Source organism: Lissotriton helveticus, chromosome 10 (genome assembly GCF_964261635.1).
Source record: "Lissotriton helveticus chromosome 10, aLisHel1.1, whole genome shotgun sequence".
NCBI classification, from domain to species: domain Eukaryota; kingdom Metazoa; phylum Chordata; class Amphibia; order Caudata; family Salamandridae; genus Lissotriton; species Lissotriton helveticus.
In genome coordinates this window covers 626,691,274-626,763,362 of record NC_136071.1, presented here as the reverse complement: position 1 = coordinate 626,763,362, position 72,089 = coordinate 626,691,274, and the positions used below count along the sequence as shown (strand labels likewise).

At 43.7% G+C, this 72,089-nt stretch overlaps 2 pseudogenes; both read right to left on the bottom strand.

Moving 5' to 3' along the window:
* Positions 1–31,163: 31,163 nt before the first annotated feature.
* On the bottom strand, positions 31,164–31,722 carry LOC144784074 (mitochondrial Rho GTPase 1-like; annotated as a pseudogene).
* A 2,931-nt stretch (positions 31,723–34,653) lies between these two features.
* Positions 34,654–69,509, bottom strand: LOC144784073 (mitochondrial Rho GTPase 1 pseudogene; annotated as a pseudogene).
* Positions 69,510–72,089: the final 2,580 nt, after the last annotated feature.

Genomic DNA, 72,089 nt, shown 5'->3' with positions numbered 1-72,089 from the left:
TGTGTACAGCCCCTGCGTTGGGAATGCCAGATTATTCCAAAGAGTTTGCCCTTTTCTGTGACACTCGCGATAATTGCGCATTGTCTGTCCTGACTCAAGAACATGGCACGACCAGAAGGCCTGTGGCTTATTTCTCTGCCACACTGGACCCAGTAGCTGCTGGGTTACCAGGCTGTCTAAAAGCAGTAGCTGCTACCTGTGCAAGTTTGGAACAGAGTGAGTCCATTGTCATGGGACATCCTGTGACTGTGTATGTTTCACATGGAGTGGTAATTCTATTGACCAGAACTAAAACACAGTATCTCACCCCTAGTCGGCTGACTAAATACGAGAGGATTCTTGTGGGTGCAGCAAATGTAAGCATTGTTAGGTGCGGTATTCTGAACCCTGCCACCTTACTCCCCGACCCCTTGGAAATGGAAGGTGGGGATGATGATGAACATGATTGTATTGATCTGACAGAGTTCAGTACCAAGCCACGCCCAGACATAAAAGAAGTGCCATTGCCTGAGCATGATAAAGAACTATTTGTGGATGGTTCCTGTCTAAGACATGAATTAGGAGGCTTGAGTGCTGCTTATGCAGTAGTGTCTTTCACAAAAATTGAACAAGCAGGTTACCTATATAACATCAAGTCTGCACAAGTAGCCGAATTGATAGCCATGATAATGGCTTGCAAAATTGGGAAGGACTTACGCATAACAGTGTATACTGACAGTCAGTACTGTTATGGCGTTGTGCATGACTTTGGCCAATTATGGCTGCAGAGGGAATTCATGACTTCCTCAGGTACTCCCATTCGGAATGCAAAAGTTGTTCATGACCTTTTAGAGGCCATTCAGTTGCCCAAAGAACTGGCAGTGGTAAAATGTACTGCTCATCAAAGGAGCATGGACAGGATATCAATGGGAAACGATTATGCTGATCGAGTGGCTCAATGGTGTGCCAAAGATCGGTATATTGTAAATCCAAAACGAGGGGGGCCAGGAACCAGCTGCCAGCTTCAGGTGTTTGAGGAAGTGCCTACATGGGATGAGGTGAGAGAGTGGCAGGAGTCGGCTCCTTGGCAAGAAAGAGAAAAATGGAAGGAGGATGGCTGTAGACCGAGGCGTGTGGATGGTGTGATTTTGGGCCCAACTGGTATGCCGGTGTTACCCCGACACTTGCTTGGCACAATGGCAAGATTAATACATGAAGGATCACACATTGGTAGGGATGCCATGATTCTGGTATTTCAACAGACTTGGTACAGCAAGAAATTCAGGAAGGTAGCGGAGTCCCTCTGCCAGAGGTGCCTGTCATGTCAACAGATGAACCCAGGCAAGAGGACAATGGTTGAACTGAGCAAGATTGGGAGGTCAGGGGGTCCCTTTATAAAAATACAGATTGATTTCATCACCATGCCCCATTGTGAAGGAAAGCGATATGTCCTTGTCATTGTGTGCGTATTTTCGAAATGGGTAGAAGCTTACCCTACTCCCAAAAGTGACGCACTGACAGTAGCGAAGTGTTTACTAAAAGAACTGATACCTAGGTTCGGAATACCATGCATTATTGAATCAGATAAGGGTGGACATTTCCAGAATGACATACTGGCGGAACTCTGTAAGGCCTTTGGAATAAGGCAGAAACTCCATTGTGCATACCACCCAGAGGCTTCTGGAATAGTGGAACAAGTAAATGGAACTATCAAAAACAGACTAGCAAAGCTGACAGATGCTACTGGCATGAATTGGGTGAAGGCCCTGCCCCTGGTCCTGATGGGACTGAGAAGTGTTCCAGACCGCAAGACAGGCCTAAGTCCCCATGAAATCATTATGGGAAGAGTGATGAGACAAGCATGGGTGCCAGGAAGCAAACTGTTGAGTATTACTGATGATTTGGTGCTTGAATACTGCAGAAGATTGGGTGACCAAGTGCGTTCTATCTCTCGCCAGATTGGAGACGACGGCATCCTTAATCCAACGACTCCTCTCCACAACTTGGTTCCAGGAGACTGGGTCAAAATAAAGAAGCACACTCGATCAAGCTGTCTGGCACCAAGGTGGGGAAAGAAACGCCAAGTAATCCTGGTGACAACCACTGCAGTAAAAGTCGCAGGTGTTCCCCAGTGGATCCACGCCGGACACACCCAGAAGGTATTGCCAGACAAAGGATTTGAAGAACCAGGGCAACCAGCAGAGGACCCTGAAGAAGCCAGACCAGTAGCAACTGACAACGAGCAGCCCAGCACCAGTCAGGTTGCAGGAACAGCAGACGTTGGCCCAGGAGTAGTTGACTGCGAACTGCCAAGAAACCAGCCTGCTGAAGAGGTCCAGGAAACTGAGCCAGGAGTAGCTGAAGACGAGCTGCCAAGCATATGGCCAGAAGAATGGATACCGATGATTGATCTGACCGAAGATCCTATCAGAACAAGAGAACGACTTAGTGAAGGTAGAGAGTGGACTAGTCAGGAAAAGCAAGGCACAGGCGAAGAACCTCAGCCACTTGAGATTCAAATCAAAACTGAGGAAGGAGAAGGTCAGACAGGGACAGAGCACGTGATTGATACAGATCAAGTGAATAAGACTGAACAAGTACCCGATACTGAACAAGTGCAGGATACAGAGCAAGTGTTTGATACTCCTCCACTAACTCCTGATGTGGATAAGGGACAGACTAGACATAGAGTAATAGTTCGAGCAGAAGAAAATCAAGAGATCGAAGTGCTTGAACAGGATCAGATAGGGTTAAAAGAACGGGTTCAGGAAACTGAAACAGAAACAGAGACAATCGAAAGCCAAAAACAAAATATTTCTGAACAAGGCCAGATTAGCAACCAGGCAGAAGAATTTGATGTTAGCCCTGGAACTAGTCAGATAAGGGAAGTAGGAGAAGAAAGTGGAGAAGAATTACCACAAGATAAAGAGAACAAGAGAAGAAGAAAAGAAAGTGAAGTCCAAGTACCGACTAAGAGACTAAAGAAAAGAAACAACCTTGAGCCTAGGTTTGTAAAAAGACTGAGACTAAGGATAAAGACAGTGGAAGAAAAACGTGCAGAAGCAAGAAGAAGTGCTCGAATAGCAGAGCAAGAAGAAGACTCTTCCAAAAGAAGGAGTGAGCGAATAAAAAGACAAAACAAAAAGTACAAGTCTCCTGAATGGACACTGGTTTTGGAAGAACTTGAAGATCTTGATATAACTGACGTGAGCGACGGAGAACCTGTCCCAGAGTACTCAGCTGAAGAGGAAGACGAGCCACCGTGAATTTGCACAAAGTAAGCTAGTTGTGTAAAGCCAAAAAGAGGGGTTCAAGAGACTCCTTCTGAGCCAAAATGTCTGATTCAACAGTGAATGGTAGACCTAGTTGCAGCCGTTTCAAAACGTGTTGCAAGGTGTGTATATGTAGTATAGTAGTACTGATAGTTATCTGGATAGGATTAACAATTTTCATTCCCTTTGCTGTAAGTAAAGATACTAACATTGTCCCTACTGAAACTGTAAATACTGACAGTGAGGAGTTGACAACACAGAGTGTAGAAAGACATGAAAGAGCTTTGAGACAAACAAAACAGAACTTAGAAGCATCAGATGAGGGAGGACTACATTATCATGGAGTTAAGAACAAGACACACTTAAATGTTTTCGCAAACTTGTTAATACACTATGTAGAGACTATGGAAATTGAAGATTGCTATGTCTGCATGAAGCTACCTACTTCTGTGGCTGAAGGCGTGACATACCATCATCTGCCATTGACATATGGAATTTCCTGTAGCATTTTAGCTAGTTTATTTTACAAAAGGGGACCGTTACAGTATTATTACTCTAACAATGACGTGATTTTTTCTGAACTTCCTATACGTGGGAACTTGAATCCTGTACATACCAAAACTGACACCATAAGATATATGGGAGACTACTTTCTGACTATAGGGAACATTGACATAGCAGACGCACACAGAGATAACTTGACTTGTTCTTTGCGTGAGCAGGAAAAGATGTTCCTGAACATGGCAGAGAAAAGGAGAATTAAAATTCAGAAGAAGGCTAATGACGAAAGTCAGAAAAAGCCAAAGTGGGCAGAAAACATGGAAGGCACCTCATCTGGTGGAGCGGGTCCTGCTCTGTTGCTGGATTTTGAAAAGAAAGGCAAGCTATGTCTTCACCGCGAGAAGACTAGCTATTATAATAATGTTTTCATTGGTTCCAGTGAATGCGAACATAATTACAAGGTAATTGGAGGTTGGGGTTTCAAAAATGGGTCAGAGCCTGTGTTTCCTGGAATTTATTATATTTGTGGGGACAAGGCTTATTTCAAATTGCCGGATCACTGGTATGGGAGCTGCTATTTTGGCATTGTTTTCCCGAAAATATACCATGTGAATGGAAAAGCTGGAAGCAATGAAGATACTAATGGCTTAGTGCGTAGTAAAAGAGAAAGTATAGGTGAAATTATGGGTAGTATTTTCAGTGCACTGATACCTGGAGTGGGAGTGGTTCTGAACACTCACAGAATTTGCAAATTGTCTACTATAGTAGATGTGCTGTCTACTGAAACAGCTCATGGATTTCTGCTGGTCAATACCGAAATGGTTGCGATCAGATCAATGGTTTTACAAAATCGACTTGCTCTTGACACCTTATTAGCGAAAGAGGGCGGAGTCTGCCGGATGTTGAAGGCGCAACATTGTTGCACTTATATTCCGGATAAAAGTGTACAGATCAAAAGATATGTGAAAAACATTACTAATTTGGCAAAGGAACTCAAACCACTCGAGGTTGATAGTGCCTGGAAGAGACTGGTAGATGGTCTCTCAAATGTAGGTCATTGGCTTGCTAGCATAGGTAAAAGCTTATTATTCAAAATTCTGATGCCAATTGGTATTATAGGTCTTATTATACTTTCCATTTTCTTATGCTGTAAATACCGCAAGCGCACCAAAAAGCACGAGGTTAATGCAAGAGGAGTGAAACGAAGTGTGGATGAGATTGAATTAGAGGAAGTGAATGATCAGATATACAAAAAGGTGAAGACTTCTCACCCTGCTAAAACTGAAAGAGAAAAGCTAGAACGGTTGCTGGAAGAAATAGAACTTTATAAAGTGTGAAAGAAAGTTGGCATCTGGTTCCATTATAATTTGTGATGATAGTAGATATCATCAAAGAGGGGATTGATGAAGCAAAGCTTCGCATATTTTGCGGCTTGCCGAAATCAAGAACCTCGTTTATGTGTAACAAGGTAACCCGTGTATGTTTTACTAACATTTTTATTTAGTTTGGAGAAAGACCGTGAAGCTTGCACATGTGTTTTACTAAAATAATTACTCGTGTCCCCTAAAATGGCCGCTGCTTGTATTTTAGTTACTGCGCATGCGTCAGCCACACTCACGTGTCCTGACGCGTCTGCAGAAGTGGAGGGAAAGTTATGCGCATGCGTAATTCATAGCTGTGCTTATCATGTGGTACAGCTCGTGCCACTGCTCTTGTGACCGTCTCAATGTAGCTAACATTTAATTGCATAAGTTTATTTCTTGATGATGAGTTAAAAGTACAAACCCTGTGATGTGTTTTCCTAATGACATTATTATGTATTAATTTGTTTTCGCTTACTTTTCATGTACCGCGGGAAATGGGGGTCTGAGTGAGAGGAGAGCCATATTGGAGGTCCCTTCTGCGCCTGTGCGACATTCGGCAGCACGAGGGACCTTGGCTGATGGAACATAGCCAGCTGGCAGTGATGGGCGAGATGCTCCTGAGAAAGTCACCTCTGCCCTGCGAGAACAGCGAATGTGGCTCCTTATGTGATACAATGTAATGTTGCGCTACTGTTAGCTCATGGGAACCCCAAATCTGCTAGGCGGTACCCAAATATGTTAATGAAGGCTACAATTCGCGTATTGTGATTGGTGTGTTACCCAAACCCTACCTTAGGACCAATTGAAATTGAGGGATTCTGACACTTTGCAACATTGGGGGGTGGTACACTGTCCCCAAACTGTATATCTACCCTGGGTTCACCTAGTGAACCGTCCGACTTGTCTGGTTTAGCTGACCTGTCACTGACCCAACGCACTCAATAGGTGACTGAAGATACAGAGCGCTGCGGAGCACTCTGTCCGAATTTGACCATAGACTAAGGTTCTACTGAACCTTAAAGTGCTGGCAAGGCACTTAGCTGGGAGTTCGCTGACCCAATCGGGGTCTTGATCGATAGCTGCAGAGCGGGTGGAGCGCAGGCGTTGCTTCCGAACTGTGGGTTCCGGTCCTGTCCTGAAGAGGGTCCTGTCCTGAGGGTTTGCTGTCCTGTCCTGAGGGTCCTGTCCTGATTCCTTTTCCGAGGGTATCCTGTCCTGTCCTGGGTGTCCATTCTGCACCTGCTGTCCTTTGAGGGGTATCCTTCCTTGAGGGTTTCCTGTCCTTAACTGACCCGTGGCCAGGGTTTGGTTTCCACACCTTTTCTAGGTAAATATTACTCTGAACCTCTTGAAATTCTTGCACCTTCTGAATTTCTAACTTTTGCTTTAATAAAGTTAAACATTGCATATGTTATATTTCCATGCCTTTCCGCAACTATTGAACTATCATTTATAATTTTGCAAAGTTATTCCTATGTCTTCTCATTTGTTAGAAATTATATTTTGCATAGCAGTGTGTCATTTTCTGATATGGTCTAGAACTTCGTTGCCTAGATTGTTCAAAGGCCCTTCACCTTAAGTGAAGCGTGTTATTCATTATAAGCTCTTCTATAGTCACACACACTTAGTCTATCCCTGTCTAGATAATACTGACTTATATAGTATTTTTCTTGTTACAATTTATTAGTACATTTGATGATTACTCTGTCATTATTTCTTTCTGCCTATGTGATTTACGTTATCTTGGTTATTAATTGCCTTATTTTACTGTACCTCATGCAAGAAAACATTGAATTTAGATAAACATTTTAAAACTTCCAGTTGTCCGTGGTCATTTAAACAGTATTTGAATGTTATTGGTTGGGTTTGTATTTTGCTGCCTTTCCTTTACAGCTAGCTCCCTGATTCATTGTGGTCATTAGGCACCTGCATCGGTGGATGGTAAGTCGGGTGCACTGAAAATTGGTAGCAGGGAACACACACACACCAACTTGATAGAGCTCGTGAAGTCACCCGATCGATGTATATGGTGATTTGAAAAGTATATGGGCCCTGAAGCCGGAAACGGCGAAAACTATTGGCCGGGTGGCCTCGCGCGCTCTATCAGTATCATCGCCAACAAATTAAAAAAATATTGGCACCTGATATCTGGGGATCCAGATATAGGAGAATTAGCAGGCAATCAACCACAAATCACCTACAAAAAGAACACATCTCTTAAAGATCTGTTGGTAAGAAGTCATTTTCAGCCAAAACCGGAGACAAATTGGCTTAAGGATCAACGGAAAGGATTTAAACCTTGTTCCTCATGTAAAGCTTGCAAAATTGGAACCAGCAAAAAGAGCATTGAAGAACCAAATGGAAAAATAATGCACATTGACCAACAAATCACCTGTACATCAAAAAACGTGGTTTATGTAATTGAATGCAAATGCGGAAGTAAATATATAGGCAGCACCACATGCATGCTCAAATAGAGAATTTTGGAACACATCAGGGCTGTGAAGAATAAGAACATGATATACGCAACAGCAAAACATGTCAACACATGCCAACAAGGTGATTGGAAAACAATGCAATTTTATGGACTAAAAATGCTAACCAAAATGGAAAGAGGTGGTGATTCGCTTCGAAAACTGCGACAAATTGAGTCCCGCTTAATCATCCGGTTACGAACAAAAACGCCCAGAGGTATGAACTTTGGAGAGGATCTCCATGTACATTTAGAGTGAATACAGCAGTACCAGCTTTTCAGTCTATAAAGAAGATTGGGGTACTAAACCCAATAACACAAATGACATTGCTCTGGAACTATTCCAAAATATGAACTTTAATTTAAATTGCCCATGTGATTCAACATAATGAGATGTAAATAATATGATCACACCAGTCTTCCTTTTAATTTAAAATTGTGTGTACACTGTTTTCATACTACATATCCCATAATGCACCATAAATGACTAATATGGGCCAGTATATAATTGAAAATAGTAGAAGGACCAACTAACCGTGAACAAAGCCTTGTGTGGCTGAAACGCGTTGGTGGGGGAAGCGCTGATTAAAGGCTTCTAAAACTTTCTGATTGTGCCGCTCCATTTGTACAGAAAAAAAAAAAATATATATATATATATATATATATTACCTACTGGCGGTCGCCAGTAGGTATATATAGTTAGGATTTTTTCTCTATGGGTTTTTTGAAAATTCTATGTCTAATAACTTTGGCGTTTGTGGACGGAATCGGCTGAAATTTTCAGGAAAATGGCACATTTTGTTTCTGAGCAGCCCTTGAAAATTTGGGGGGGGTTCGTCCAGTGGGGGCCGAGAAAAAAGGGGGGCCCCAAAACGTGTTTTTAACATTGAGTTTTCCATAGGGCGGTTGGCCTCACTTTTAGCCCGAACGGCTGAATGGATTTGCACGAAACTTGGCAAAATTGTAGGGACTGGTAGCCCGATGTGCCTTTTGTAGGTCTCAATATATGTGCTCCAGTGGATTATGAGAAATTAACGTTTAAAAAAAGATATATATCTGTAACAGCGGACCGGTTAGCGCTCTGGTTCGCGGACTTTTCGCGCAACGGAGCTTTGTGAAGCGAAGCTGATTGGTTCTCCGGCGTCTGTCAACATTCCAAACAGTCCATAGCGGCCGCCATCTTGTCTCTCGGTAGGATCGAGAGACAAGAGGAGGTCAAAACAAAGGGGGAAATAACTATAAGGGGGCATAGTAGATCCTCGCTGACCCCCTAGGTTTGATGTGGAGGTTTTAAAAGGGCCCCGCGGGGCAAAAAAAAACCAAAATAATAATAATCGAACGGCTGAATGGATTTGCACGAAACTTGGCAAAATATTAGGGACTGGTAGCCCGATGTGCCTTTGCTAGGTCTCAATATATGTGCTCCAGTGGATTTTGAGAAATTAACGTTGAAAAAAAGATATATATCTGTAACAGCGCTCCGCTTCGCGTACTTTTCGCGTTACGGAGCTTTGCGAAGCTGATTGGTTCTCCGGCGTCTGTCAACATTCCAAACAGTCCGTAGCGGCCGCCATCTTGTCCCTCGGTAGGATTGAGAGACAAGAGGAGGCCAAAGCGAAGGGGGAAATGACCATAAGGGGGCATAGTAGATCCTTCCTGACCTCTTAGGTTTGATGTACCATTTTGCCAAGTTTGGTGTAATTCCGTTCAGCCATTCAGGCTGTAGACGTATGTAAATGTCCTATGGAAAATTGCATGGGGAAAACACATTTGAAAGTGTTGAAATTTAGAACCAATTAAAATGTTACTTTGGTTTTGTATTTGTGTGTGATGAAAGTTAATTGGTTATGTATATATGTCAAATGAGAGGAAACCACAGCCATTTTGTGATACTACTGTCTGAGGTACATTTGTGAGGAATTTTTGGTGGTGAATTTCTGGTGTTTGATTTACACAGTACTAACACTTCTGCTACTTTTAAAAAGGTGAGTTGTTAATTTGTAAGGGGAACTATGTTGTACACTTGAAGATAATTTGAAAAATGTTTTCTGTTATTTATTTGCAGTCCTTCTGTTATACTAAATACTTGATGAAGTTAGTTTTATATTATGTATTACTAAAAACGATAAATGAAAGTGATTATTTTTTTCTGCAATTTACAGCAAGCAATTTCAAAATAAAATGGCTCACAATGAAGAGACCGTGGCAATTTCTTTTGAATTGTCCACTACATTGATTGAAATTGAGAGCACCAATAATGAAATATTGTCACAAGGAGGACATGACTTGTATGATTCCATTAGATTGATTGAAATGGACAGCACCAAGAATGAAATATTGTCACAAGGAGATGACTTGAATGATTCCACTACATTGATTGAAATTGAGAGCACCAATAATGAAATATTGTCACAAGGAGGAGATGGCTTGTATGATTCCATTAGATTGATTGAAATGGACAGCACCAATAATGAAATATTGTCACAAGGAGGAGATGACTTGAATGATTCCACTACATTGATTGAAATTGAGAGCACCAATAATGAAATATTGTCACGAGGAGATGACTTGAATGATTCCACTACATTGATTGAAATGGACAGCACCAATAATGAAATATTGTCAGAAGGAGGAGATGACTTGAATGATTTTTTTGATCAATCTCTTGATGGCGAATTTATCGAGTGTTTGGAGACCATAGAGTTACAAGAATCATCATTGCAGACTTTTAATGAGGAGATTCCAGATGAGATGATTGAAGAGGAAATTACTGATGAGGACATGTTACTAGTTGTTTCAAATTTAGAAAATTCTGAAGAATAAATTTATATTTAGAAATCAAAAATTGTTTGAGACATTATTTATTTTTATTTTTAATTTATGAGGTTGTAGCGAAGTGATTGTAGTATAAAATGAGACTTATAGTATAGAGTGCAACATTTTTATGTTACATGGTAAGTTTACTCATATTTACTTCCCTTCTGCCACTATATTATCTCCAATGTGTATTTGACATGTCTTCTTCATCTCCGGCCTCCTTTCTCTCAGTGTGTGTCTCCGATGCATCTTATCGCTGGTATTTTGTGTAATTACAGAAGAGAGTAAAATAAAATAGTTCGGAACGTGAAAAGGGGGCAAAGTAGAGTACTCCTCACCCCCTAGGCCTTTTTAGGCGGTCCCAAAAGGATCAGTTTCTGCTTTCCTGAGAGATTATGGTATGAGTTCCATATACCACAATAACTTGCATTACAACATGCAAGATATCTATCTCCTATTACCAACTTTTGGAGATATTCGCGCTAAGCGCGAATATCTCCAAAAAGTAACACCTGCCCTGAGCAGTTCTTAGCCATGTTATCCAATGGGAGGTGGATAACATGGCTAAGAGTATTAGCTCGGTAATGCATGAATATCGCTGAGTTTTTAGCGATATTCATGCATTGCGGCCGTTTATTATCGCATTTGCGATAAACCTTGATAATAGTAAGGTTTATCTTCGATAATTTCTGACGATGCTTAGTGGTAAAAAATTGGTTGGTAAGCATCGTTAGCGATAAATATCGCTTAACTTTGGTAATATGCCCCAACGTCTGTTAACGTTCGATTCGAAGGAAATGAGGAAGTGTTGAAAAACATTGTCTGCGCCATCTTGCCTTTTTTGAAATGCCACACTTTTGTCGTGCACGGCAGCCATTTTAGATGTCTTGACCAGACCCACTCTCTGCACGCTGTCGATTCGTAGCATGGCTCCTCACCCTCGTAAGCATCTCCCCCAGGCACTGGTCACCACCGCTCTCTGTCTTATGCGTGGGCAATAAACCTTCCCCCATCTGCGCTGCTCTTCCCTGAGAATCACACTCTGTGCCCGCCCGACACCTCCCTTTCGCCCTATTCACTACCGCACCCTCTGACACTCCTCTTCCTCTGTGTCCGAATGTCCAGGCCGGTCCTAGGCTATCAGCTAGCCCTGCAGATGTAGTTTATGGCCCCAGCTGTAAAGAATCACCCCTCTTCAAAGGAGTTATAGTAGATCAAGGCCCACACCCGATGTGATCCGTCACAGCACACGCGTTCCTACTATCTGAAAACCATCCTGTATTGTGATTGGGGAGGGGACCGAGCCTGAAGCGGAAGATTCCAGGAATGACTCTTTGTACATCAAAGTTTTTACAATTATGTGTCACATTAAAAATATATAGCACTCCAACAAAGTAGTAGGAATATAAAACTTTAATAACATATAAATATATACAACAAAACAAAAACAGTAAAAACATTTAAACAACGAAGAGACCGTGGCAATTTCTTTTTAATTATCCAATAGATTTATTGAAATTGACAGCACCAATAATGAAATATTCTTGTCAGTAGCGGTCTGTTGTGCGAATAGTTCCAAGGCAGCAGAACGCGCTGAAATCTAGATGGCACGAAAGTGATGTCTAGTAAGTTGCCGCCCAGCAAAAAACGGCGTGGGGCGCCGCGGGGGTGAGTGAGTCCAGTAGGCACCACAGCTATTCTTACCGGCATTGCAGAATTACTGCTGGGGACAATGCCTGTGCTGTAGCAGGGTCACAGCAGAAACAAAAAGGATTCTGTTGAAGATGTTGTTGGTTTTCACTTTGAAAACAGTTCTGGTGTCAACTGCTATGCTAATGTAGTGGTTAATGTTTTGTTTTCTCTAGAAAATGTAAAAGAGGGGGAGGCAGTCCAAAGTTCCGTTAAAAGGGCAAAGGAAAGGATCGGTGGTTTGAACTATCAGTCAAAAAGGGGAGGGGGTGCAATAATTTTTCCTACCGGGTCACACTGTGCTTTCACCGGAAGTGAGGTCTGCAGGATTGTAGTAATTCAAAGTGAGGCTGGCGCCAGCATGGGAGCGCCGACGTCCCGCGGATACAGTTTCGTCACTCCACGGGCGATCATGGCAGTCATTCCCCATCGGGGGTCGGAGACTCCCGCGGCTCCTCTAGAATCTTCAAGGTCGTGGAGGACTACGGTGGTGGAGTCAACCAGTGACCGGGCCATTTCTTTATGTTGGGCCCGCTCTTGCCAGGTCGACCGCCATTTTGAGAGTTCGGCAGCTACCGGCGATCGCGGGGTCACATGAGCGGACGGGCTCCACCCTGCCGGGCGAGACGTTGCAGCATGGCCACAGTGGAAGAACCGTTATCTAGGTCGTTCCGAAACTGTGCAGCACTGTAGTTGTTAGGATGCCACCGCCTGGAGCGCTGAGGGTGCAGCTGGGAAGCCTCCACCTGGGGAGGCGGGAGAGGCCTGTTCGCACCGTCTCTCCCTCCCAGTGCACCCCACGGCGTCTCGCTTGAGATTTGTTATGGCCGGACCAGGCGATGAGGACGAGGGGGGGGTCGGAGGCATGTGCAAGACATCCCCCTCCAGTGTTGTCGCAGCCATTATAAAAGAAAGAAGTGTCCCGTCCATCTTCGGGCCGGGCTTCCGGTGGATGTCGGCCGGACGCCCCTGGCTCTGGCCCCATGAACGGGTTTCTTGGTTTATCGGCTGCAGCCTGATCCCGTCGGCCTCGGCCCCCCGACCGTTGGTGGTCGGACCGGAAGAGCATGTGGCGGGACTACCTGCAACTCTCAAGGGCCACCGCGGCCGGACTGGGAGAGAGAGGGGAGGGTCGAGGAGACATTCCCCCCCCCTGCAACTGTTCAGCGTTGTAAAGGCAATCCCCTGGCCGGGTCCCGCTGGTCTCGGCCTCTCCTCCGGCTACACCCTACGTTAGGATCTCCTGGCCGAGGCGTGGCAGCAGGACCTGCCTTATATGGGCTGCTCCCGGCTGGGCGTAGCCGGAACCCTGCCCCACCTTGGAAGTTTCCAGAGTGGGGGTGGATGTTCTACTGACTTGCATTTTCCCTAGTCTATCGATTTTTTGGGCGTGGCAGGCGGTGGGACAGCGAGGGGTGATTTGGTTTCTCTTACTGTTTTTCTGGTCTCTCACCACTGGCATATTTTAACGTTTTCTTGTTTCTAGGACATTAATAGGTTTTATCATTACGTTATGTTATCGTTTCTTTGTTCGTTGTTTAATAAAAGTTCATGTTCATCAGTGGCCTACTGATTTTCGTTTTCCTATTTTTTTCTTTCCAGGTTGTTTCATGGTAAAGTTTCTGTTAACAGGATACAGTGATCACTTCGTTATTATTGCATATGTCCTTTTCACTAGGGGTGCTCTCTGGTCGGGCCAGATGACGTATCTCTAGTAAATGGTCCGGGTGAAAAAGGTGCATCAATCAGTGGGGAGTAGATAGGCATGACAGATTACAACGGGGGAGAACGGTCCGCATTACGTACCCTTTCACTACTTGCAAAGATTTTCCTACGTTTATTTGCAAACAGGGAATACCTCCAAAAAGAACTAATTCCCAAACAGTCAATGTTCGGACAATCAATCAATCAATGAGGAATGAAATAGGTACGACGTGTTAAAGGCTTGCGTTACCTACCCTTCACTATCTGCAAAGGGAGATAGAATATTCCTATTCTTCCTCGTTTGCAGGTAGAGAAGATCGTTAAGAGAATTAACTTCGAACAATTCAATGCTCGATTGAAACAATCAACAAGGGGTACTGTGAACACAAATGAACGCCGCTTATATACATACGCATTGCTATTTTCAACAGGTTGTTCCTAATGTTTCTATTTTAGCGAGGTCAAAAGAGATTCCATTAGTGGCCTACTGATTTTGCTCGATTCCTTTTGTTTTTTTACACGATTTTTCGCTATCTGCAAAGACTAAACAGAGTATTGCGACTCTGTGCTTGTTTGTAAATAGAGAATGAACCAAAGAGAACAATCAATCAAATGGAGAGAGAAGCAGGCACGACGGATTACAAAGGGGGAAAGGGCTGCGTTAACTACCCTTCACTATCTGCAAAGAGAGAGTACTCCTAATAGAAATGAGGGGTGGGGGGCAGCAATCAAAGCAGATCAGTGTGCATAAACACGAAAAAAAAAATTCTTACCACGTACTTGACATTCGACAGCTTATGATATTTGCTATTAAAAAACCATTGAAATTCACTGAAAAAACCATAGGTTATAGACCATTTATAGTTAGGAATTAGCATTTACAAAACCTTGAAAATTCACTGAAAAAACCATAGGTTATAGACCATATATAGTTAGGAATTAGCATTTAAAAAACCTTATTTTACTCACACAAAACCATTGAAATTCCATATATAGTTAGTTGCACTAACTATATATTGCGCACCCGCAATCCACTGCTGATGATGTCACATATTACATCATTCATGACATGGTCAGTGACATCACTGATGACATCACTGATGACATCTCAAATGACATCACTGATGACATCACTGATGACAACATCCAGTGACTATGTTTCTGTAAAGTTAAAATATGTCTTACATATTGAAGAATGAGTGGATGTATAAGTGTCTGGACGAAGGATTTAGTAGGTGCATGACTGAATGTATGAGTGAGTGATTAAATGTGTCTCACTGAGTGCATGGGTTAGTGACTAAACTGTCTTAATTTGTGCATCATTATGTCTGTTGTTCTGTAAACTGCTGCATGTGTTGATCAGTAGCTATATGAGTAACTATATGGGTTATTGATTGATTGCCCAAGTATTTGCATGGGAGACTGAGTGTGTGTGTGGCTGGATGGGAGGTGTGTGACTCTGTACAGATCAATGTGTACTTGTATCAATGATTGTATAAGAGAGTAAGTATGTGTTAGTATATGGTTGAAAACGTAAGGTGCTCTATGTTTAACTGTATAGAGTAGAAAATGGAAGTGTGATTGATTCTTTACAGGACTGACTAGGTGTGTGAGTAACTCCATGGATGAGTGGCAGAGTGTGAGTGTCTGTATAGGTGTATGAGTGCATATGATTGTGTTGTAAACATGAGTGATTGTATGTATGAATGATTGTATGGGTGAATGAGTGAATGTGTGTGTAGACGTAGGAATCAGTGAGTACGTATGTAGTAACTAGTATTGGTGTGTCAATGGTTTCAAAAATTATACTCTGTTTTTAACACTGGGTGAAACAGAGGTTATATTAAAATGTGAGGAGATGCATTGTATTGTCACATGAATGATATCATCAGTGATGTGGTCATTGATGTCAAATGAGATGTCATCAGTGATGTCATCAGTGATGTCATTTGAGATGTCATCAGTGATGTCATCAGTGATGTCACTGACCATGTCATGAATGATGTAATATGTGACATCATCAGCAGTGGATTGCGGGTGCGCAATATATAGTTAGTGCAACTAACTATATATGGAATTTCAATGGTTTTGTGTGAGTAAAATAAGGTTTTTTAAATGCTAATTCCTAACTATATATGGTCTATAACCTATGGTTTTTTCAGTGAATATATATATATATATATATATATATATATATATATATATATATATATAGTACTGCACTCGTCCAATTCGAACCAGCACTCCCCAATGTCCCAGGGCACCACCGATCCTGAATAAATGAAAGCTGACCCAGCCACAAGGTGAAAAGGATGTTTATTTCAAATTCGTTGCATCGCCACCAGCATAACATTTCGGCCTGCTCAGAAGCCTTGGTCATATATCCACACAGCTTCTGTTTCACCGGCGTAACACCACAGAATCGCGGACCACCAAGCAGCTCGTAAGTATTTAAAGAAGGTTTATTATCTCTTCAAAAGTCACTTCTGGCATGACGCGTTTTGGGTAACGAATACCCTTGCTCACATAGCGACCATGCAGTAAGCATTCACATTTAAATACTCATTTTTTTCTCTTCTCATTCGTTAACCACCACGTGATAGTAAACAGTGAAGCTATACTTAAGTGCATATATACATAAATAAATGGCAATGTTAGAGACTTTTAAACATGCACTTCCTGGTGTAAATATACATCCATTGTAATCAGTTTCATTTCACTTTTAGTTTGACTTATAGCAGCATAAATGCGTTAATTTTGTGTGCACCATATTGCAATAAATAATCAATAAATACGATAATAAATACATATTATTTACACTATTCACAACTAAGAGAACATGCCTTTAAAAGATTTTTTTCACTTTTAAAACAAGACAATCTCATAATCATAGTAAAAACTCACAGTTAAAAAAAAAATTGTTAACATTTTAGAGTTAAAATAATGCCAGCATGAATGCTGAAAACAACATGTGCAAAATGACACAATATTTAGTGCAAGATTATCCTGCTTCAATGCAGTCGCCTATGTGCAAATATAACAAGGATTAACTGCTCTTGTGATTCTACCGATGTTCATACATTATTTACAGGTTCACATTTTCAAGTGTATTTCATAAGTTTTCATAAGCTCAAGGTTGATATCCGGTCCCGGATGCCACATCACCCTTACTCATCTCTAATGTTCTGTTTAACCATTGCCTAAAGTGCTCGGTGCTAATAATGAAAAAAATAAGTGGTAATTAAAAAAGAGAGTTGTGAAGACCGTCGCGTTGTAAATTTCATCTTAGGGGAATTATTCCAAAATACATTTAACTCCTCCCCTTTCGGCAAAGTCTATTTTCTATTATTTTTATTTTATAATTGTGATAGTTTTTATTGTTATTTTTATTTTTATTTTTATTTTTATTGAGCACTGTTAGATTCTTAAGTCATGCCATGCATGTACTGTATAGTTCTGCATCTATTCTCAGAAAACGAAGAGATTACTAAAGGAATGTGTGCAAATCCTCCGTATTATTCAAGCCATTGGGAGACTTGCTGTTTAGATTTAAAATGTATTTTGTCTCCAGTTGCCTCAATAATTTCTCCCTATCCCTGCCTCTCTTCGGTACCGGTACCATATCGATGACAAAGTATGAGAGACAGTTAAGCTCAGATCTGGGTCTTTCACTAGCTTTAACTGTGGATTTCGTTAGAATGTCATCTGTGTAGCCCCATCTTTTCATTCTTTCTAGGCTTTCATTTTTACATTTCTCAAATTCTTCAGGGGTGCTGCGTATGCGCTTTAATCGCAAGATCTCCCCATAGGGTATGCGCTATTAGGTGTTTAGGGTGTGCGCTAGAGGCATGAAGAGTTGAGTTCCCTGCTGTTGGTTTTCTGTATGCAGTGGTAGTCAGTTTGTTGTTGACAGCCTGTATCCGTTCATCTAAAAATTCAATTGAACTAGTGCTGCAATGTGATGTAAAGTGCAAATTAAAATCATTAGTGTTGATTTTATCTATAAATTCATTAGCACTCTGACTATCCCCCTTCCAGACTATAAAAACATCATCCATAAACCGAAGCCATAGATTGACCCTTTGTTCAAATATATCCTTGAGTTGCCCCATGAGGACCTGCCTCTCCCAGAACCCTACCCTAAATATATTTTATTTTTTTAAATGTAGAACTCCCGCAACCTCCAAATGGCGAAGAAGGAGAGGCGGACCACTTCCGATAATCGGGCAAGATGTTTTATTCGACCATGTTTTTCCAGCAAGATGACGCGTTTCGGGCTTGAAAACCCTTATTCACATGTGGACAGTAGATCTACTGATTATTTTTAAACAGTGCTAAGTGCACACCCCCTATCATGAGTTACAAGTCACATGATTGTAGAACTAAACAACAAACTTCATTGTGGCCCATGTCCCGCATTTTGTGATAAAATATGAATCTGAGAATTTTGCTGATATATCGAATAGTTAATCAATTATGTATATCCATAATTACAGGTTCTGCAAGATTGTTCTTTCTGTATAAATACATTTGTGAAATAAAAGCAGTTCGTAAAAAACAATGTTATATTTCTTTATAATCTGATTTGTCAAGAAAATCTTTATATATACGTATGGCAACCTCACGCCTGTAGCTTATGCCACCTTTAACATATATTATAAAAGATATGTTTGTAAACATTATATATTTGGCTGTGTCGGTGAGTGAATGGATTTGTCAGTGGTGTACGGGTGAGTAATTGCATGTGTGAAAGGCAGTGTATGGTGAGTGTTGGAGTGGCTGTATGGGTGAGTATGTGCTTTTGTCAGTGACTATATAGGTGAGTAAGCATGTGTTAGTATCTGTATGAATAAATGAATGGGTATGTGTATAACTGTGTTCGGTGAATAAGTAGCTGTGTGTTTGACTCTATGGGTGAGTGAATAGGTGTGTGACGAGCTCTATGAGTGTCTGACAGTGTGTGAGTGGCGGTAAAGGAGCAGTAGTGAGTGGGTTGGTGTATGTGCGACTGTAGTGGTGAGTGAGTGGATGTGTGTGTAGACCTTTGAATCAGTGAGTAGGTATGTAAGTACTGGTGTGGGTGTCAATGGTTTTGAGAATGGTATTGTGAAAGTTGAAGTGGGTGCATGAAAGTTTAAATCGTGTGTGACTGGCTGTGTCAGAGATTCTGTGGATGATGTCATCAGTGATGTCATTTGAGATGTCATCAGTGATGTGACTGATCATGTCCTGAGTGATGTAATATGTGAGGTCATAAGAAGTGCATTGAGGGGGCGCGAGTTATAGTTAGCTCAGCTAACTATAACTGCTGAATTTCTCTGGTTTTGTATGAGTAAAACATCAGCCTTACTATAACGTCCCAGTAAATTTCTTAGGCCTTTATTTGGTAATTCCTAACTATAACTTATCTGTAACCGAAGTTTTTTTCAGTGAATTTGCATGTTTTTTTAAGTGGCTATGGTCTTTGCAGAATGGTGTGAAAAGGGGGCGGGCCTCTGGCCAGCTCTCAGAAATCCCACTGAGTAGGACTTATAGAAAGTACCAGGAGGGCTTCTTGGTCCCTGAGGTCCTTTAGCATTCAAAACAAGTTTATTGCCTAACCAGTAGTATTCCAGGAGACATGTTTGCAGAGTGGTGCAGAAAGGGGGTGTGGCCTCCGAAGACTTCTTAGCAAACTGACTGTGTGGAACTTGCTGAAGGTAACAAGAGGGATACTTTGCCCCCAAAGACCCTCCATAGCCAAGGAGACTTCATCCCCCAACTAGTACTATGCCAGGAGGTGTGTTTGCAGAGTGATGGAGACAGGACATCCTTGATGATTGCACAGGTAGTGCCTGTATGATTCAATGAGTGCCATTGCCAAGGACAGACTGCGAATACCAGTTGTTTTTTAACATATATAGATGTATTTTACATGAGGTTTCAGTGTAGATATTTAGTAAGATACTAATTAAACTTTCCCCTTTGTATTCATTGTCACAATAACTAAATCAAACATGCATTTTTCTTCTTCACAGCACCACCGGAGATTGCAATGACATCAGTAGTCACAAATACAGATGACACAGTGAGCATCAGATATATAGAAATATTATACACAAAGTTTGAGTCTAGCTGTTTAGTAACATATTGGATTAACTTATTTTAATTACACATTTATACAAAAAATAACAATTAAAAAAAATATCTCAACATCTGAACTCACAAATAGAACATAACTGCCAAACACCCATCAAACTACCCAACGGTACCAAAACTCATGTGGAATTAAAAACTATTGCTAAACTAGTGCAATGCACAATCTGAAATCATTACATGAATGGGAAAGTAAGGAATATCATGAATAGGTAGTACGCACCCACTCCACCTTCTTGAATCTTCTTTTCCAGATGTTTATTGTGAGCTGGTGGTAGGTTTTGGCTGGAGACTTTTTTTGAACTCATGTGGGATGACGTTCATGTTATATCATCCTAAAACCATAAATGTCTCTAACAGCCAATCAAGGAGAAGGAAGCAGGAGGATCATCTACATCAGAGGCAGCAGCAACATTGCCCAGCCAGAAAGTCCCTTTAGAGGTGTAGACTACTACAACAGTTATGACTCCAGAGATTTCAAGAATAGCCACGTATTGATGGACTGTAGTGTTTTTTTAAGAGCTGGTGAGCAGCGTGTTACAGCTATTCACAATGCTGCCAAAAAACATACATGGTCATTCCCCCCCTTTTATATTTTTTACACATTTCATAAGAGGAGATCATACTGAGCAGCAAGAAGGCAATGCAAAGCTGAAGGACCCTTGAATTAAGCATGGGCGTAAAATCCGTTTCGCTCGCGGATTTTGCGGATTTTCGGCAAATTCGCAATCCGCAAACTCTCGCGAATTTGCCGAAAATTCGTAAATCCGTGCGAAGCGGATTTTTTGCTTGGCCGCACTTGCCAACTAGAATACTATACAATTTTGTGGCGCGCAGCGTTCACTTACCGTCATTCAGCGTTTGCAGAGTTGTTTTTCTCCATGTTTGCGTCTGCTGCGCCATTTTGGATCTTGCTGCGGGATCCCGCGGGAGTTTGTCGACGTCATCGCGGCTTGCCACCTTGCACAGCGAGAGTTTGGCAACGCGAGTATGTCATAAAGGCCCGTGATCACGCATCGCAGGAGTAAACCCTTGCGAACACGTAGATGCGGCGGGCAGCGACAATCTCGCAATTGCGAGATTGCAAAATTTGCAATTTCGCACAAGAAATCCACCAGCAGGCAGCATAAACCTTTAAAATTATGATTTTTATCAGAATAACTCCTCAGGTTGACATTTGCCTGCACTTTTTTTTTGCAAGGAGTCCATTTGGAAGTGCCCCACAGTCTCCAACTTCCTGTTCCTGTCCAGCAGGCTCCTCCCAGTGCTTTCTTCATGTGCTGGTCACTTTTGATTTGGATCTTGACCTGTAAGGGTAACTTTTTGTGGATGCTGCTGGATATTTGGATTTTTGCAAAACTGAAAGCACTCAGCAGGTGCAAAAGTTCAATCTTATCATTAGTAACCATTGCCTGTACTGCTTCCTGAGGGGCCCCTTCAGAGTTCAGTTGCCTACTTGCAACTATTCTATGACCCTGCTCTGACCCTCACAGCAGGCGCAGAGAATAGCTACAAGTATACAACAAAGGTCCTGTTAAAAAAAATTACACTGCAACAGAAAGCAATTACAGATAAGGAAGCAGGTGCCAGCCTGGAAGTTCAAATTCAGTGACACATTAATCAGCCCCTAATTCATTCATGTCAGTTGAGGCAGGGCAGGTGTGCTTTTCCCCCCATAATCTACAGTGATGAACTAGAGGGTGGCATGGGTGAGCCAGAGGGTTTCAGTGGTGAAACAGAGGGTGGCAGTGGTGAAACAGAGGGTGCTGTGATGAACCAGACGTAGAAACAACATGGTCGCGACCGTTGCTACCCGACAAGTAAGTTCGCGTTTGTGAACTGGTAAAAACCCCTTGCGAAATGGCAGAAACACTTGCGAACACAAAAAAAAAAGGAATCCGCAGAATTCGCGAGAGTTCGCGGATTTTGCAGATTGCGAATCCGTAAATACGCAATTTCGCGGATTGGCAATTCGCAAAATCCGCCCATGCTTACCTTGAATTCAATAGCAGCACAAGAACACCGAAGCAGAGATTCCATACAAAAGTCAAATCTCAACTTCAATATTTGTCTCCATGTTTTTCCCCGATGGCATCATACTGCATGTATTATGGCATTGTAGTGAGTGCTCGAGAGCAATGCATAGCGGCCCTTGGCAATGCTGAAAAGAAAAATAAATGTTGATGTTTTTTAAAAATTTTTGTCCTTCATAGTTTTTCTATATTAGCAGCTATATTATTTTCGTACAAAAAAGGTATCTAGTAGCTATGTGTTCATTTTATTATCTTCTAATTAATTGAAACACTACTTACATATAACTTTTGCTAATTATCATGATTTACTTTTTCACTTTTTAAATATAAGTCAACAGTATGTGTTTAAACCTTCTAGTAAGTGCATCAACAACATATACAAACATACTCTGGTCTTTTAGACAACATTGTGTTAAATTTTGTAAACTCTTATTTAAAACTATCAACTGTAATATATGTGGCTTGTTCTGCAACTTCTCCTCTTAACATACACTCACCCATACAACCACTCACACATATACTCACACACCCACACAACTACTTAAATACGAGTGTGTGCATAGGCATTTCTTTGATTTTCATTGTTGTATGTCAGATTCCCCAGGCATACTTTCGAGGGGCTAAAGGGTTTTTTCCACTCGCCAGTTGCACCACACCAAACACTTTACCTCTACACTTTGTGCGCACACTTTAGGCAGAGCGCCCTCTAATCTACTCTGTGCTTTCAAAACCCTTTGCTCAGTCAGTTCATTCCACTTACATACCTATTCACAGATCTGTACAACCTCTCACACAGCCACTCACTCACCCATACAGCCAATCCTACAGGCCCTCACTCTTCCATACATCCACTTACACACCAACTCGCCCACTCATGCAGCCACTTATACACCTAGTCACTCATTCATATAGCCATACAGACACCCACTCACTCACCCATACAGTCATAGACACATCCACTTACTCACTCTGTCACTCACCCACCTATGCAGCCACAGACACACCCACTCGCTCACCAAACAGCCACTTACACAGTCACTACGTCACCCACACAACTACTCACACACACACTCATACACCCATACACCACTCACACACCCACTCACACACATCTACAGCCACCTACTCACACACAGATATACACATTCACACAGTGACTCACTTAAACCATGTTAATAAAAGGAATCCCTCATAATTAATACACAAAGGATACTAATTTATCTTTTTTGGTACCTTAGTATATACTTTTAACACACACATTTTTTAGAAGACACTCACAGTCACTGAATGATGTCATCAGTGATGCCATTTGAGATGTCATCAGTGATGTTGCTGACCATGTCATAAGTGATGCAATATGTGAGGTCATAAGCAGTGCATTGTGGGGCTATAAATTGTAGTTAGCTCATGTAACTATAACTGCTGAATTTCACTAGTTTTGTATCAGTGAAATCTGAGCCTATCTATAATGCCCCTGTAACCTTTTGTTTTTTTCAGTGAATTTCTAAGTTTTTAACATGTATTTCCTAACTATGCCCTCCCTGTAGCCTTTGTTTTTTTAGCAAATTTCTATGATTTTTAAATCGTATTGCATAACTATAATGTCCTTGTAAACTTTGTTTCTTTATGTGAATTTATAAGATTTTTTAAATAGTATTTCCTAACTGTAACCACTGAGCTTTGACTCTGCGGGTGTGAGTGGTTACATGAGTGTCTCAGTGGGTGTATGAGTGTCTCAGTAGGTTTGTAAGAGGATGTGAGAGAGTATGAGTGAGGCTGTAAGTGGGTATATGAGTTTGGAAGTGGTTCTGTGAGTGGGTGTGTGAGTCTCTGAGAGGATCTGTGAGTCAGTGTGTCAGTCTCTGAGTGGATGTGCGAGTGGGTGAGGCAGTGGCGGCTGGTGACATTTGAACATGGCGAGGCGTAAAAATGTTGCCGTACTACACCTTCGGCGAGCAAGCATATCAACGAGAACGAACAACCTTGTGGGGCCCGGGGGTCCTCCCCGGAGAAAATGTTGAAAAAAAGAGTGGATAAATGCAGCATTTTCAAGCAAATTTCACCCTTCTAAGCTAATAACAATAAAACATATGGAGCATGGTAAAGGCCCACCCTCCAGAACCAGGCATGCAGCAGACCCCCAGTCGGGAGGAGCTGTAAACGCAACTGTAAAACTGATAGAAATTAAAGTAGAGAAAAACTCATGTCCACCAAATGCACAACCTCTCTCCACGTGCATTATTATTATTATTATTATTATTATTATTGGAAATTTATTAAGCGCCTGATTACGCCACTGGCGTGTCTCCGCGCTATGGCAAGTGGTGTGGCTGTCCCCCCCTCCTCCCAACCAAGCTATCTACTGAAACAGGTGCGTTTTAAGTTTTTTTCTAAACTGGACTTCGCAGGGTTCCAACCGAAGTTCCAGTGGCAGATTGTTCCAGCGCTTGGGAGCAAGGTATCTGAAAGATCTGCCTCCCATGCGAGCTTTAAATATTCTTGGGACTTTTAACAGCCCGGTCTGCGAAGACCGGAGACTGCGTGCAGGCTCATAATGGGCTATAAGGCTCTGGAGCGGGAGAGGTGCTTTGCCACTCAGGATACGATGGCAAGTGGCAAGAGCCTTAAACTCCACTCTCCTCTCTATGGGGAGCCAATGAAGCGCCCGCAAGGCCAGTTTGGCGGATGACCTCCTGGGGAGTCTGAGGACCAGCCGCGCCGCTGCGTTTTGTAGAACCTGCAGGCGGCCGAGGACCCTGCCTGAGGCCCCCAGGTAGAGCAGATTCCCATAATCGAGTCGGGAGGTAACCAGGGCATGCACCAGTGTCTGACGAGCAGGAGTGGGAAGCAGATCTAATACTTTCCTGAGAGCTCTCAGAACACCGAAACAGATCCCTGCCACTCGACCGACATGTGGGCCAAAGGTGAGGTCCTTATCCAACCATACGCCAAGGTTTCTGGCCTCGCGGCAGGGAGCAGGAACCTCCCCCAGACACGGTGGCCACCACGCCGACGACCACGCAGACGGCACTCCCCCCACCACGAGCACCTCGGTCTTGCTCCCGTTTAACTTTAAACAGTTGGCAGACATCCAGGCAGCAAGGTCGTTCATGCAGTTCCTGAAGATGTCTGCCGCAAGTCCGGGCGCGCGCGATAGGGAGATAACCAGCTGCGTGTCGTCGGCGTAGGACACCAGGCGGAGACCATACCCCTCCACGATGGCTGCCAGGGGGGAGACATAGATGTTAAATAGAGTTGGGCTCAGGGACGAACCCTGCGGTACGCCCTGGCCCAACTCAATCTCCCTGGAGTAGTAATCACCCAATCTGACCTGGAAACACCTCTCCGTGAGGAAGGACTTAATCCAGCCAAGCGCAGCTCCTGTCACCCCTCCTCCATTCAGACACTGTAGCAAGGTGGAATGTGCTACAGTGTCGAATGCTGCACTTAAGTCTAGTAAAATCAGTGCCATCGTCTGGCCCTCGTCAGCTCCCTGTCTGAGTGCTTCCACCGCCACAAGGAGAGCGGACTCCGTCGAATGACGGGGGCGGAAACCAAATTGCGAGTCGTGGAGTAGCGACGCCGTCTCCACGAACTGCATGAGCTGTATGTTGGCTGTTTTTTCCGCCACCTTTGCCATATAAGGAAGAAGGGAAATAGGACGGAGGTTATCCAGCTTTTCAAAGCTAACGTTGGCCTTTTTTTGCAGGGGAAGGACCACAGCCTGTTTCCAGGCCTTAGGCACCACTTGAGACTCAAAGGAGATATCCAGCAGCTGACGTACATGGGGCTCTAGAACTGGCAAGCTATCCTTTAACCGACTAGGAGTGGTCGGGTCTCTAGGGGAACCAGATTTTATAGATCCACAAATGCGGAGAAGCTCCGTAGTGGAAGGAGTGACAAACCTGGTTAGCCGATGTTCCCCTTCCGTTCTTGTGGATTCCAGGGAGGCAAGGCCCTTGTCTGCCCTCTGGGGGAAGGAGTTATAGATGTTGGAGACCTTGGTTGCAAAATACTCCGCGATTCGATTGCAGCCCTCCGTAGTGCAAAGTTTCTTAGGAACTGTGGCGGATTTGCCTATTGCAATGGATTTATAGATGGAGAAAAGCTCCTTGGTAGACTGCTTTGCTTCCTCAATTTTATTGCAGTAATACAATGATTTGGCCTTCCTAATTAGAGCATGATAAGCGCGTCTGCTGTCCGTGTAAGCAGTTTTAGCCTGCAGGGAGTATGTAATCCTCCATTGCCTTTCGGCGCGTTTACATGCAGCTTTGGCCGTTCGCAAGTTATCATTGTACCAGGGCGCCGAACGTTGCGCGCGGCCGCCTGATTTCGCCATTCCCAGTGGTGCTACTTGATTCAGGGCTTCCAAAATACGCTGGTCCAGGTTGGAATTAATTTCATCAACCCCGTCGCCCCCCAAATGACCTTTCTCGGTAAGTGCCCGATTGAATTTGGCCTGCGAGAACGCTGTCCATCTGCGCCTCAGATATTTGTCAGCGGGAGGGTCGTTGGGGCAAGGTCCCTGTATTTCAATTGTGAACGGGACGAGGAGATGGTCGGACCATGCGATGGGAATCGGGGCTTGGGCATCAACCTGACTCCAGTTAGCAAAAACTGGGTCCAGAAGATGGCCCAGCTTATGGGTAGGTTGCGATACCTTCTGTTCGAATTGTAAGTTGGCCATCGTGTGGCATAACTCACTCGCCACCCTGTCCGTAGGGGTATCGAGATGTAGATTAAGATCCCCTAGGACCAGATATTTATCCGAACGTAAGGCCGCTTCAGTGACGCCTTCCACTAATTTTTCAACAAAGGCTGTGGAGGAACCTGGAGGACGGTAAATTAACAGACCTTTCAAGGTGAAACGGCCGTTAATAGAAATAGAAAAGGCGCCGGCCTCACTGTCGTCAATCACAGTGCGATCCAGCTGGCATTGATATTCTTGCCGGGCAACAATGGCTATGCCGCCCCCTCTCCCTCGTGGCCTGTCTAGCCTTTGCAGGCAGTAACCTTCAGGGACGGCCTCAATGATCTCCGGCATGGAGTCTTGGTCGAGCCAGGTTTCCGTAAGGAAGAACAGATCCCAGTTTTTCCCAGTAAGAAGGTCATGGATGTCGAGGGAGTGTTTACGTAGAGAGCGTACATTTAGTAGACCACATAACAAAGTGTGTTGGCCTGTGGTGAGCGCCCTATCTGTGTTGAAGGAATAATCACAGCATGCAGAACCTTTCCACTCTGCTGCTGATGTACTCAAGCTAAACCTATGACAAACAAGATTTGGGCTAGCAGTCTGTGTGTGAGTGTACGCCTTAATTCTGCTTCTTATCGTAGTACGTCTGTTACTCGAATAATGTTGCTGTCCATACTTGGAATGAATACAACTACCAGCACTTCAGCACAAGAGTCACGGTAGAGCTAACAATGTAAATTAACAACACTTTTTTTTATCTAGCACCTTTGCAGAGCTCAACACTGTTACACAGCAACCAGTCCCGACAGTTCAACCCATCTTAACATCATTGCAGTACAGCAACGGGTCACTTTCACAAACCCAGCACATCTACAGTGCATGCATGATGCCCTGCACAGTTTAAATCACGTCTTGCCCCCACACATGCATGTAGCACCGTACATGACACAGAGAAACCTGGAGCACAGGCAGTAACTTGGAGATAGCTATGCATCTGTTGTGCACACACAAACATTCTCCCTGCTCAGAATGACCCCCTCGTTAATGGAAAGGACCTTTCACTAAACAAGCAGTCAGTGACCCCTCCCTCAACAGGACCATTGAAGAAAAACTGAATGAACGCAGGATAGACCAGGCTTCAACTAAAACTGGAAAAGCAGGCACTTTTAAAGGGTGCTTACACCAGAGCACTGCACGGTGTACTGACCCCTTAAACCAAAGCCAAATGCATTCGTTTATTTAGAGTTTTGTAAAGTGTTCAGCATATTGCTTTGCAGCCATTTCAGAAAAGTAATAGATGCAAATTTCATACAACCCGGCCTGTAAAGAAAAATATAATAAACAAGCCTTCACTGAACAGTCCCCATAAAGAAAAGCGCAGTAAACAACACTTGCACAAAAAGCTTTTTTTTTTTTAAAGAGCAGGTAGTCAAATGTCTTCTTAGACAAGCGCTTTTTAGAGAACATTATAATCACTAACATTTGCTGAACTGGCCTTTTAACAAACAAGACCTCTCGTATCCATGCTGCCATGACTCTTCAAGCAGACACAAAACTTACTACAAAAACAAAATACATCTCATTTCTAAATTACAGAAGCATTTTCATATTAAAAGTGGCCGGGTGAACTGAACTCGGAAATAGGCCATGCCCCGGGCCCGACGTGACAACAAGATCCTGAACGGGCCTATGCTCGAAGTAATAGATTGCCGCCTGGGCCTGGGCTGGGCTGGTGAACTCAACTGACAGAGTTAGTTCAGAATCTGACGTCACGTCAGCAGGCAGGCAGTCCGGCCTATTCTCTAGCAGCAACAAAAACTAGTGCTGTAAGCGCCAGCAAGCAGTGAGTAGTCCTGATGCAGCAAAAATCCATTCCGACTGCCAGAGACCATGCAGAATGCAGACTCGTGCGCGGGAAGCCTTCTGAGGTGGTCTAGTCTGCGCAGACTCCGCTTCCCACCTGCCACACCCTTTCCCAGCACGTCACAGGAAGGGGTCCCACCCACGCCCTGGAAGGAGTTGGGAAAGGGTGTGGTGACAAGCTCGCCACTCTCTGATTGATGTGGATGGTTGGAGATCCCGGGCTTGTATCCAAAACGCCCGGGGCTAACTCTACCTCCACACCATCAGGGGGTGGAGACAACAACCTGCAGCTAAGTCTTTGCCGAGCTGATGACATCACAGCCTTCAGGGCTGTGACGTTCTCAGCCGGCAAAAACATGAAGGCTAGGCTTCTGGAGCAGGGGAGAGAGTGAGACCAGTCAGTCATGTGATGTCCATTAACAGGGGCGATATTGGTAAGTGGGGCATATAGTTCCCTGCAGCCCCGTGTTCAAGTACTGGTGTTAATGCAATTGAGTTAATGGCATTAATTTTTTGGCAGCTGATAAATGGGCAATTTGTATAAATGACTATGAGCTACACATCCAGCAAAGTAACGGGGGCAGAGCCCCGACTCCCTCATAGAGAAACCGCCACTGGGGTGAGGGAGAGTGAGCGATTCTGAATGTCGGTGCATAATTGTCTGACAGTCTTTGAGTGGGTTACATGTCTGTGTTGTTCTGTGAGTGGGTGCATGAGTGGGTTCTGCCAATTTCCTACCTTTTCTGTTTGTTCTGAGCTCTATTCTTCCTCTTTCTACAAGTTTCTAACCCTTATTTTGCCTTTTTCTGCTAATTTCTATCTCTATGTTGTCTCTTTCTGTTCATTTCTGACTTTATTCTGCTTCTTTCTGTTCATTTCTCACCTTTATTTAACCTCTTTCTGCTTGTTTCTGATCTTCTGCTTGCAGAAAGAAGAGTTATGTTTGCAGGGACCACTACCTCCTGATGGTGGGCACCACAGGAGGTAGCAGGAGCTGGCCCTGAGGGAGTGGTGATTCCTAGGACCCTCTATGGGTCCTTAAGGGGGCCACGCAGTCCATCTCCATTATTTTATTTTAGCCCCAGGGAGGTAGTGGTCCCTGAGGTGTGGGGGGGCTTTGCAGACCCCCATAAAATCTAATGATTGCACCAGGAAACAGGTCGGCCCCTGGCCTGCGGGGGCCGCATGTGCCCCATGCTTTGAATACAGTACATTTGCCCCAGGGAGGTGGTGTCCCCAGGGCTGCAGGGCCCTGCATGCCCCTGCATTAATTTATTAACGTTTGCCCCAGGGAGGTGGTAGTCCTTAAGGCACAGAGGGGCTGCATGGCCCCATCACATTATTTTCTATCTTAGCCCAGGGGAGGTAGTGGTCCCTGGGGCTACCATAAGCCCTGGGAGGGGGGCCCATGCACCCCCCTCCATTTTTCAGACCCCAGTGCCCCCGGGACCTGGCCTATCCAGGAGCAAAAAAAAGGAACTGTGCCAGAGACTGCCTAAAAAAATAAATGTCAGACAAATCCACAGATGGAGATTTTTCTGAGATTTTATTTTAACAAAATGCTCTTTAGTCATGTCGGGGTTGCTCAGGAACCTCTTCTCCATGGCTAGGGGCTCAGGGTGTCCCTACCCTGGCTCTTTTTTTTTTTAATCTTCTTTTGTGGGACCCAGTTCAAGATGAATCTAAAGATGGCTGCCAACACTTCCTGGTTGAAGTGTTGGTATCCAATCAAATATCAGCAAAGGGACTGACGGATCCGATGAGGATCTGCATCCCTATATATATATTTTTTGTACCTTTAATATCTCTAAAAGTATGGAACAGATTTATACCAAATCACAAAAAGTGTGATCTCGGGAACGAAAATATACCTTTCTGCCAAATTTGGTGTAATTACGTAATTCCGTTTGGCAGTTTGGGTTGTAGTCATGTTCAAAGCGCATATGGGAAAATACATTGGAAAAACGTGTTGCGGGACCTCCTTTTTCTTGGCCTCCACTTGACGAATCACTCGAAAACTTTCTACAGAGCAGCTGAACCGACTAAAGTATACATTTTGAACTTTCCATAAAGATTCATCAAGTGGCGCCAATACATATATATACCTGTTAACGATATAGCCATCATGATCACTTCTTTCATTGATAATATACTGTGAATAGTAAATGAGTGACAAAACTAAATATCATGCTACTGGTAAATAACAGAATGAGGAGTAGCTCAATGAAATATCTCCCTAAAGCCTAAAAAACAAATTGAATTCAAACAAGTGCACCTGAAAATCACTAACTACTGAAGTGGGGAAATTACAGCATACTTAGTAATAGTTATGAAAAAAAATTATTGTGTTTCTTTTTTTGTAGGACATTTTTCATTGCTTGTATATACACATTATTTACTATAAAATCCCAGTTGGCCTCAGTATTGCAGGCGGATGTGAAGCACAAGATGACTTCTTTAGACTCTGTAAAATACTGTTGAAATAATCAATCGTCTCAAACCCTTTACTGAGGGAATTACAGATAAGGAGTAAACGTGCATATATGTGAATAGATTAAACATCTGGAGAACTAATTAAACCATTTTGAATGTACATCAAAGTTTCTATTCATTTTGGTAAGGTCAGACTGCGTTTTTCAGTTATCGTTGTTTCAGTAAGAGTTTGTACAAGGCATTAACCAACATTTTAAAGACTGTAACACCAAAAAGTGCTCTAAGACAAAATGTTAAGAATTGGAGTGAAGAGAGTGTTATTGACAGAATACAGCAAGTCGAGTTGAGGAAGTTCTGACGGATTCAAAAAGTGCACCTGTCGCAGGTGAACATACAGCTTAACTGACAATGGATTTACATGGCTATTTTGGTCAGTTTTAGAAAAAGAAATGCTCACTTTGGACATCTGTACTATTGAATGTAAAGGCTCTAGATGGAGCCATTTTGTGCTGCTTGCAGACGTCTAGTTGAATTACACTTTACTGTTATGCAGGTCTGACATTCTTGCACTAATGACACAGTTTGTCAGACTCTCCATGAAATATTGCTTGAACATTCTGGCACTGTATTTAGGTGGAGCAGCATTGCTGGTATCACATATGAAGCAAACAGCATTACGCGTAATGTCAACTGGAGACCGACACGGAATGGCGATATGTCTTGGTTGAGGGGACGTAGATGGGAAACAGCTAATGATCAGCTCCATATATGCCCCAAACCAGAACCAGATGGCATACCTCTACAGACTGTCATCACAACCGAGCTTGATTGCTGATGGGGGCGTGCTCCTTGGGGGTGACTTTAACTGTGTGGCAGACATAGTTGGACTGATCTACCCCACTTTTGCCCTGTGCACCTGCCCTCAGAATAGCCAAAGGGTTTCAGGACTGGATTTAGAGCTGGGGGCCTGGGGATATTTGGAGGGTATAATACAATACTCCTTTTTACTACAAAGTGTCTGCACTACATGTCTGATTAGATAAATTCCTTTGCTCAGGGAGATTTTGTCAATTTGTCAGGCACAATGAGTACCTTGGTCACACTATTTCTGATCACAGCCCACTGCTGAGGCATATCCAACTGGGGTGGAACGTCCAGCAATCCCCATGTGGCGCCTGGCGCCTGTGCACTAGTGCTTTGGAAGACACCAATTACCGGGAGGGCCTCCAAGAGGCCATATCAGATTATTTTGAACATAATCAGGGTACAGCGTTGGATTGCCTTATGAAATGAGAGGCTCTGCGGTGGTGACATAGGGATACTGTTATCGTGCATCAGTGAGGATCAGGAAAGACCTAGAGCAGGACCAGGTCAGGCTGGTTGGGGATATCCGGTGCTTGGACAACCGACTGGACCTTGATTGTGAGGCGGGGACAAGGTTAGAAGAAACCAGAGAACAGTATAACATCCTCTTGGAGAAGCTGTGGTGTCATAACTATTGGGAGTGTATCGCTAGAGCGCACAAGAGTGAGGGTAGGGCATTGCTGGTATGGCTGGAGTTTAGGGAGGCCCAATTCCCCAGCTGTGAATGATGGATGGGGGCTGGTGCTTTCCCAAATGGATATTTATAATTCCATCGGAGATTATTATACAGCATTTTATGTGAAGCAGAGTGAGAGTCCTAAGGAGGATATGAGGGCCATTCTGAACCACTTTCAATTGCACAGGCTTGCAGCAGAGGCTGCAGAGGGGCTTGGAGGCCCCATTGCACTGCAGGAAATTAAAAGTGGCAAGCAAAATATGGCAAAGGGAAAATATCAGGCCTGGATGGACTGCCAGCAGAATCTTATTCTACCTTTGCTAGGCTGCCAGCACTGGAAAAATGGGAACTCCCAGCCTCCGCCAGGGATGCAATGGTTGTCCCACTTTCCAAGACCCAAGCGTGGGGAGCACCTGCCATGGCATATAGACCATAGTCCATCTTGAACATAGACTTCAAGATTTTAAGCAGAACTGTAGTGATGTGACTGCTCCCCATATGCAAACACTGGTACACCCTGACCAGAGCGGACTTATACCACACAATACCTTCTTAAATCTGTGCTGTCTGTATATGCTTATGCACTTTCCATCATTGCAGGTGAACCTGACAAAGCCCTCTGTTTTCACTTTGAGCCTGTAGCTGGATAGTCCTCACTCCTTAGTATCCGTCATCCGGTGGGCCCTCGCACCTTTTGCTATCTGGCAATTTTTTTTTACCATGGGCTGGGGAACATGCAGGAGGGTAACCTGGGTCCCACACTGCACTCCTTATTTGGGTGTGTGGTGTTTTGACAAACATTGAAGCTTCCCCCATGGCGCGGATTGAGCCCGCGGAGATAATAATGCTACCCCAGTTGCTTTATTAATTCATCAACCACACCTCGTGGATCCCAGCTCTATGGTACAGCCGGGCTTACTTCTTTGGGAATTTACGATGTATGGGGGACGCCGTTGAGTTGCTTTAGATGCCCTCAAGCTGACTATCCTGAAGGGAGGGTTTGGGGGTTCAGGAATTTGGGACATAGCAAGCCAGTTGCAGTGGATAACCAAGTGGCTGGGGGGGGGGAGAACTTGGCAAAGGTGGGCTTGTTGGGGACTGAGCCTAATCAGGCAGCATTATGAAATTATGGGGTACACATACATATCTCTACCCCATGAAAACGGGAAGGAGTGAAATTTCAGATTACAAGTTAATACTTGTAGCTTTTCACATGAAGCAAGGGATGTCCAGCACTGGGCAGAGTTCTCCCTATAGTAAAAGATAAGTAAAAGATAAAAAGCTTTAGTGTATAAAAAAAAGGTAACATGATTTTATGTTAAATAATAATTTAAATCAATTTATATATTTATTTTAAAGACAGGACAAAATAGAAAATGTTACTGAACTATAAACTTAATCTTGAATTAACTTAAATAAATTCACATTTTTTTAATGATTTTTTTCAAATATCCCACTAAAAGTAAAATGTTTTTTTTATTTTTTGTGTTAAAAATGATTAAGTGTACAATTAGTTTACATTATTGTACCTTTTTTCAAGTTACATTTATTCTTACTTTAAAAAAGGTTATTAGAATGCTTTCAAATTAAAACTTTTTATTTTTTATTTATGTATAATTTTTAAACTTTAAATTAAATATCTATGTATGTATATATTGTAAAAAGTAAAAATAAAGCGATTTGCTTTGAAATTATTTTGTTGAACGTCCTATTGAAAGCCCCTACCTCCATTATTTTCTAAAGACGGGTGTTGCAGTAGCAGTGGATGGCCAAGTGTGGTTTTGGACTTACGCAATTCGGAGCTGGAATACATTTACGATGGTGTGGGTCCTTCATGGCAGTAGTACCTACAGAAAAGCAGTTTGTAAACTGGAAAGAGCAAACTCTTGGGTGGGTGGATCTAAACCCCTCCAATTTAGGCATAAATATTCCCATTTTCCACTAACTCCCCTGCCCATTCCATATTTACTACAAGAATGTATACTTGTGTATGTGCAGATCTCTGCAGTCGGGTCTGTGATGTCTGCACATAGAAGGCAGGAGAGATGGAGAACTCTGCATGTAGGTTTGTGAATAGCATTTAGTAGTTTGTGTGTATTACTATTTTCATACTACTAGAAGTTCTATAAAATGCAGTTTGTGAATAGGCCCCATAGTTCATGTTGTGTTCCTCTGTCGCATTAGATTTCTCCCTTATAGGGCTTGCAAGACTCAATTTTTTCCACATCTTCCACTGCCATAACATTACACCTAAATACATTCCTTTGAGTTTGCTTTTTATGGTGGTCAATTTTTTATCTCTTGTTACTGTAATTGCCTTTGCCTGGGACCTTTCCTCTGTCAGAATGGAGTAACTGAAGCATCCCAGATACTCCCGGCACCGTTGCACATCTGGATAATTCCATTTGTACAGACAGTATTGTTGATGTGTGTTGCACACGGCATATAAGCAAAGACATTTAAATACATTTTTGTGTTCATTAAAGAACAGGGCACAATCTCTTTACTGATGGTGCTTGTCGAATGTATTTTGTAGAAATAAATAGGCATTGTGATTAAGTTCTGTTGCGCAGTCAGATGGAATTTTCAATGAAGGAGAGACATAATGAAATGTCAGCTCCAGATCATTTTCATATCCTAACCAGAATAATACTATCCATGTGGTTTCATGCCTTCTGGGCACAAGTCCTGAGGAAACAGCGAGGAACAAATTATCATATGAAATTCACGCTGTCACAAGAAGTGACGTTACAAGAAGTAATGGTATGCCCTTATAATCATCCTCACTCAAAAGTTCAACAGATTATTTAAAAAGAGGCAAAAACACATCAACATAATCACAAAGAAAAATTTTGGTTTTACTTTTTAGAGATCACGTGTCTTTTTCCACATATTAAGTACAACTAAGCTCCAAAATGGCTCAAGCGACAATATTTTTTAAAACACATGTAAATTGGCAATTACTGCTTTTAGTTATTACGCAAAATGTACTGTGTGTATATTTTTTTAAATATTAAAGTTGCTATGAATGCACTTCTAGGGCCCGATTCACAGAATGAACTTAAGACTAAATCCTAAACTTACTACTATTTGGTATTCACAGAATGCACTTACTACTTTCGGGATTCACAGAGTGAACTTACTACTTTCGGGATTCACAGAATAAACTTACTACTTTCGGTATTCACAGAATAGATTTAAGACTACTAACTCTAAGTCCGAAATCGGGGAGTAAATTCCGGCCCGGAGGCGGAGCTTACGGCCCGGAGGCGGAGCTTACAACCCGGAGGCGGAACTTCCGGCCCGGAGGCGGAGCTTATGGCCCGGAGGCGGAGCTTCCGGCTCGGAGGTGGGGGTTTTTGCCATGTTGAAATCTCCAACTCTGGGCCGCAAGCTCCGCCTCCGGGCCGCAAGCTCCGCCTCCGGGCCGGAAGCTCCGCCTTCGGGCCGGAAGCTCCGCCTCCGGGCCGGAAGCTCCGCCTCCGGGCCGGAATTTACTCCCCGATTTCGGACTTAGAGTTAGTAGTCTTAAATCTATTCTGTGAATACCGAAAGTAGTAAGTTTATTCTGTGAATCCCGAAAGTAGTAAGTTCACTCTGTGAATCCCGAAAGTAGTAAGTGCATTCTGTGAATACCAAATAGTAGTAAGTTTAGGATTTAGTCCTAAGTTCATTCTGTGAATCGGGCTCGTAGTTTCTTGATGGCATTCTTCATTGAGTCTTCGAGCAAAAAAATAGCCTCAGGTTTGTAGTTATTTAAGTAATAGCAGCGTTAACGGTGTGAAGTGCTGGGATTGGTATACGTGACAAAGTGCTTCTTTTTGCATGGTCATCTTCATTTTCTGTCGACTGAGGCTTCATATTCTTGTCCAGAAGAAGGTGAACAATTGGAGGACCATTGCGAACAGAAACCGAAACAAAAGTCAACAGAAAAATAAAAATGAATGAGGAAAGTGTCATCACCTGCAATTGTGTGGAAACAGTTATACCAATGAATTGGTCTATGCAGCTGGAGTCATTTATGTGTTGTGTTGTCAATGATTTAAGCGTGATAGATGGTTGTTGTGAATGCTATGTGCATGAATGGTGTTTGGAAAACAATATTGTGTGAAGAATATCGAGGACAAAGAGATTATGGAGCAAAGTTTATATGTGTAAGCAACGTTTTACTCTACTTACCTTCACATATATGTACCTTGACAAATGTATTCATTTTCAAGGTATATAGATGTGGAGTTAAGAATAGTAAATCTATACTTACCTATATGCACTTACCTTCTCGATATTTTGATCTCGATATTTTTGTCATGATACTCTTTCCACTTGATATTTTTAGCTATGGTATTCCATCAGGCAACCATGTGAATGGTGTGATTTTTAAACAGTTTGGGGGGGTCATTATTACATTTGCACCACATCCAGAGGCTCATTGGATGCGGTCCAGTCACAATCTGCTGCTGCGGTCCGACCACCACATTACAATACAGTTGATTGGAGGCAGCAGGCGGAGGGACATGTCCGTCTGACGCTTTCTGAAGGGCTCTGTCACAGAGTCAGTAATCACTACAATAGGGGCTATGCCATAGGGATAACAGAGTCCATTCCTGCCTGCCCTTTCAGGGCGGTTCATCCACTATGAAAAGGCAGGTGGAAAGTGAGTTTAGGGGCCCCCAGCAGCCCCCTTTCCCCTTAGCCCTCCTCTATTGGGCATGGAGGGCACCTATGGTGCCCCCTAAACACATTTGCACCATGTGGCACGCACCACTTAACCTGGTGATAATGTGACACATGCCTTTAGTAGCTACAAGTTTTCAATTAGGATACCAATTTGTAGCCCAATATTACCAAAAAAGCAAATTTTATTTTCCATAAATAAAACCTGTTTCCCATGCACTACTTAACACATTGCTACTTTATCACATTTTATTTGCTTCTTAACATGAAGGTTTTATATTAATAAAATACTATAAAAATAACATTTTGCAATACCTTACTGTTACATTACAACTACACACACAATATGGAACAATTAAAAACACATTTGAATGCTCAAAAATATTACTACACAAACGTTTAAGATTGTACATTTCAATCAAAGTCCTTTATTTTGGCTGTGTCAGCCATAAAAGGTACAGTAAAAACCTCAAACCTAAAATACTCTCTTAAATCTTTCAATTCGTAGCTAAAGAAAATTATATATACTCCAGTTGTATCATCAATTTATAAAAGCAGTCTTCAGTGTACCAGACACTTAAGGACATACAGAATTAGATTTTTGTAATTGAACCGAATATACACTTATAATTTAGTTACCAATTTCGTAAACAAGAAGGAGATGCTTTCATATAATTCAGATCTATCTTTAACCCCTTCGCTGCTAGGCCTTTTCCCCTCCTGTGCTAAGCCTTTTTTTTGGCGTTTTGGGGTAGTGCGCGCTTAGACCCCTGTAACTTTTTGACCACATAAGATATCCACTCCAAACTTGCGTCCTTTTCTTCCAACATTATGTGGATTCTAAAGGTGCCCAGGGTTTATGGATTCCCTTGGAGGGGTCCCAGAAATTAACCAAAATATAGTGAAATTTTTGTTTTTTTCAGAAAAATGGGAAAAACGGGCTGCAAATGAAAGCCTCTGGGTTTTTCCCTGAAAATGTTATCAAAAAAGGGTTTGTGGGGATGAAATCTCCGTTTTCTCAGCCTTTAGGGAATGACAGTTTTTTGTCAGAGAACTGACATTTTTCACACAGTTTTGGCATTTTTCTGGGACATAGCCTACTTTTGCTTTTTTTCTAGCTTTCCACCTCCTTCCAGTTAATGGTAAAAATGAGTTTAAAAGCAATAATGGATCCTGGAAAGCTGCACATTTCCGAAAAGTAGACACAATTCTAAATTCAGAAAGGGGTCATTTGTCTAAATCCATGAAGGTTTCTTTATAGAAACTAACAGTTAAATATTGGAATGATTGAAAATTTGTTGAAAAAAACAGCCTTTCGTCTCAACGTTTTCACCTATAACTTTTTTTAATTTTGACATCTCTTGGAAAGCAATATACCGTTATATCCGTTAGACCTTCCTGGTTGTGGGGATATATAGGACTTGTAGTTTCACCAAGAAACCGACGAACCCAGATCCAAAAACTGAGCAGCAACTTGAAATGGTATTTTTTCATTTACTCGGTATATAGCACTTTGTCTTGGAAAATGTATACATGGAAAAATCTGTATGAAAGACACCTATGTATTTCTGAATTGGGTACAAACTATAGAGTTCAGAAACAGTATATAATTGCACATTTTCAAAATTGTGAATACTCATACTAGCATGAGAATTATTGGTCATTTTTCAAAAAGATTTATTTTTTTACACAATGTCTTTCATTGAAGGGGAGAAATGCATGAAAGCTCAATTGGTAATAACAGTTGATTTACAAATCTGAATTACCCGAAGTCTCCCGATAAAAATGGTACCTCACTTGTGTGGGTCGGCCTTGTGCCTGCGACAGGAAATGGCGCAAAATGCAACATGGTCACACCTCAATTTTGCAGTTACAAATTGACCCTTTTATTGCAAAGTGCCAACCTGTAGTTTTTGCACCCTAGCTCTGCCGGCACCTAGGGAAACCTAGCAAACCTATACATTTTTGAAAAGTAGACACCCAGGGGAATTCAGGATGGGGTGACTCGACTGCCTACCACCAGGTTTTGTTACCCAGTATCCCTTGCAAATCTAAGAATTTGACATAAAAACAAATTTTCCTCACATTTCTGTGGTGGAAAGTTCTGGAATCTGCGTGGATCAACAAATTTCCAATCACCCAGCGTTCCCCCAGGTCTCCCGAAAAAAATGGTACCTCACTTGCGTGGGTAGGCATAGTGGCTGCGATACGAAACAGCGCAAAACGCAACGTGGTCGCACCTCAATTTCCCAGTGAAATCTTGCGCTTTTTGGACAAAGAGACTGTCTTTTGTTTTTGAGCCCTAGCTCTACCGGCACCTAGGGAAACCTAGCAAACCTATACATTTTTGAAAAGTAGACACCCAGGGGAATTCAGGATGGGGTGACTCGACTGCCTACCACCAGGTTTTGTTACCCAGAATCCCTTGCAAATCGAAGAATTTGACAAAAAAACATATTTTCCTCACATTTCTGTGGTGGAAAGTTCTGGAATCTGCGTGGATCAACAAATTTCCACCCACCCAGCGTTCCCCCAGGTTTTTGGAAAAAAATGGTACCTCACTTGCGTGGGTAGGCATAGTGGCTGCGACACGAAACAGCGCAAAACGCAACGTGGTCGCACCTCAATTTCCCAGTGAAATCTTGCGCTTTTTGGACAAAGAGACTACCTATTGTTTTTGAGCCCTAGCTCTGCCAGCACCTAGGGAAACCTAGCAAACCTATACATTTTTGAAAAGTAGACACCCAGGGGAATTCAGGATGGGAAGGCTCGACTGCCTACCACCAGGTTTTGTTACCCAGAATCTCTTGCAAAGCTAAGAATTTGACAAAAAAAACACATTTTCCTCACATTTCTGTGGTGGAAAGTTCTGGAATCTGCGTGGATCAACAAATTTCCACCCACCCAGCGTTCCCCCAGGTCTCCCGAAAAAAATGGTACCTCACTTGCGTGGGTAGGCATTGTGGCTGCGACATGAAACAGCGCAAAATGCAACGTGATCGCACCTCAATTTCCCAGTGAAATCTTGCCCTTTTTGGACAAATAGACTACCTTTTGTTTTTGAGCCCTAGCTCTGCCAGCACCTAGGGAAACCTAGCAAACCTATACATTTTTGAAAAGTAGACACCCAGGGGAATTTAGGATGGGGTGACTCGACTGCATACCACCAGGTTTTGTTACCCAGAATGCCTTTCAAAGCTAGGAATTTGACAAAAAAACACATTTTCCTCACATTTCTGTGGTGGAAAGTTCTGGAATCTGCGTGGATCAACAAATTTCCACCTACCCAGCGTTCCTCCAGGTCTCACGAAAAAAATGGTACCTCACTTGCGTGGGTAGGCATAGTGGCTGCGACATGAAACAGCGCAAAACGCAACAAGGTCGCACCTCAATTTCCCAGTGAAATCTTGCGCTTTTTGGACAAAGAGACTACCTTTTGTTTTTGAGCCCTAGCTCTGCCAGCACCTAAGGAAACCTAGCAAACCTATACATTTTTGAAAACTAGACACCCAGGGAAATTCAGGATGGGGTGACTCGACTGCCTACCACCAGGTTTTGTTACCCAGAATCCCTTGCAAATCTAAGAATTTGACAAAAAAACACATTTTCCTCACATTTCTGTGGTGGAAAGTTCTGGAATCTACGTGGATCAACAAATTTCCACCCACCCAGCGTTCCCCCAGGTCTCCCAGGAAAAAATGGTACCTCACTTGTGTTTTTAGGCATAGTGGCTGGGACATGAAACAGCGCAAAACGCAACATGGTAGCACCTCAATTTCCCAGTGAAATCTTGCGCTTTTTGGACAAAGAGACTACCTTTTGTTTTTGAGCCCTAGCTCTGCCAGCACCTAAGGAACCCTAGCAAACCTATACATTTTTGAAAACTAGACACCCAGGGAAATTCAGGATGGGGTGACTCGACTGCCTACCACCAGGTTTTGTTACCCAGAATCCCTTGCAAATCTAAGAATTTGACAAAAAAACACATTTTCCTCACATTTCTGTGGTGGAAAGTTCTGGAATCTACGTGGATCAACAAATTTTCACCCACCCAGCGTTCCCCCAGGTCTCCCGAAAAAAATGGTACCTCACTTGCGTGGGTAGGCATAGTGGCTGCGACATGAAACAGCGCAAAACGCAACAAGGTCGCACCTCAATTTCCCAGTGAAATCTTGCCCTTTTTGGACAAAGAGACTACCTTTTGTTTTTGAGTCCTAGCTCTGCCAGCACCTAGGGAAACCTAGCAAACCTATACATTTTTGAAAACTAAACACCCAGGGGAAATCAGGATGGGGTGACTCGACTGCCTACCACCAGGTTTTGTTACCCAGAATCCCTTGCAAAGCTATGAATTTGACAAAAAAACACATTTTTCTCACATTTCTGTGGTGGAAAGTTCTGGAATCTGCGTGGATCAACAAATTTCCACCCACCCAGCGTTCCCCCAGGTCTCCCGGAAAAAATGGTACCTCACTTGCGTTTTTAGGCATAGTGGCTGGGACATGAAACAGCGCAAAACGCAACGTGGTCGCACCTCAATTTCTCAGTGAAATATTGCGCTTTTTGGACAAAGAGACTACCTTTTGTTTTTGAGCCCTAGCTCTCCCAGCACCTAGGGAAACCTAGCAAACCTATACATTTTTTAAAAATAGACACCCAGGGAAATTCAGGATGGGGTGACTCGACTGCCTACCACCAGGTTTTGTTACCCAGAATCCCTTGCAAATCTAAGAATTTGACAAAAAAACACATTTTCCTCACATTTCTGTGGTGGAAAGTTCTGGAATCTACGTGGATCAACAAATTTCCACCCACCCAGCGTTCCCCCAGGTCCCCCGAAAAAAATGGTACCTCACTTGCGTGGGTAGGCATAGTGGCTGCGACATGAAACAGCGCAAAACGCAATGTGGTCGCACCTCAATTTCCCAGTGAAATCTTGCGCTTTTTGGACAAAGAGACTACCTTTTGTTTTTGAGCCCTAGCTCTGCCAGCACCTAGGGAAACCTAGCAAACCTATACATTTTTGGAAATAAGACACCCAGGGAAATTCTGGATGGGGTAACTCGACTGCCTACCACCAGGTTTTGTTACCCAGAATCCCTTGCAAAGCTAAGAATTTGACAAAAAAACACATTTTCATCACATTTCTGTGGCGGAAAACTCTGGAATCTGCGGGGATCAACAAATTTCCACCCACCCAGCGTTCTCCCAGGTCTCCCGAAAAAAATGGTACCTCACTTGCGTTATTAGGCATAGTGGCTGTGACATGAAACAACGCAAAGCGCATCGTGGTCGCTCCTCAATTTCCCAGTGAAATCTTGCGCTTTTTGGACAAAGAGACTACCTTTTGTTTTTGGGCCCTAGCTCTGCCAGCACCTAGGGAAACTTAGCAAACCTATACATTTTTGAAATCTAGACACCCAGGGTAATTCAGGATGGGGTGACTCGACTGCCTACCACTAGGTTTTGTTACCCAGAATCCCTTGCAAAGCTAAGAATTTGACAAAAAAACACATTTTCCTCACATTTCTGTGGTGGAAAGTTCTGGAATCTACGTGTATCAACAAATTTCCACCCACCGAGCGTTCCCCCAGGCCCCCCCCGAAAAAAGTGGTACCTCACTTGCGTGGGTAGGCAAAGTGGCTGCAACAGGAAACGGTTCAAATCGTACGGTGGTGAATTTACAATACCCTATTGCAAAACTACCTTGATTTTTTGGGGAGGGCACCTGAGTTTTTGGCCCGGGGCTCAGTGGCCATCTTTTGAAACGACCAAACCCAAACAATTCTGAAAACTAGACACCTGGGGGAGTCCAGGGAGGTATGGCATGCGTGGGTCCCCCAATGTTTTCCTACTCAGAATTCCTTGCAAACCTTAAAATTAGGTAAAAATATCACTTTTCCAAACTTTTTTGCATGGGATCTCCGTGCCGGCAAAAATGTCCTACCACCCAGCGTTCCCCTTGTTCTCCCGAGTAAAATGATACCTCACTTGTGTGGGTGCCCCAAAGCAGAACAGGCTAAAAATGAATTTTTTAAAAAGTAGTATTTAAGTTTGACAAATTAAGCCCCCCTACCTTAGTCACAGGCCTGTGGCCCACCCACACAAGTGAGGTATCATTTTACTCGGGAGAACAAGGGGAACGCTGGGTGGTAGGACATTTATGCCGGGAGGGAGATCCCACCCAAAAATGTATGGTAAAGTGGGTTTTTTAACCTAAATTTAAGGTTTGCAGGGATTTCTGGGTAGGAAAACATTGGGGGACCCACGCATGCCATACCTCACTGGACTCCCCCGGGTGTCTAGTTTTCAGAACTGTTTGGGTTTGGTAGTTTCCAAAGATGCCCGCCAAGCTCCGGGCCAAAAGCTCAGGTGACCCCCTCAAAAAAGAAGATAGTTTTACTAAAGGTAATATTTAAGTCTCCACCGTACGAATTGGGCCTTTTCCTGTTGCAGCCACTATGTCTACCCATGCAAGTGAGGTACCATTTTTATCGGGAGACCTGGGGGAACGCTGGGTGGGAGGTCATTTGTCTGAGCCCAGTGATCCCACGCTTTCCCACACAAAAGAGTGTGAAAAAACTGATTTTTTTCAGCTAAAATTGAGGTTGGGAAGGGATTCTGGGTAAAGGAACGTTGGAGGATCCATGCAAGCCATACCTCCTTGGAAGCCCCCGGGTGTCTACTTTTCAGAAATGTGTGGGTTTAGTAGGTTTCCCTAGATGGCCGTCCAGCACGGGGCCAAAAACCCAGGTAACCCCTCTTGCAAAAGCTGGTGGTTTTGACATTGTCACCATTGTCAAAACCACCAGCTTTTGCAAGAGGGGTTACCTGGGTTTTTGGCCCCGTGCAAGTTGGCCATCTAGGGAAACCTACCAAACCCACACATTTCTGAAAAGTAGACACCCGGGGGCTTCCAATGAGGTATGGCTTGCACGGATCCTCCAATGTTCCTTTACCCAGAATCCCTTGCAAATCTCGATTATAGCTCAAAAAAATCAGATTTTTCACCCATTTTTGTGTGGGAAAGCGTGGCATTACTGGGCTCACACAAATTTCCTCCCACCAAGCGTTCCCCAAGGTCTCCCGATAAAAATGGTACCTCACTGGTGTGGGTAGGCATAGTGGCTGCAACAGGAAAAGGTCCAAATTGTACGGTGGTGAATTTAAAATACCCTACAGCAAAATAACCTTGATTTTTTGGGGGGGGGGGGCACCTGAGTTTTTGGCCCGGGGCTCGGTGGTCATCTTTGGAAACTACCAAACCCAAACAGTTCTGAAAACTAGACACCCGGGGGAGTCCAGGGAGGTATGGCATGCGTGGGTCCCCCAATGTTTTCCTACCCAGAATTCCTTCCAAACCTTAAAATTAGGTAAAAATATCACTTTTCCAAACTTTTTTGCGTAGGATCTCCGTGCCGGCAAAAATGTCCTACCACCCAGCGTTCTCCTTGTTCTCCCGAGTAAAATGATACCTCACTTGTGTGGGTGCCCCAAAGCAGAACAGGCTAAAATTAATTTTAAAAAAAGTAGTATTTAAGTTTGACAAATTAAGCCCCCCTACCTTAGTCACAGGCCTTTGGCCCACCCACACAAGTAAGGTATCATTTTACTCGGGAGAACAAGGGAGACGCTGGGTGGTAGGGCATTTGTGCCGGCAGGGAGATCCCACCCTAAAATGTATGGAAAAGTGGGTTTTTTAACCTAAATTTAGGATTTGCAGGGATTTCTGGGTAGGAAAACATTGGAGGACCCATGCATGCCATACCTCCCTGGACTCCCCCGGGTGTCTAGTTTTCAGAACTGTTTGGGTTTGGTAGTTTCCAAAGATGCCTGCCAAGCCCCGGGCCAAAAGCTCAGGTGACCCCCTCAAAAAAGAAGATAGTTTTACTAAAGGTAATTTTTAAGTCTCCACCTTACGAATTGGGCCTTTTCCTGTTGCAGCCACTATGCCTACCCACGCAAGTGAGGTACCATTTTTATCGGGAGACCTTGGGAAACACTTGGTGGGAGGAAATTTGTGTGAGCCCAGTAATGCCACGCTTTCCCCCACAAAAAAGTGTGAAAAAAATGATTTTTTTCAGCTAAAATTGAGGTTTGCAAGGGATTCTGGGTAAAGGAACGTTGGAGGATCCACGCAAGCCATACCTTCTTGGAAGCCCCCGGGTGTCTACTTTTCAGAAATGTGTGGGTTTGGTAGGTTTCCATAGATGGCCGTCTAGCACGGGGCCAAAAACCTAGGTAACCCCTCTTGCAAAAGCTAGTGGTTTTGACATTGTCACCATTGTCAAAACCACCAGCTTTTGCAAGAGGGGTTACCTGGGTTTTTGGCCCCGTGCTAGTCGCTTCCTTTTTCAAATATAACAAAATCCCTGGTGACTAGTGGGCTTTTCTGCCCTCCCTGTGTGCAGATCGGCCAAAAAAACGGCCGATCTGCCACAGGGGGGACAGAAAAGTCCGATAATGATTATGGCGTAAAAAAGGAAGCGACCCTTGCCCAAGGGGTCGCTTCCTGCACAAACAATTATGGCCAAAAACAATCCCTGGTGACTAGTGGGGCATTCCTGGTGCACGATCGCGACGCTGTGCGCGATCGTGCACCAGGAATGCCGTGCATTGGGACATCAGGGGAGACGAAACACAGTTTCCTCCCCCCCGATGCCTCAAGGCACCGAAAAACGGCCCCCCCGCCCCACCGGAGCAGCACAACACCCACCTCTCTGCTGGACGCGCTGGAAACAAATGGCTTCCAGCGCTTCCTGATGACGTCGGCGCGCGCTGTGAGCGCTGACGTCACCAGGAAGCGTGGGGGGGCCAGGGGGTGGCAGCGGAAAGTCTTCCACTGCCACCCCTCCTAAAACGACCAGGATCGATGCCCCAGGGGGGGAGCGCCAGCGCTCCCCCCCCAGGGCTGTACTGATGACGGAGCGGTTCCGTTATCAGCACAGCCCAACCGATGCCGATGACGGAACCGCTCCGTCATCAGCATCGAAGGGGTTAAAATAAAAAAGGTAAAAGAAAGATCCTGTACCACCCCTCATTTCAGCACTTTCAACCTGGTACACCATATTGTGGACAAGTAACCTGAAATAGAATAAACAATAGAATCATGTGTATTGGTCCTGCATAATCTTAACTATGTATAACGATCGGTAATACCCGGTCAACGACAAATAGGGATTATCCATCGAGCACAGTGCTTAGAATATGTGTTTACAAAAAACAGCGCAGTTGTCATTCTCAGGTGCAAGACAGCCCATAGGGCAGGAATTAGAAATCTTTGCTTTTCTATTCCAGAAGTGGGTAAAACCTGCCAAAGGCAAAATTTCCAGTCTGAATTTAATATAAAGTGCTTGTGAAGGGGGCTTCATTAAAAAGTCTATGAAGTGCTCAAATTTACATTTAAAACTCAGATATGAATTTACTGGACTACCCGTGCTAGCCAAGTAGATCCTTGCTCCTGACACATATTTCCAATAGATTTCGTTCACCCTTTCCTTTGCTACTTGAGTTAAAATAGTGGAAATAATCCAATAATCTTTTAAACCGAGTTTACAAAGCAACATTTTTATATACAATAGCCAGGGTATATTGCTCAATAAATGGCCCTCTGTTAGAACTCTCACACAGTCCCTGTAGGGGCCTCACACCTCAGTAGACCACAACCTGATCCAGTATAAAATGGGTTTCGAGGTGGCCACATCCAAATTGGATCTAATTTTTAGGTCTAATCTAACTGGAGGCATCGGAGCACTCATTGGGATTCTCAACAATGATTTTGCAAAGGTATTTTCTGCCTTTTCAAGAGCAGAAGATCTACAATGTTCCCACAGTTCAGCCCCATATAAAACAGCTCACATGCTTGAATTTTGTATATTATCAAACAGGAGGATATGGGAAAGGTTGACGCCCTATTTGAAAACCTTAAAATAGATCCAGCCCTTTTTTCAGAGATAATACTCTCTTATCAATCTGGGAATGCCAAAAAAGAGATTCATTTATCCTCATACCCAAATAGTTGAATTAATTTACTCTATCTAAAGTCGCTCCCTCGAACAGAACCAAACCTTGCCCTTGCCCTTTACTTTTCTCTTGGGACTAAACACCATATATTTGGTTTTATCAATGTTAACCTCAAGGCCATGCTCCTTGGAAAATAAGCTGAACCTGGTGAAGAGCATTGACTATCCCTTTGCGATTTTAGAAAAGAGCAAGGTATCCTCTGCAAAGAGGATACCTGATATTTCCTGTCCCCTCATTCTTGGCGAGTAATTCTCGCAATTAAACAGATAAGGGATGCAACCTTTTATGAATAAAAGAAAAAGGGGCAGATTTATGATAACTGGCGCATCCCCAGGGATGCGCCAGTTATTTTGCCCGCTGCTCCGCCACCCATGGTGCGCCGCATTTACAATGTGGCGCACCATGGGGCAAAAACGGCACAGATGCGTGACACATCTGTGCCGTAAAGGTGGCGCATTGTTGGAGTTGCGTCGCAAGCACGACGCAGCTCCAGCAAGGCTCGGGGTGCCCCATCTTTACAATGCTGCGTCAAGACCTATGCCTGCTTCAAGCAGGCGCGGGGTTTTGACGCAGCATTGGCCTGAAAGTGACTGAGTGAAATATTATAGATTTCACTCTGCCACTTTTGCGAGGCGCACCTGCCCCGGAACGCCCACCCTGCGACGGAACGCCCACAAGTGGCGCAGAGCTTTACAACGTGACGCATCTGCCTAGATGCGTCACGTTGTAAATGGGTCGTAGGGATGCGCCACGTTTACGCCGCAGTTGCGTGACGCAAACGTGGCGCATTCCCAACATAAATCTGCCCCAAAGATTTTACAAATGTACATGCACATACAGACTAAACAAGAGTTTGGTTAAGACTGAGCTATTCGGAACAAAGCATGATAAAGTGATTTTAGATGAGCAAAAAGTAGAAATCACTATTGTCTAAGACCAATATTTAAAAAAAATAAAAAGAGAGCCCACTTCAAAATCCATCCATGTAAAACTGGTTAACTGGGACAAAATCGGAGGAGAGGTCTAACAATAGAATCATTTTGGAGATGCCTCCATCGTGCTATAGCCCTGATTTGTTCCAAAACAACTACCAGTTCCATGTTTTAGCCTGAACCCTGCGATCCCTTTTAGGAATGTTAACCACCCTAACAAAAGGAACAAATGATGGACAGAATGCTGAACAATGCAAACATTCACGACCCAGTCACAAAGATCTGGGTTTAATCCATCCTTCTTTTGCTCACCACACCACCCCAGTTTGAACCCAGCCATGTGCAAATCAGTCTTTACCCTGTTCCTCCTGGAAAAAGTTAAGCAAGAACTGCCTAGCTAGGTCCTCCCTGGACCAGAAACAAGCATCCTTGGACTGGTTTTTGGGTATCACCCCTCATCAGACAGGCTAGCTTTAATCTCTCACTTTAGACATTACCAATGGAAAGGTTATAGGCAAATATTTTTGGATTGTTTGCATTGAGGCCTTTTTCTAACAGTGGTTTCACTAATCCATGTTTAAATTGTTATGAAATCATCCCTGGCTTTAAGGGTGTCTTAATTGCCTCATGCAATCAGGGGAAAACACCGCTTAAAACATTAATAGACATCAATCATCCAGATATTTAGACCTTAAAAACATCAAGATGTCTTCCAAAGTGGCAGGGATTAATACCTTGGGATGTTAAATGGTTACGCCATCAAAAAGGGATGGGAATGGAGGAGCCTCGGTCATTGCTGAGTGGGGCTTCTCCAGTTGTTGGCAGGGTAAGAGCCACAGGTTATCTGGCCTTGTATTCCTTAGGCTCATAATAAATTTTAGCAATCTAAGTTGAGAAGAAATCCCGCTAAACTGTTGCAGAGTTTCTGAAAGACAGGGACACATGTTGTGGTGGTGGGAGGATAGGAACGTTTGTTAACGATTTTATATAACTCACTGAAAACATTGGAAGCCTCCAACTTGTATAAAATAAAGATGGTTGAAGAAGGGTTTTATGTTCTTTCAGTACATCTCTAAACTCTCCCTTTGAGGTTTGTGCAAACCCTCTCCTTTAATCAAGTGCTTTTTGGCTGAGATCAAGCCTTTTGTTTCTGAATTCAGATGTAAACCTATTCTGAGGGGACATTTGTGGTTTAGCACCTTTATTCATCTGTGGTGCAATATGGTAGATACTGCCTTAAATATAGCATGGTCTAATATTGTGGGGGAGGTTGTATCATCTGGGACTGAATAAAGCTTTCTCCGTTTACTTTATGGGCTTCCTCATAATGTCTTCCTCACATTTACTTATTGGGTCAGGTATCTGCTGTCTCAGTACCTACCCAATTGTATTGCAGGGGAGACAAATAGCAAAGTTAACAAGTTAACAAGAAAACAATCAGACCAGGTGACTGGTATGATCTCTATATTGTAGGTAACCTCGACACGTTTGCTAAACATTAATTCCAGGTTGTGCTCTTATACATGTGTAGCTTCTTCCAGCCTTTCTAATAAATTCAATTCCTCCAATTCACTAGCTAATTGCTTCTAGTTAATGTCTGTAGTGATCACTCCATGAAAATGTTGGTCCCCTAGTGTCAAGAAATAGTTATTACTGAGGGAGACCATGATGCAAAGTCCACAGGCTTCCCCCTAAAATCAGCCTCAAAACCAAGTTGGTGCTAAGTCAAAATCATCACTGGTGAGGAGGATGGAGAGAATCACCAATAACAGAATCCGGAATAATATGTGAAAAATTCTCATAGCCTTGAACCTGAATGATTTTCTTCCCAGTCATATCACAATGTAATATGTTGAAATCTGGGAAAAATCTGTTAACCAGACCTTAAAGAAAAATAGAGGCTCAGATTTTCCAAGAGTTTACTCAATGAAGGGCAACAAGCAAAGTTGCTGCGCAGAGGGAACTGGATAGAGCAGAACTGCGTCATATCTTCAAATAAATTATTCAGTTCCACTCTGTCTGTGTACTGCCTAGTGTTAATACAGTCACCCTTGTCATCTTAGTGCAATAGTGTCCATGTTGTGGTCAAGATAGTTTTGTTCAGTAAGGGCTACTTTCCTGCACAAAATCTATCCTTTGAGCCCATTTCTTATTTGTATGTGAGCAGCAGAATGCAGCACATATGCGGAGAGGAAATAGCAAGCAGAAATAAAAATATTTCTTCTAGTTTCGCCAGCCTTAGTTACGTGCGCCATTTTGGTGCAAATCCATGTCTACGGGTCTTTGCAGATATAGGTTTGCATCAAAATGTATGGGTTGTTGCATAGGAATCCCCACGCATCATCCCTGAAACACTTCCCTGATGAAAAGTAACCAAGGCAGTGCAGTGTGCTACAGTACGTTTAAAAAAAATAAGCAATGCAAATCAACATTTGAGTTGCTTTGTAAATACCATAATGGATTTTGTGACAGGTCGGCACCAAAAAGTGACACAAACTTGATGCAAAATCTTTGAACATCTGGGACAGAACATCTAATCTGTCCTCCTGTAATAATGTACAATTCTCCCACCTGTGTTTAGGGAGCATTATAGTGTTAGTCCTGGTCTTCCTTGCAACTGACATTGCACTTCAGGAGCTCCCCCCACGATATCAATTGCCAAAGGGGACTTATTCTCTCCCAGGGATACAAGATCCTCCAAAGAAGCATAAAAAACGGGAAGCATCCCTGGTCGACTGTGCAGTATGGTGACTAGGTGTCCTGGATTTACCCGGACAGTCCCGGTTTTTCGCCAGCTGTCCCCGCAGATTTCCGGAAATTAAGCTGATGTCCCAGCTTTTTGAGAGGATTGGCTGAAAAGGGTGGGCAGTATTTTTTTATGTTTTGCAAAGCAGGGATAGTTAGCAGCTGATATGAGAAAACAACGTAATTAACAGGCATGCAACTTGCTTTAAAAATAGCATTTTATGTATTTTCTTACTGCCTTTTCTGTAATTTTGTGCTAAAGAGCATTGTCATTCTGTGCACTGGGTTGAAGTAAAATGTTAGTCCTTCTTCTATTTTTTGGAAATGTCCCCATTTTTTGCTTTAAAATTCTGGTCACCCTACTGTGCAGCCTTTGTTTGGAGGGGCACAGAGGGGCTTGCATTTGGCGCACCTTCCACACACCAAAAGTACTCCTGTTGAACTCAGCAACGAAATAGGGAAGAGCAGCCTTACGCCCACACTCAGTAACCTTCCTAATTAAGGACTAGAGTGTTGAATCCCTAAAATGGTCTCTCTCAAATGACCATAACAGGAAAATAGATTGTCACCCAATATTGCTGTTTCCCAATCCAGCAAACCAAAAAACTTGACCCTAGGGAACAGGGAATCGGCCGGTTGTCCTTCAATGAAGACACCAACTAAAGGCATGCGTTGTACATGGACAAAGTGCCTGGGACCCCCTACCACCCCCATTCCTTCAGCAGTCAGCCCATGTAACTTCCCAAGATTTAAGTACAACATTTCCATAATTAACAAACTATCTTTAAGTGTAGAAAGTGGCTTCATCTAGTCAGTTTACCAACTCTAGGAATGTTGCATAATATACAACAAACTACAACACTTACATTACAACAGACTCAATCGAGACTCCAGGTAGTAGCATGCTACCCTTCCCCAAAGTGCTTATGCGATTATTTTTGAGGGGCGGTAAGTGCTATATAAATCTACAAAACAATGCAATAAATAGCCACTTATTTCCCCAAAGTTACACGAGCACTTACATTACAACAACTCAATCTAGACTCCAGGTAGTAGCATGCTACCCTTCCCCAAAGTGCCTATGCGATTTTGAGGGGTCGTAAGTGCTATATAAATCTACAATATAATGCAATAAATAGCCTCTTATTTCCCCAAAGATACACAATTATGTAAACCTGTCGTTTGCATTATATGAAATATATTACTTACCACGTAAGGGCGTGATTAGAATGCCGCTCCCAGAGCCATTGATTGTGAAAATACATAAAAAAATACGATCTACGGAAACTCGAGGACAGACGCAAATTGTGAAGTAGGGAAGAAGTTAGACTGGAATATTCAAATGAGCTCTCTAAATATTTAATATGACACTTGATATTGAAGAATTCCAACAGGAGAAAAAACGGAATTACTGACGGGTCTGAATTTCACATCCAAATCTTCAATGGTTAACATCGATTGGTATGTAAATATATATTTGTAAAAAGAACATTTGATGTGTTGGAATGTGCTCTTTAGACATTATCATCATAAGCACTTGGAATTCAAAAACAAGCTTATGTCAGTGCTAAAGCTTAGATACCGACAAGGCATCAATCCTGCCTCACAAATGCAAGTGGGTGCAGAGATAGCGGTATTTAAACGTATTTATGAGAATCTCGTCAGATTCTTAGAAGGCAATAGGTCGCTTATTTACATTTCTGTAATGTATTACCTTTCAGCATCAAAAGAGCCATTGCCTAAAATGTAAAGTGATTCCAGCACGAAGGAACAGAGAGATGTAATTGTAAGATGTCTGCATTTGGTTGACAAAATGAGATTTAAAATTATGTACTTTAATAGTCAGATTGCAAAAGTACAATTATGCCTGAAAATTGCAGTGTTTCTGTTTTGATTACCATCATATCATGCAATGCATGATTGAACGTCCATGATGCAGGAACCCCTTTCTACTATGCTCCTTATTACTTTGTTTCTAGTGATGATCAGGGCAATATTACACATTGTGCCCGAGGGTACAAAGGACATGCGCACCCTCTGTGTGCGCCCCAGGGCACAATGCATCCACCTGCAAGGAGATCTCTCTCTCCACTTCAAAGTGCAGACTGTAAAACAAAGAGTGGCTTCGAAGCAGCCACACGTATTTCACTTGAATGCTCTGTGGCTAGGGCCTCGTGAGTGTGTGGCTGCCCTGGGGGCGCACAGTCTTTGTAATATGATGAACTGTCTCTGTTTGTGCCCGACACACCTTCAAAAGTTGTGCCATGGTGCAAACAGAGAAAGCATGCAATATGTACAATACGACCCCAGAAGTTTAATTTAAAAAGTCCTGATGGAGCGCTATTTTCTGCCTGTAAATCTTGAGTATCAATAACAAATCAATGGCACCTCTGATCACCGATTTTGAAGTTTCAGTTGAGAGAGTAATACGGGAGTGAACATTGGTTCAAATAAATTCAAAGTACAGTGAAACCCGTGTGGCTCCACAAGACCGAGGGTGATTTCAAAACCAATAAGGTTTAATAGCAGATTAATAAGGGTTACAAAATGTTATTCAATTAGTTAATTGTTGTCAATAATCATAAATTCATAAGATCATAAGATCCAACAAACTACAACTGTACACTTATTGTTTCAGTTCCTTACAGGACTTTCCCTAAGGCTAAACTAGAGCTGCATGAAGGGTCATGTGGAAATTCTAAGCAGAAAATATCAGTCAATAAGGGTCTTGAAGTTCAACCAAATAAAGGTTCGAAGTACAAAAAAATATTTGCATTCAGAAGTTGATTTTTTAAGATGGTTGTATGAAATTTTCAATTAACAAAGTGAATATGCAGTACCGTATTAGAGGCACAATTTGGGATACATACGTTCATGCATGTCATTACAACATACAATGCATGAACAAGTCGCATTAATGGTGCATGCATATATCTAACAGACTGTAATCACCTAAGTTAAGCTACATGTGATCACATCAGATTACGTCTTTAGTCCTTGACCTACAGTATGGGTGCTGGCAAGAATAGCTAACCTGCTGCACTATGTCTTATTCTGGGACTGAATAAAGCTTTCTCCGTTTACTTTATGGGCTTCCTCATAATGTCTTCCTCACATTTACTTATTGGGTCAGGTATCTGCTGTCTCAGTACCTACCCAATTGTATTGCAGGGGAGACAAATAGCAAAGTTAACAAGTTAACAAGAAAACAATCAGACCAGGTGACTGGTATGATCTCTATATTGTAGGTAACCTCGACACGTTTGCTAAACATTAATTCCAGGTTGTGCTCTTATACATGTGTAGCTTCTTCCAGCCTTTCTAATAAATTCAATTCCTCCAATTCACTAGCTAATTGCTTCTAGTTAATGTCTGTAGTGATCACTCCATGAAAATGTTGGTCCCCTAGTGTCAAGAAATAGTTATTACTGAGGGAGACCATGATGCAAAGTCCACAGGCTTCCCCCTAAAATCAGCCTCAAAACCAAGTTGGTGCTAAGTCAAAATCATCACTGGTGAGGAGGATGGAGAGAATCACCAATAACAGAATCCGGAATAATATGTGAAAAATTCTCATAGCCTTGAACCTGAATGATTTTCTTCCCAGTCATATCACAATGTAATATGTTGAAATCTGGGAAAAATCTGTTAACCAGACCTTAAAGAAAAATAGAGGCTCAGATTTTCCAAGAGTTTACTCAATGAAGGGCAACAAGCAAAGTTGCTGCGCAGAGGGAACTGGATAGAGCAGAACTGCGTCATATCTTCAAATAAATTATTCAGTTCCACTCTGTCTGTGTACTGCCTAGTGTTAATACAGTCACCCTTGTCATCTTAGTGCAATAGTGTCCATGTTGTGGTCAAGATAGTTTTGTTCAGTAAGGGCTACTTTCCTGCACAAAATCTATCCTTTGAGCCCATTTCTTATTTGTATGTGAGCTACAGAATGCAGCACATATGCGGAGAGGAAATAGCAAGCAGAAATAAAAATATTTCTTCTAGTTTCGCCAGCCTTAGTTACGTGCGCCATTTTGGTGCAAATCCATGTCTACGGGTCTTTGCAGATATAGGTTTGCATCAAAATGTATGGGTTGTTGCATAGGAATCCCCACGCATCATCCCTGAAACACTTCCCTGATGAAAAGTAACCAAGGCAGTGCAGTGTGCTACAGTACGTTTAAAAAAAATAAGCAATGCAAATCAACATTTGAGTTGCTTTGTAAATACCATAATGGATTTTGTGACAGGTCGGCACCAAAAAGTGACACAAACTTGATGCAAAATCTTTGAACATCTGGGACAGAACATCTAATCTGTCCTCCTGTAATAATGTACAATTCTCCCACCTGTGTTTAGGGAGCATTATAGTGTTAGTCCTGGTCTTCCTTGCAACTGACATTGCACTTCAGGAGCTCCCCCCACGATATCAATTGCCAAAGGGGACTTATTCTCTCCCAGGGATACAAGATCCTCCAAAGAAGCATAAAAAACGGGAAGCATCCCTGGTCGACTGTGCAGTATGGTGACTAGGTGTCCTGGATTTACCCGGACAGTCCCGGTTTTTCGCCAGCTGTCCCCGCAGATTTCCGGAAATTAAGCTGATGTCCCAGCTTTTTGAGAGGATTGGCTGAAAAGGGTGGGCAGTATTTTTTTATGTTTTGCAAAGCAGGGATAGTTAGCAGCTGATATGAGAAAACAACGTAATTAACAGGCATGCAACTTGCTTTAAAAATAGCATTTTATGTATTTTCTTACTGCCTTTTCTGTAATTTTGTGCTAAAGAGCATTGTCATTCTGTGCACTGGGTTGAAGTAAAATGTTAGTCCTTCTTCTATTTTTTGGAAATGTCCCCATTTTTTGCTTTAAAATTCTGGTCACCCTACTGTGCAGCCTTTGTTTGGAGGGGCACAGAGGGGCTTGCATTTGGCGCACCTTCCACACACCAAAAGTACTCCTGTTGAACTCAGCAACGAAATAGGGAAGAGCAGCCTTACGCCCACACTCAGTAACCTTCCTAATTAAGGACTAGAGTGTTGAATCCCTAAAATGGTCTCTCTCAAATGACCATAACAGGAAAATAGATTGTCACCCAATATTGCTGTTTCCCAATCCAGCAAACCAAAAAACTTGACCCTAGGGAACAGGGAATCGGCCGGTTGTCCTTCAATGAAGACACCAACTAAAGGCATGCGTTGTACATGGACAAAGTGCCTGGGACCCCCTACCACCCCCATTCCTTCAGCAGTCAGCCCATGTAACTTCCCAAGATTTAAGTACAACATTTCCATAATTAACAAACTATCTTTAAGTGTAGAAAGTGGCTTCATCTAGTCAGTTTACCAACTCTAGGAATGTTGCATAATATACAACAAACTACAACACTTACATTACAACAGACTCAATCGAGACTCCAGGTAGTAGCATGCTACCCTTCCCCAAAGTGCTTATGCGATTATTTTTGAGGGGCGGTAAGTGCTATATAAATCTACAAAACAATGCAATAAATAGCCACTTATTTCCCCAAAGTTACACGAGCACTTACATTACAACAACTCAATCTAGACTCCAGGTAGTAGCATGCTACCCTTCCCCAAAGTGCTTATGCGATTTTGAGGGGTGGTAAGTGCTATATAAATCTACAATATAATGCAATAAATAGCCTCTTATTTCCCCAAAGATACACAATTATGTAAACCTGTCGTTTGCATTATATGAAATATATTACTTACCACGTAAGGGCGTGATTAGAATGCCGCTCCCAGAGCCATTGATTGTGAAAATACATAAAAAAATACGATCTACGGAAACTCGAGGACAGACGCAAATTGTGAAGTAGGGAAGAAGTTAGACTGGAATATTCAAATGAGCTCTCTAAATATTTAATATGACACTTGATATTGAAGAATTCCAACAGGAGAAAAAACGGAATTACTGACGGGTCTGAATTTCACATCCAAATCTTCAATGGTTAACATCGATTGGTATGTAAATATATATTTGTAAAAAGAACATTTGATGTGTTGGAATGTGCTCTTTAGACATTATCATCATAAGCACTTGGAATTCAAAAACAAGCTTATGTCAGTGCTAAAGCTTAGATACCGACAAGGCATCAATCCTGCCTCACAAATGCAAGTGGGTGCAGAGATAGCGGTATTTAAACGTATTTATGAGAATCTCGTCAGATTCTTAGAAGGCAATAGGTCGCTTATTTACATTTCTGTAATGTATTACCTTTCAGCATCAAAAGAGCCATTGCCTAAAATGTAATGTGATTCCAGCACGAAGGAACAGAGAGATGTAATTGTAAGATGTCTGCATTTGGTTGACAAAATGAGATTTAAAATTATGTACTTTAATAGTCAGATTGCAAAAGTACAATTATGCCTGAAAATTGCAGTGTTTCTGTTTTGATTACCATCATATCATGCAATGCATGATTGAACGTCCATGATGCAGGAACCCCTTTCTACTATGCTCCTTATTACTTTGTTTCTAGTGATGATCAGGGCAATATTACACATTGTGCCCGAGGGTACAAAGGACATGCGCACCCTCTGTGTGCGCCCCAGGGCACAATGCATCCACCTGCAAGGAGATCTCTCTCTCCACTTCAAAGTGCAGACTGTAAAACAAAGAGTGGCTTCGAAGCAGCCACACGTATTTCACTTGAATGCTCTGTGGCTAGGGCCTCGTGAGTGTGTGGCTGCCCTGGGGGCGCACAGTCTTTGTAATATGATGAACTGTCTCTGTTTGTGCCCGACACACCTTCAAAAGTTGTGCCATGGTGCAAACAGAGAAAGCATGCAATATGTACAATACGACCCCAGAAGTTTAATTTAAAAAGTCCTGATGGAGCGCTATTTTCTGCCTGTAAATCTTGAGTATCAATAACAAATCAATGGCACCTCTGATCACCGATTTTGAAGTTTCAGTTGAGAGAGTAATACGGGAGTGAACATTGGTTCAAATAAATTCAAAGTACAGTGAAACCCGTGTGGCTCCACAAGACCGAGGGTGATTTCAAAACCAATAAGGTTTAATAGCAGATTAATAAGGGTTACAAAATGTTATTCAATTAGTTAATTGTTGTCAATAATCATAAATTCATAAGATCATAAGATCCAACAAACTACAACTGTACACTTATTGTTTCAGTTCCTTACAGGACTTTCCCTAAGGCTAAACTAGAGCTGCATGAAGGGTCATGTGGAAATTCTAAGTAGAAAATATCAGTCAATAAGGGTCTTGAAGTTCAACCAAATAAAGGTTCGAAGTACAAAAAAATATTTGCATTCAGAAGTTGATTTTTTAAGATGGTTGTATGAAATTTTCAATTAACAAAGTGAATATGCAGTACCGTATTAGAGGCACAATTTGGGATACATACGTTCATGCATGTCATTACAACATACAATGCATGAACAAGTCGCATTAATGGTGCATGCATATATCTAACAGACTGTAATCACCTAAGTTAAGCTACATGTGATCACATCAGATTACGTCTTTAGTCCTTGACCTACAGTATGGGTGCTGGCAAGAATAGCTAACCTGCTGCACTATGTCTTATTCTGGGAATGTACAAATCAGTGTCCGTGTGTCTTTACCAACTGAGCAGCAAACCACCATGAGAATCTATTGCACTAAAGTCAAGAGCACGTATTTCTATGTGATTCACTGCAGAAAGTGTTTTAGAAGTGTCTCACTGATTAATTCCGTGAGGCAGCGAGGACCTCAATGGGCTTTCTGTGGATCCCTTAATACCCCGGCTCACATGCCAGCCCCCTCAGCTGTGGCCCAAGTTGCTACCTCAGACTTCCATCTAATGTGGGGCGGTCCTTCCATGGTCCGTGAATGTTACACTACATCGCCAAGGGCCAGGTCAAAAAATCTGTTACCAACCTTTTCGCTCAACGCTGCAGCCAGAGTGGTGATTGGTCTGCCAAGGCAGTGTTCTGTTTCAAACGCGTTGCGCTCTCTCCACTGGCTTCCTGTGAACCAGAGGATCAAATTCAAGGTTTTATGCCTGGCTTTCAAAATCCTCAAGGGTTCATCTCCCCAAATATTGGAGAATTTGTTGAGGCCATATGTACCCTCATGAACCCTTAGATCCCTGGGCCAAAACCTGGCAGCGGTTCCGCGCTTCAGGCTGAGCAGAGTCGGCGGTCGCTGTTTTCGGGTGTTAGCGGCGAAGTTCTGGAACTCTCTCTCCCCTCACATCCGGGCCCTTGAAGATCTTTTGCTGTTTAGACTGGCTATCAAGACTATTTTATTTGTGTAGTTTATTTTAATCTGTTCTTTGTTGCTCCATTTCTCTGGCCTTTTAACAGTGTTGTGTTTCGGGTGCCTTGCAAAGCGCCGGGACACCCCTGTGCTGGGGCAGCTGAGCGCGGTATAAGTTTAGATAACATAACATAACATAACATAACATAACATAACATCTGCATAGTGTAGATGCCCAGAATACAGATCACTATAGTTTGTAAATCGCATCTATTTGACGTGAACTCTTAGTCTCTGACCTCCCTGGTCCAGGTTCTCATCCCTTTAGGGCAATCCCATACCATGTGGATGACGTTTGTATCTGTCTGGGTACAGCAAGGACAGCGCATGATTTCTGATTGTGTCATGATGTTCAACCTATGTAGGGAGAGATAGGTACGATGTAAAAATCTGAATTGTGTGTAGTTGTGGCACATTTTTTGTGAAGTTCAGTGCATTCCTTCTATGGCCTGCTCTGATTCCTTTCCCCTGATCTGTCTGCTTAGGTCAGTTTCCTGATATTGCAGTGCAGGTAGATTTTCTGTGGTCATGGATGAGAATTGCAACAGGTCATACATCGGGGGCTTTGCAGTGGCCACAGTCTGGAGATGGCCCATTGTTCTCCACAGTATGGCATACTTCAGGAACTGATTGACAAGAAGGGGACTCAGTTGTTCCTAGGAGAAGAGTAATAGTAATACGGTCAAGAACGCTTGATACATACTAAGCGCCTGTATTTATCTCATGTCTAAGGTGGACCAACGTGCAGATGGACTCATAAAGCACAGGTCCTTCCAGTGTTTTCCAATAGTTTAAGATAATCATTGTATTGCACACATGGAGCTCTATTGAGCTAACAATTAGAAGGGGTCCGTTTTTTACCCTTCCAAGATGGCGCCCATATTAGCGTCATTTTACTATGGAGACGTGATGTGCCTTACGTAATCTTAAATATAAGAGGGCTGACCAACTCTGGTGTGTATTTCCACACTTATTAACAATCATTGCTAAGAGTTTTTTGAAGCCAACACCTTATCTTTATGTCATCCCGCTTTTCCTAATGTGGACGCACCTGGAATTGCCCATTCCAAGATGGCGACCACGTTTACACCACCTATCACGTGACCTACTAGTCACTGGGGTGACGCCCCAAACCAGCAACAAAAACAACAGTGTACCGGGGACCCGGTACTATCCGGATCCCGGTAGTGATGGGTAGGCGTAAGAGCACTGACCGAGGCTCTGAGAAGTAAGTAGGCGGCGCGTTTTGTTTATGTGACCGCTGTGAGCGCAGCGAGTTTGGTTACCGACCCGGACACCTGGAACTTGGTATGCGCGCCGGGCGCTTTTGTAGTCAGGGCGGGCGCTGCTCAGCCGGCTACATACGAGTACCTTTGGCCTCTGATTTTGTGGTTATACCGAGCGCAATGCAAGACTGGGCAATACTACAGTATTTAGCACGCAGATAGTGGCACGTGTAATCAGAACTGAATGTGCCCACGCTGTATGATGGTCGTACGCGCTTATATCTCTGAGAACATATGAGTGCTTCATAGTCAGGGTGGGCGCTGCTCAGCCGACTACATACGAGTACTTCTGGCCTCTGATTTCGAGGTCGTGGTTGTACCAAGCGTAATGTAAGACTGTGCAATACTACAACATCTAGCACGTAGATAGTGGCACGTGTAATTAGAACTGAATGTGCCCACGCTGGATGATGGACATATGCGCTTATATCTTTGAGAACATACGAGTGCTATTGGCCTCTGATTTCGTTATTCGAACCGAGCACAATGTAAGGTTGGGCAACCCTACAATAATCAACACGCAGACAGTGGCATTTGTAATCAGAACCGAATATGCCCACGCTGTATGATGGACGTGTGTGCTTATGTCTCTGATACCCTAATAAGAATATGGCAATCATTCTACAGAGGCAGTTGATAATATGCAATTGCGTACATACCTGCATATCAGCGTGAACAGGATGAGTGTATAAGACCAACATTATAGGGTTATACCATTAGTGTGAGATCTCATGTGCATAGAGAAATCAATTCACCTATGAAATATTTAGACATTTGGGGTTCCCTGACAACTCTGGAAATTCGTGCCTTTGTCTCCCCTATAGCCATTAAACCCCTATTGGCTCTCTCCCTTGAAGTCACACCTACCGGGTACTGTTGACACCTGTACTCCTTGACCTATAGGTGAGTATCTAAGGATCCCAGTGGGTTTAATAAGTAGACACCTTGAATAATAACTGCTGCTATCATGTTTTTATTTTATTTTTTAATTTTAGTTTTATTAATTTAATTTATTTAATTTTCAATTGTTGATAGAGATGACTTGTGATACATGTGAATCAAGTGGATATTTACTGGTCACTGCTCACAGAATACCACAGACACAGAGTCACTTCTCTTCACGCAATCACAGTGTGCTCACGGTCAAGAATGTGTAACTGTTGTCCTTGTATTTTGGTAACTCTTCCTTTTGTCTCCTCTAGGCAAGAGCGGTTACACCCAGGTAGTACAACAGTTAAAAATTGATGTTTATAGGTTGACACTTTTAGGTCTTTCCTTGTGATAGATGTACAATTATATTAGGTCCTGAAGAATCGCAGCATAATTGCAGAAGCGAGAAACATGTTGACCTCACGGAACGCTGTGTAGTCCTAGATCGTGATACAGAACCTAATTTCTGGCGATCATAGGCCACCCACTGGTTTTACTTATAGTATGGGAACCACCAGAATAAATTGCTCTCCGGTATCCCTTGCTATATTTTAACACACCCACCTACACTATTCACTTCTTACCTGGCCCCTCACTTGCACTTCACCCACAGGCTGTTGGAAAAAAGATCTCCGATAAAGAGCCCCTCCTAGAGGTGAGCCCGTTGGACATTGCACCGCCTGTCCAACGAGGAGCAACGGCCGATGATGAAGCATGACACTCGCAAGGGTGTGTGAGGCCATTCATTCCAACTAATGGGATGCCCAGGGTAGCCCTCCACTGAGCACTACCCCCTCATCAATCTTCTTCCCTTCTTGACCGTATTACTATTACTCTTCTCCTAGGAACAACTGAGTCCCCTTCTTGTCAATCATTGCTACTTGGGGCTCCGACTCAGGTTGGACCTTCCATTCTAATTTCTTGGAATGGTAAATTGAGCCTTAGGATCAACATTTGATCCAATTCCTCTACCCCTTCTTTGTTACATACTTCAGGAACTCTCTTGCTGATAGGCACTCTTCCCCAACCAAGTTGTCAAGGCCACAAACCCTTTTGTCTGCAAAGCAGTCTTCCACTGTTTCAAGGCCCGCAGCAGACCACTCCGGAAACCTGCGTTCCATAAAAAATCATCCCTGATGTGTGGGTATACCAATCAATTAAAGTGTGGGCACATATAGTGGGCCATGTTTTGTCGGACCACTGTGTCCCAGCAACAGAGTGCTAGGCTAAGCAACCCAGTTCTCTGGGCTGCTCTGAGCCTTATTCACAATATCATTGTTATGAGGGCAACCCTGTGACACAGGTCTCCCACCTCCCCCAGCTACACTGTATGGCATCCAGCAAGCCATTCACCGGCCATTGAAGCTGAGTGAACAGGAAGTGCAATTCAAAGTCTGGGACTGGCAGTATTCCCCTGAATGTCGGGCATTGCAGTACTTCCAGTGAGACCCGATGCCAGACCCTGTCCAAGATAAGGTCACGCAACAGAGCATTTAACTCCCTGAACCAGCTCTGTAGTATCCATATGGGCAAGTTCACCAAGAAGTAAAGGAGTCGCCGCAAAATGACCATTTCAGACAGCTCACTCCTTCCTTTAATAGATAGCTTAAGAGAGTGCCAGCATCCCATGTGGCTCAGAGGGACTCGCAAGGTATTTCCTAGGCAGTGGCGGCTGTTGGATTTTGAAAGTGGTGCAGCGGAAAATGTTCTATCCTAATGTAATAAGCGAGCAAGCCTGAACTTCAAAAGGAGGGTGCGGGGGGGGGGTTCTCTCCCCCGCAAGAACGTTTTGAAAAAAATTGATTTAAATGGTGAGTTTTTACACCACATATTTATTGCAAATTGTTGACAAAAAGACGGATCCAAATATAGCATTTTAAAGCGCAAGTGTGAAGAAAACATTAGAATCAAATCAAAGTGGATATCTGTCCTTGACCCATTAGTCCAGACGTCTCAAATAACCTCACAGATTCACAGTGCCCACTGAGAGCATTACCAGAGCTGTGTACTTTCCAATTTTAGACTATATTTTTCTTTTCTTTTTTATCCCCTGGCATTTCTTGTGGCCTTTCGAATCTCTGAACTTGGTTCCTCAACATCCAGGAGTCATTATTTGGAATAAAAATGGCAGCTGGTTGTTTCATGAATAAGAGAGTGGTCGCCAAGCTCATAAAGCCAAAAACAGGTCTGAGAGACAAAGGGCGAAACTATGACAGGAGCTCGGGTAAAGCTAGAGCTCCATTATTACTGGTGGAACTTTTATTTGCTGCCCTTTTGGATTTTCGGCCTCTCTTTTGGACACAACACTCATATGGGTCGAATTAAAAGAAAAAATATGCAGTTGTTGGTTTACACCTATGCTTGACTATAGATTTATGTGTTTCCAACAACTACCACCTATGTTACATTTTGTCATGTTATTGGTCAATTATAAAGCACATGTACTTCAACACTGTTTCATTTTACTTTGAGAGCCAACCATGACAGACCTTGCCTACCCTACTTTTGCCACAGGGGTAAAGAGGAGTGTCTTAAAGCACATCGAACAGACAAACAGACATAAATGATACGAGTGAGTCTAGTGACAAGCGAACAAACACAACATTTCCTGCAAGGAACAATCAATAAACCTGTGATGATAATGTTCTGTCACTAATATCAACGTAATTATCACTTTATATGGCAACAATAAGAACACTAGGGGCTGGGCACCACTGTGACTGGTATCACTCATTTCTTTTTGATATACACATTGCCTGCACCCGCACTTTCCAACACTGTTGTGTCAACAGAGCACTGAGCAGGTTGCTTTCGGATGAATCCATAAATTATACACATATCGATTCAATGTGCATTTTATGCATTTCTTCTTATAGTCTGCTAGATGTATTGAATAATTCTCTTTGTTATTTTTTTAATAGGATTCCTGTATCTCATCAAGACTTGGACAGCTTGGATCAGCTGAGCTGTATTGAAAATAGCATCCATATTGTTGAATACTGCTTATATTTATAGGACAGATGTATTGATGACCCCTAAGGCTTCAGCATACGTTGAGTGGAGCCATTGTTCCATACACTGCATAATTACTCGCGTTCCTCATTGGTGCACTATGTTGCTCTCCTTTTGTACATTTCCTCTCTAAGGGAAGGACATATAAATAAATAGAATTACTATGTATCTCAACTGATAAGAAAATAAGTTTCATAATAGTGAATTCTATCTGCACAATATCGACTAACATATAAGTGTTTATCACATAAAATATTGAAGAGGGTGGAAAAAAAGACTCACGCTATTAACAGCAGATAACAATAAACATGGCATTATTGGAGCCCAGGAAAAAAGACAAGAATACCCACATATTATTTCAGCCACAAACCTCAAAGTAAATGCCTCTTATATTGCTCAACAGTTGCTTTCTCTTTGCTACATGCCTCTGGATTTCAGCTTCACCCTTGCAACTCATTCCAATGCCTGTGTATTACTTCCTCAAAGTTTCAAGGTTCTGCTGTTCAGTTCACTTAAGCATCTGCCAGCTTGTGGGTTACCCCACAACAGAGTGCAACCAAAAGTGTGCTGAACTCTGACACCAGCCATAGTTTGACACAAAGCTCCACAAGACGTTGTCATCCTAGGACCCAGCAACAAACTTCTAAACTCAGGTAACGCGTCTGTGAAGATGACTATGAACAGGGCCACTGGAAATGCGATTGTGTGACTGTAGCAATTTTTGTATAATTATATATTTAACATTTGCCATGTAATCCATCATCTGCCACATAATCTGCAGGTTTTAACAAAAAAATGTATAGCTTTTAGTTCAAACGGTTCAAAAGTTACTAACAATGCAAACAAAAGGTGCTGCCGTGCAGTGGAAGGCACTTTGCAAAACTGGACTGGTCCCCTTTCTGTGGCGTATTGCTATATTTGGTACTTGGATGTTAAACTGGTACTAAGGATCTGCAACCAATACCCAGAGAGTATTACCACATTTTAAAATGATTAAATAATGAAGCAATACAATCACAAAATGTGCCTTCTGCCGCATAAATTGCCCTTTCTTGCAACATCATTTACTGAGCCCTGCCTCGTGATTTGGCCCTATCTTGCAGCATCATTCCAGTGGCCCTGACTAGGAACCACTGCCTCTGAATTACTATCACTTCCTCCTTGGATGATACGCCGAACTACATGGCCACACTAAGACGCTGGTACATATGGTCATTTAGGGTGGGCGTAGTGAGCTTAGTGGGGCTACGCGAAGCTTCGTGAAGTGGGGAGGACGCTACGCCCACCCACACACTTTGCGTAGCCCCACTTCGTGCCGTCCGCCTCCCTCCCGCCCTCTTCTACATGCCTCCTTTAATTTAAAATACAGTTAAAGTAAATTAAAAGCACTTACCTTATATGCGGCGTCCCGGGGCTCCCACTTCTGATGACGCGCCAAATTCTTCCAGCCAAATGTGCATGCGCATTTCTTGCGAGAAATGTACATGCGCATTTGGCTGGAAGAAATCGGCGCGTCATCAGAAGAGGGAGCCCTGGGCCGCCGCATATAAGGTAAGTGCTTTTAATTTACTTTAACAGTATTTTAAATTAAAGGAGGCATGTAGAAGAGGGCGGGAGGGAGGCGGGTGGCGGGCAACTTCGGTCCGTCCACGGAGTGTGTGTAGTGTTGCCTACTACACCTACTTTGCAAATTGTGAAGTAGGCAACACTACGTACAGTCCGTGGACGGAGCGTAGCACTGCGCCCAGGGTTAATCGTCACCCTCCCACTCTAGCCATTACGTCTCACCCACTGTGACAAATCACAACACCCAACTCTGCCTTCTTGCTCTCAAGTGTGAGGTATCTCCTTCAGATAGCACCTTATCTAGCACCCAAAGTGAGCACCCCTCTCAACACCTCTACTCATTCTCCTCCACTGCCCCCTGCTATGTCATGGCCTCAAAGACATGACACAGCAAAACTCTGGTCTTCCGTTATACTGCACTTGATCTCTCATCTCTGCATAGGTCATACACAACTTTCCATCCACACATTCGTGCCTATGCAAGCACTTCCTGAACAAGCAAAGACACTTTACCACCTCACCAGAGGAGGCAATATGATATATAAAATCAATGACAAAACGTTTAAGGCAGTAAATATTTCAGTCATAATTCTGCGGTCTCATCATGTTTGCTTTTGTTCACTTTTCCCCGTATTTTTGTTGTGTTTCTGCTTAAATAAACTTTAGAAGGCCTGTGATAAGCTAAGGACAATTACAATAATACGTTTTGGGAGGGGATTTCAAATGAATTAACAATTTCCCTAGAAAATGGTTGCAGTCACCCACACTCTTGCTACAAGGGAAAATGGAGTTAACAGGTAGCAGAACTTGATAATTTAGTGAGGAGACAGAGCATTATATGGGAATTCGCGCTATATAAAACAAACAAAAAATATATAAACCTTTAAAAATGCCCACCTAGGCCTTACCTGGGTTGGTGAACTGCCGACTCCTGAGTTTCCTTTAGTCAGTCTAATCCGGCCTGCAGTCTAGTCAGTGCTGTGGCAGCAGCAAGCAGCAACCATTGGGACTAGCTGCTGCCAGCAGTGCACTAACTGATGGAGCGCTGATGCCATGGGCCTCAGTAACACCCCCGGAGCCACTGCACCTGCTGCACTCTTGATAGCTGCGCCTCAGTGCTGGTGACTGTTCTATTTGCGTACACATTGGACTCTTACCTTCTCTCCACCACCTCTTGACAACCTTGGTTTTCCAGCTGCGAGACCCCTCCTTCCGTGCTGGGACCAGGTTCCCCTGAGTCTCTCCAACTCATCAGTGGGGCCTCCTCCGTGCTGACTGAGTTAATTTCAGGGGAGTGTGCGCCCTTCCCCTGCGCGCAGTGATGCCTCTTCCTGGCAGGTGACCCTGTGCCCTCATCGCATAGGGTGGTCGGGGAGTCGGAGTCTACGGGGTCCCATCTTCAAGGTCTAGTGCCATTGAAGAATAGTCAGAGTAATTCTCCATTCTGTGCCTTGTGTGATCCTTGGCAAATCACAGCAGCACCCGGGGCTTGAGTACTTATGAAAGTATTTCACATCCCTTAAAGACTGGTTGCAGGAAATGAATGAATGATGCTCATACATGGATAGCTATTGTACCTTTATTTAAGACGTATTCAGGTCAATGGGTCTAGTTTTAAGGCGCCAATGCGCTTAAGCACCAGCATTCACAAGCACTGCCTGTGTGTGCTCCATGAAAAAATGTTGTTTAGCACATAAAAGTCAGCACTAATAGCTTTGGGGAGGGAAAGGTGGAAACATATGAATTTCTGTATGGAACGCATATAGGAGAGAATTAAACATGAGCATGGTGACTGAATTTAACTTTGAGATATAAAATAGTTTATCTCTTTTTATATGGAATGAAGGTGAGTGTCCGAGCATAATCATTTCATTTTCCCAGATCACTGACGCATGAGTGACCTTGCACAGCTTATAAACAATGAAAAATCAATAGCCATGTATACCATGATAGGAGGCAAAGATATGCAAACTGCCGGCCCCTTCGGTCCCAACTCGCCATAACTTCATTTTAAATAGACGTGAAGCAAAGGAGTGTAACAAAAATAATTACAAATAAATTCAAAATGATGGATGATGGACTTTCATGCCGGCAACATTGAGGACAGGTTGTGCGAGGGCATTGCTGTTCCTAATTTCTGAGCACAAGAACTCAACGAGGAAGCTACCGACTCCACTTATCTGCTCTAAATCATGTCAGCAGTTGAGGTTGTTTCAGTAGCACTGCTGGACTTTTTGGATAATATTTGACTCCCAACTATTCAATAATCGGACCAAGCGTGCCGTCTGCAGTTAAAAGCTGCGGAAAGTGATCGAGGCACCGGGAGCAGCCCAGGGCTGTCAAAACTGGCCTCCAATGATCCAACCCACCAAGGAAAGGACCAGTGGGATTAAGGGCCTGTCTGGTAATGTCCCTTCTGCGTCTGTGGCATTTTGGTGAAACTGCGGCAATGAGTGTGACCGTGACGTGGCTTCTATGAATGTATGTCAGACAATCACACATAGAAATATTCTCTGACATACTCATTGTCTCGTTGGGTGTAGATTTTTTTTAATATTAACCTAGTCCTATTTTTCGGAAGGATATTATGGACGCTATATTGTGTGTGGTGCTCTATATTTTACAGATTATTCTACAGCTGAAAATGTTTGCAGCTGTACTGCAGTCGGGCCGTGGCAGCCCTCGAGACCAGCCTCTACATAGCAGCATGGATTGCATTGAATGCTCACTGCATGATGTAGAAGGCCAAATAAATGAAGATTAGCAGTATTCTCCACATCTCTGACATCCGCTGTATTAAACACAGCTCTTCCATTGTAATCATTCATATCCACAAGTTTCACATCATTCGTTAATGGATTGGCATTAGAAAAAGGACGGAGATAGAACTTTCAAGCCGCTATCGTATAGAGAAAGTTCAGAAATAGCAGTCGCGGCCGGTGGAATGACTCGCGGCCCAAGAGTCATGATGCCGCCGGCCGCGAATTGTTGGGGGTCCGTTTAGGGTTGGAACTCAGTCAGTGCTGAATGTCCCTATAATCCAGACCAGTGAGTGACCGCGCAGAGGTCCGGTAGGTAGACCAAACTGGGCGCTTCACAGAGCGCCAGGAGTCGCATGTGCCTGCTGGGACCCAGGTATGGTCACAAATGTCATTGGTGCATGCCATGCATACATTATTTTAAAAAGACGCGTGGGATGACAGTGATACGTGACTTTACACTGACTGTGATCAGCCATGTCTTTTATTAGTGGCGCTCTCTGAACCTGGGGCTTGCTATCAGATATATCAATTACAGCCCAGCTAATGAATGCTCCGGTGCATCTAAGATTCAGTGATCGCCCCGGATCTGTTCGAGAGCCAACTACAGCAAGATAGCTCAGCTGGTACGAGTCAGTGCCAGTCGGTGTGTGCAGACCCGGGGAGTGGAGGGGGGGTGTCGGGGCGGGGGGTCATGGGGGGGGTGTCGCGTGGGGGGGATTCAAATAAAAAAGAAAAAAAGAAAACTTACCTGACCGCCAGTCCGCGCCGCCTCTGCTGGGCACTTGCAGCCGATTCATGTACGGGCCGCTTTGCGTGTCCCTAATAGCGATTAATAGCGACTCGCTATTGAGGAAACGCAAAACGGCATTCATGTACTTTTCGGGGAAAAAATAGCGACTCGCACGCGGGCGCTAAAGCCGTTAGCGACAGACAAAAAACGCAGAAAAATCGCTATTTCCGGCTACCTGCGATCGGGATAGCGACTCGCAATCCCGATTGCACGGGATAGCGACTCGCAATCCTGATCGCACGGGACAGCGACTCGCAATCCCGTGCGATCGGGAATGCGAGTCGCAATCTCGCGGGATCTGGAAAACGGGAAGACGCATTACGAGCACCGTGATGACATCACAACCAGGAAGCAGCCAAATCCCACCCCCAAACAACACAGTGACGCTATCAGTCGAGTGTCCACGACCGAAAGCTGCCGCTAAACCGCCGTTAGGGACTCACAACCCCGCCGAAATAGCGACCGCCATGTCGGACGAACCCCAGCCAGGCCCCAGCAACAGCGCTGGCCGCAAGCGCAAACTGAAATTCTCCGAACAGGAGCTGGAGAACCTTATAGAAGGGGTGGTGGCCAACCACGACCAGCTGTTTGGTGCCAACTCCCGGAGGGTCCCAGAGCAGGAGAAGAGGAGGATCTGGGTGGGGATTGCCTCCAGTGTCAACTCTGTGGGCGTTGCGGACAGGTCTCTGGAGGAGCTTAAAAAGCGGTGGTACGACCTCCGAGGGCGTGCCAAGGAGAGGGTGGCGGAGCGCCTTGGTGAGGCATAAGGCATCGGAGGTGGTGGACCGACTGTCCCACCCAACACCCCCCTGGAGGACCAGGTAGAGGACACCTTGGAGAGGGAGGCGTGTGTTGGCGTGACCCCTCTGGACTCCTCCCGCCCCACCCAAGACACCCAAGGTAAGTGGCATGCGACTGCGACCCTGTCCCCTATGACCGCCCCTGACCAAATAGGCTCACTCATTGGCCCTTAGTCATGCCTATGTTGTGCATCAGGAAATGCCCTGAAGCATTGTGGGAGACGTAGTATGTCCACAATGTAGTAGTACCACAATGCGGCCAGAAAGGTTCCAAAGTGCGCAAATACACAGCCACCCAGGAAATGACACCCAGCATGCATGTAACATCTGCACGTCTGACAGTCACATGCACCTAATGAGTATCCACTTACCCTCACAGGTGCGGGTGATAGCAGTGACAGTGAGAGGCTGCTGATCGATGAGGAGGCCCAGGAGGAGGAATCCCTACCTGATACCCAGCCACCAGCCCCTGCAGCAGCGCCAACACCAGCAGCCAGGCCCCCCCACCTTACCTGCTGCAACACCTGCAGGCCCACCGGCTGCCAAGGCCAGGCCCCCCGCCTCTGCTGCTGCAACATCTGCAGGCCCACCGGCTGCCAAGGCCAGGCCCCCTGCCTCTGCTGCTGCAACATCTGCAGGCCCACCGGCTGCCAAGGCCAGGCCCCCCGCCTCTGCTGCTACAACACCTGCAGGCCCACCGGCTGCCAGAGCCAGGCACCCCACCAATGTGCCTCCAGTGGCTGCCGCACCTGCAACACCAGCTGCTACAACACCTGCAGCACGTCCAATAAGATCTGGGCCAGCCACATCCGCTACACAGCGGCCCAACAGCAGGCGGGGCAATGGGCATCTCCATGCCTGCATGAGCGTGGAGCGGCGCATGCTCCGCATACACCAGCGCCAGTCCCAGCAGCAAGGAGCCATCCAGCTCCAGCTGCATAAGATAGGCCGCAATGTGGCTGGAGTAGGCGAGAGGATGGACCGCATGACGGCGGCCATGGACCGCATGACGGCGGCTATGGAAGACAACACTGCAGCGCTGGTGAAGCACCGCAGTGTTGCAAGCAGGCGCCACCACCAGCTGCTGAGCCGGCTGTCCACCTATAGCCGCTCAAATTATGTCTCGGCAAATGCCACCACCCTGCTTGCACGGCGCTCGTTGACCCAGCAGCACCAACTGGTCCAGTGCTGCGAGGATATTACCCGGGTGCTGGAGCACTTGACCACCGCCGTCACCGCACTGCACGCACCTGTGCTACCGGCAATTGTGGGGGGTGATGATGCTAGTGAGGGTGCCTCCAGTGTCAGCAGCCACTCTGCCACGCAGGCCCCCCCACCTAGGCGCAGCACCAGGGCTACGCCTGCTACAGCTGCCCAGGATGAGGAAGAGCCTCACAGGCGCCTGGGAATTGTGCGCCGGAGGCGCCAATGACATTGTGTCAGGGACACAGGCGCAGGCTGAAGTTAAGCCTGCCATGAACCGTCTCATGCAGTATGCATGAATACTGCATTTTGTAAATAGTTGTTACCATGACCCTTTATTTTTTTGTGATTCAAACAAATACATTTATTTTGCTGCACACATACGCCTTGTGTAATCATTACAGTTTGCATGCAATTGTGATATGTGGGGTGGGGGAAGGGGGTGGGCTAGAAATTGTTAGCTGTGATGTGGTTGCGACGTCTGTGGCCTTCAGCTGGGTTCTCCCCGCGTGCATGGTGCGCATGTGCTGGTGGCCGGTCGTCCCCCTCAGATTCACTGCCTGAGATGTCAACTGGTATCCGGC